This window comes from Apium graveolens, chromosome 11 (genome assembly GCF_009905375.1).
Source record: "Apium graveolens cultivar Ventura chromosome 11, ASM990537v1, whole genome shotgun sequence".
In the NCBI taxonomy this organism is placed as follows: Eukaryota; Viridiplantae; Streptophyta; class Magnoliopsida; order Apiales; family Apiaceae; genus Apium; species Apium graveolens.
The window spans coordinates 40,988,190-41,060,278 of NC_133657.1; the positions used below are offsets into that span (position 1 = coordinate 40,988,190).

A 72,089-nucleotide genomic window follows, 5' to 3' on the forward strand; every position below is an offset into this window, starting at 1 on the left:
ATCATTGTGATGATCATCTCCATTGCTATCTCTATTTGGAACAAACTCAGGTTCGTCTTCATCATCAGAAAGATCTTCCACACTTAAGTGATCATTACTATCTTCCTTCTGAATACTCGGGAGCTTGGTGTCATCAAAAGTTACATTAAGGCTTTCCACAACTTTGTTGTCATCAATCACAAACACCCTGTATACCTTAGACTCTAATGAATAGCCTAGGAAAATACCTTCTTCAGCTTTGGCATCAAATTTACCAAGATGCTCATCGTCCTTTAGCACATAACATTTTCCTCCAAACACATGAAAGTAACTCACAGATGGTTTCTTGTTGGCCATTAACTCATATGGTGTCTTTTCAAACATCTTGTTGATCAGGGTTCGATTCTTAGTATAACACGCAGTGCTAACAGCTTCAGCCCATAAATACGTAGGAAGATTGGCTTCATTCAGCATTGTCCTTGCAGCCTCAACCAACGTACGATTCTTTCTTTCTACCACTCCATTCTGTTGAGGAGTCCTTGGTGCTGAATACTGTCTTGAGATGCCTTTCTCCACACAGAAATCATTCAACTTTGCATTTCTGAATTCTGTGCCATTATCTGATCTTATGCATCTTACAGGCACGCCAGCTTCTAACTCAATCTTGTTGATGTGATCAATGATCATTTCAGCTGCTTCATCCTTTGAATGTAAGAATAACACCCACGTGTATCTGGAATAGTCATCAACAATCACTAAGCAATATTTCTTTCTCGACATAGACATTACATTGACTGGTCCGAACAAATCCATATACAGAAGTTGTAAGGGCTCAACAATGTCAGAAACTGTCTTCTTCTTATGTGATGCTCTCTTTGACTTTCCCTTCTCACATGCTTCACAAAGTCCTTCAGGACAAAATTCCATCTCGGGCAGACCTCTCACCAATTCCCTCCTAACCAAAGAATTCATGGTCTTGAAGTTTAAGTGGGGGAGCTTCTTATGCCATAACTAACTGTCATCTGGAGAAGCTTTACTATAGAAGCACATAACTTGACCATCTCTAGCAGAATTCCAGTCAGCTACAAATAAATCACCCTTTCTCACTCCATTGAGAGTAAGCTTTTCACTCTTCTGATTAGAGATCAAACACCTCTCCTTCTTGAACAAAACTTCACAGCCTTTATCACAAAATTGGCTTATACTGAGGAGATTATGCATCAGACCTTCAACCAGAAAAATATCTTCAATGATGACATTTCCAATTTCCAAACAGCCATATCCCGTTGTATAACCTTTGTTGTCATCTCCAAAGGTAACTTTCGGGCCAGCTTTCTCAACCACCTTTGATAGCGGGCTCTACCTCCAGTCATATGCCTCGAACATCCACTGTCCAAAATCCAAATGACCTTCTTCTGCTTATTGCCCTGAAAATAAAGGAGATTAAGCTTTCTTTGGTACCCAAACTAAGTTGGGTCCAGGGGACTTAGAAGCATTTGAATATTTCACATTCCGCTTCACAGAATTGACAGGCTTAGTATGTTGTGCATTGTCTTTGACTGTCCCTTTGTCACTTACAGAAGCACTAGCAGACTTGCTTCTGGGCTTGGTGATAGGTGCCTCTTTCCTAACCTTAGGAGGGCTGACAGTCTTAGACCTACCAGTGTGTGTGTGTACATGCTTATCATGATTATGCGATGAATTGTGCGAATGTGTGGAATCAAGATAAGTGTTCATGAAATTAACAACACATGGCATGCAAACAAAATTATTGCACTTAGGAGATTTAGGCATGCTAGACATTTTATGCATATTAACACTCTTAACATTATCTACCTTAGCCTTCCTATAAGCATGAGTAAGCTGACCAGCAGATCCACAATTGTTGCATAACTTTCTAGGGCCATTGCCTCCTATCCTGCCATTTCTATTCCTACTTCTTTTAGTTTTGGAACTAAAACCTAGTCCAGCCTTAGATGTTTCACTATCTGAGTCAGCTGACTTACTAGGTTCATTTGCCTTTTTATCTTTTAATTCATTTAGGTCCTCAACATGCAACTCATGTTCAATGAATAGTCTATCCTCATCAAAGGGATCAGAAGATGCTTTCTTGTACAAAGGTTCCTTAGCATTTTTCAAAACGTGTGGTGTATCAGGTGGATTATTTACTTTTTCAACTTTTTCATTTTCCACCACACGTTTCTTATTTGACTTTCTAAGCTCATCATAATCTAGCCCAATTCCAAGTTTACCACTTACAACTTGGCTAGATATGAGTTCCTTCGCAAGATTAGCAGAATTGGCATACGCTTGTAACTTAGCTTCTATTTCCTTTATCTTCTCATCTCTCTGAGCAATGGTCTCAACATGATTATTAGCCTTAAGTTCTAGATAGTGATGTTTTTGCCTAATGTCTTCAACATTAACTTTCTCAAGAACTAACTTATCAAGTTCTTCCTGTAGTTTCTTTACCTTTTCTTTCAAGTCACCTACAGTACCATTTGCATTTTTCAAGGAGACTATACAGTGATAATAGCTCAGATTTATGGAATTATATCTATCAATGCATGCTTTCTCAGTGCATTCAACTTTTATACTATCAAATGAAGATGTAGCAGGTATAGTGATAGACTTTCTAAAAGCAAGGCAGTATTCATTCTCACATAGATTTTTAGTATGAAATGGAGGTGAGTATGAGCAAAGGATTACCTGTCTTGAAGAGTGTGGAGTGTCAGCCATGAGTGCCAGATATTCAAACTGCTCTTCCTCATCATCAGTATCATCCCAGCTTCTACCCTCAGCTATGTAAGACTTCACTAGATACTTCTTCGAACCTTCAGAATCTTTCCTTTGATAAGACTTTCCTTTGTCTCTTGCATGTTGACTCCTTCTATATTCAATGGCAAAGTGTCCCATTTCTCCACAGTTGAAACACTTGACATTATTTCTATCCACCATCCCTGTCTTGTAGCCTGAGTCTGAATATAATGGAGATTTCTGACCCCTGTTGCTGCTACCAGATCCCCTGAAGGCTTGTTTCCTCCTAAATCTCAGGTTTCCAAACATAGCTGCCATGTTGGCCATGGTGGGATCCTTCATATCTTGCAACTCTTCCATTATATAATAATACCTTGGGTCTCCAGAGAGATTTCCATCATCAACTACAGCATCACAAAGCACTTGATCATTTGTCTTTGGCTTTTCAGCAGTTATGTCCAAGTCCTTGTGTTTACTAGCTACAAGAGCAGTTGTCTTCAGTAACTCAACATTCTTCACGTCCACTACACCACTTCCATATATAATCTTTTTCTGTTCCAATTCCATTTCATGAGTCTTTATCTTCCCATATAACTTGTCCAGAGACATAGTCTTGAAGTCCAAGCGCTCACGAACTGAATCTCCTTTACTTATGAGATGTGTGGGCAATGTCAACATAAACTTCCTATTTATCTCTTTCTGTTCATATCTCTTCCCATAGATGCTCAGTTCATTTATCAACTTGTTCAATCTTTCAAAGACTGAAGTTATGTTTTTGCCTGGGAGAGATTTGAATGCCTCGTACTGGGTAGTCAGAATATCAAGTCTATTTTCTATGACGTCTTCCGTTCCTTCCATTAACAACTCTATGGTTTGCCACATATGCTTAGCATTTTCACACAAAATAATTTGATGGCTCATGTCATCATCCATGGATTCCACCAACAAGTGCTGCACCTTGGCATCCAGACTATCCAATTCAATATCCTTTTCAGTGTAGTCATCTGGATTCTTAGGAATTCTCTTCTCATCATCATTTGGATCTTCTATCTCAAATATAAATGGTCCTTTCTCGATGACCTTAATGTATCTGTGATCTGCAGCTCTGAGATAAAGAAGCATCCTCTTGTTCCATAGATTATAGTTTTCCTTATCGAATTTCGGAACCTTAAGACCGTCAATCTTTTGAGAACTCATTTTTACAGATCTGTAAAATTTTCGCAATACGATGTCTCAAACTGCAACTATCCAATCAGTCACACAACACAACCAATCAACAGAAACCCAATCTACACAACCAGAAGCTATCCCAGTCTCCGTTCAACCAAAATCCAACACAAAACTTTCTAACCTAAAGGATCTGATCCGTATATCGATCAACAAGCTCTGATACCAATTGTTAGGTCTGGTAGGTTAATACAGAGGGGGGTGAATGTATTATCGTTCGTTTTTATCAACTAATTACAGCGGATACGAGATAATAAAAACTAAAACGAAAAAAACAAAAGCTTCGGGGGTAAATCTTATGATATTAAGATAAACCTCGAATGGGTGCTTACAACTTTGATAAACAAATCAAAGCAACAAAAGTAATTCACATTACAAATGATATAATATCGAATGTGTGAAAAGCTATCACTTTAATAAGCAAGTTTTCCTATTACAATCAGCTATCAAATCCTAGGAATAACGCTTATGAGTATGACTGATGTAAGTCTTTACTTCTATAAAAATTTCAGCAGAGTTTCTCCTTGTAATTGATGATATTCAAGTGAATCTCCAAAAATGCAAGTGAAAGCTCTATTGTTTCTGATGATAGTTAGTTCTGAAACGTCCTATCAGATCTGATTGATATAGGGGTAGGTAGATGGAGAGACGTGGCAAGCTGTGAGCTAAGTATTTAATCAATCAGGGTGCAGTAGTCGATTTCTAGGCCATGAAATCGACTAGTAGGCCTCCAATTTTGACTAGTAGCTTGCTAGGATTTGTAGAATTTGATTTGTAACTTCTAGTAGTCGATTTATATTATTTCTTTGCCTTAGAAACTTTTCCATCCTTAGACAAATCTTCCTCCTTGTTATGCACTTCCATTTGGTTGACTTGCAACTCATGGAAGTTGACCTGCAATCACTTTGAACTTGAACTTGAACTCTTTTACTTCTATAAACATGATTTCTACAAAACCTTAGCTATACCACTTCATGTCTTCCAGTCTTCTGAGCTTCGTCTTCAATCTTCGAATAGTTTTCTTGAATACGAATCTCACTTGACATTCTTTCGAATGATAGTACTTAGTTTCCCTTCGCGGATCACTGACGCCTAGTGTAATGGTCTGGTTCACAGACGACTAGTTCCGCTCTCAGGCCTTCGTACTATAGACTATACAATTCACTGTTAAGTCTTCTACCATATCAAATCAGCTTCACTGAAACCCTTATGACCTTCACACCAATCCAGATTGCTATTTCGAATATCTTCAACCTTATTCCTTCGATGAATGAACATATTAAACTTCCTTCGAACTTCTGTTGACGACTTCTTCACTTTAGCTTTCCAGATCATTGTGTATATGTCAAGTCTTCTATCTTCGTACTGGTTTCAATGGATATAGGATTATTTGCAAGTCCTGTCTATGTTGAGTTATCATCCTCTGCATTGTTGTCATAGATGAATCTATCTTTAATCTTCAACTCCTTCTATATCCAACAATGCATGATGTTTGAATTATATCATTTTATAATTGTAACAGATACTGATTAGATGTTTTGATTAATATTGCCTTTTTTGATTTCGTTGTTTATAAATCATGAATTGTTTGTGTTAGTATTTTAAGGAAAGAATTTCGAAAATGGTTTATTAATATCAATTTTTTTGGAGTTATCGTGTAATGGAGTTATTGATGGTATGGTGACAGTATGGTTCTATGTGATAGTTTTCTTTGCTTTTATTATTGTTTATATTATTGACATTATGTCTCTACTAAATATATTTTTTTTCTTTATTTTTTAATCAAATCGATTCATGTTTTTTGAATAACTACAATTAAGGCTTGAGTCGTGTTTTATTTATTACTTAATGATAATTTGTGCTATCTCCTTAATTTAATGTAGCTGTTATTAGTGAACGTTTCATATTTTTAAATTATTCCTTTTAATTTTGATAACTGATGTGTTTATGTGTTTTTAATGTGTTATTAATTGGGTTTAAAAAATTTTCTATAATTATTTTTTAATTGATAAAGTTTTCTTGGCTAGTATTTTTTAGGAAAGTTTTATGTCAAATGGTTTTTAGCTTTTAAAGGATTGTAGTTATTATCTATTTAATGCTCTTATTAAATGATTTTGTTATATTTGTTACCTTTTTTGAATGAATCTTTAATTTTTATTAACATCTTTTAATTCTATCGGTTTTTGACTTGAATGGAACTAATTTTTCAGTAATAGTTTGTAATGATACCTTTTTAAGAAATATTTTTCAAATTGTGTCTTTATTATGCGGGCCATTTAATTTTAAAGTAAATGGATTTAAAACTCAATTTATAAAATGGTGTGTCATATGAGATGACTTATTTGTGGCAATACGGGAGTGCCATATATGATGGCTTTTGACCATTTATTGGTTTTAAGAGTCTTTAATGACTTATTGTGTCCTTTTATGGGAAGTTTGTGTCTAACCAAATATATCGTTTGGTTAGATCTTATTTCATTTTAATGTCGTTTTATATGTACATTTGTTTTTATGTTTTAACTTTTAATATATTTTTCTTTTTTTATTTGTTTTTATTTTCAGGATAATTGAAAGAGGTTCTACTTTGTTTCTTTTTACAGACTTTATAGCACAATCTAACGGCGGACCTTGAAGCACAAAACGATTTGGTTTCAAATTGATGATACAAGAGATTCTTACTATTATCGGAAGACACTAGTTATTATGAGTTTTGTATAAAATTGAGGGCACTCTTTTTCCTCCCTGAGTTTTTTCCCATAGGGTTTTACTCTTGCGAGGTTTTAACGAGGCCCTTTTTGTGGGTTATCTATTTCATACATTAAAATTTTATTGTCTAAACTTTCAGAGGCAACTTGCGTGCCTTTCGATTAGATAATAAATTTTATGATTGGAAGATATACTCTTTTGTATTCCGAGATTTTATCAATGAATTATTTCATTCTTGACAAAAAAGTTAAAAAAAAATATCCTTCTGTTCCCCACGGGGACCATACCGGCTGGTGTTTGGACTGCAGGTCCAAATACATTTCTCTTGCACAAGGATTGCAATTCTTCCTGGATTGTAATTTTCCATTTTGGCCAATCATCTCTTTGTCGACATTCTTTCACATTTTATGGTTCTGGATCGGAGTTCATAATAATATCACATGCCAAGGAAAAAGCATATACATCATCAATTTCAATACTCTCACGATCCAATAATTTTCCGTTATGTACATAACTCAATGAGATCTCATAACTTTCAGGTACCTTTGCTTTTACGAAAGCATGTGCCACTTCAGGGGCAATATCCTCTTCTAGAGGCAATACCACTTCTTGTGATTTTGTCACTGCCGCTTCAGGGGTTTTAACCTCTTCAGGAGGGGACACCACTTCTAGGGTGTTGTCTAGAACATTTTCCACTTCAGAGGCATGTACAATCATTTTCCGTTTTTGTGGTACAACATCTTTTGCACAGTGTCTATCGCGCTTCTGGCGTGCTTTTCAATCACTAGTCAATTCTTCGAAAACTGATTTATGGATAGTTATTTCAACCCTTGTTGGGGCATTAATGACAGGTATATGTGATTTAACAATATATCTAGAATCACTAAAATCATCTGGCATTTGATTAGCAATATTTGCATATGAATAATTTTTTGAACTTCAGATTCGCATTGATTAGTTCGCGGATCTAAAACATTTAACCTTTATGTATTCCATGTCAGGTCAGGGTTTATCTTATGCAATAATTTATCTCCCCCTAATCTCGGAAATATTGACTCATCAAAATGACAATCAGCATAGCGAGCAGTAAAAACATCCCCAGTTAGCGGTTCAAGATATCTTATAATCGATGGTAAATCAAAACCGACATATATACTGTTGAGTGATATTTATGACACTTTATTATGATCTAATAAGCTTTGAATTGGTGTATTTATACTCAAGTTATGTGTTTTAATGTGTTTTCTAGTGTTTTTGCATTTCAGACACTATTCAGGTAATCAGGTGAATTAGCATTATTTTGGTGCTAATTTGGTGTCCAGGTGGTGTTGGAATAAAAGCTCATGGAAAGCCGGCTCGAAGCAGCAAGTGTTGAGAAGAAATCTGAGTTTTTCCCAGAAGGACAGCGTGCCCGCGCCGGGGTTCTAGAAATGCAGCGCACCCGCGCTGTGATAGCGCGCGCCTGCGCCGAGGCCGAATTTCCGAATCCTGTTTCTATTACAATTCTAAAAGGGAAAGCTTCCAGATTGTTGAGGGTTGCTATATATATTCATATTAGGTCATTTTTAATAATAAGAAGTCAGAGACGGACCAGAGCGTAAGGAGAAGACAGCAAGAGACCTTTGGCACAATTCAACAAAGGCGAAGACGATCTAGTTTATTTTTGTGAATCTTTATTTTGAGTTGTAATTTGGATGCTTGTTTCTTGTTTTGCTGAACCTATACTCTTGTTTGTACTTGGTTTTATTTATTCGTATAAAGACTATATTTGTTATATCATGTTTTCATCGGAACCCACGTTGATGATGAGTCCAATTATGGGCTAATCGTTATCTTGGGGTTCTAGCGGATTTATTTATGGATTTCTTTAGTTAAATTGTTTGATGCCTTAGTATGTGGTGATTGTATGATATCCTAGTATTGGTTGTGCGTATTCGTCTTATGAGCGTGGCGAACTTATAAGATAGCATGTTAATTCTTAATGAAGCAAAAGTGAATTTAAGGATTTAGAACTTGCCATGCTAGCATAGGTTCATGTCATTGTTATGCATGATTCGTAGGTAATTTTAACCATCTTACTTGCCCTATGTAATCAAGATAGATAACTTGTGCTTAAACCGTTATGTTGTCAAATTCTATAGACATATAGGGTCTCAATATAATTGGTACATATTCAGCTTCTATCTCTTTTGTGGATGTATGGTAGAATGGTACTCGTGCAACGAAAGTTGGCGTTTATCAGTTTCGTGTAATCTGATTAGTGTCATCACCATTGCATGCTAAGGTTTAGAATAATAAGGCTATTCAATGAAGTATTTAATGAAGTTAGAATCCCATGTTTGTCATATATATCAATTCAGTCAATCTTATTCTCGTATTTATAATTGTTAGCATAATTCTTAGTTATAATCAATCTCAATTTGTTATCGTCTTAGCATTGGATAATAACCATACATTGTTGCTTAGGTGCATAAATTAGATAGTTAACCAATACAGTCTATGTGGGAACGAACTAGAAAATATTCTATACTACTTGCGAACTCGTATACTTACGTGTATTATTAGCGCGTATTTAGCGACTAACAAGTTTTTGGCGCCACTGCCGGGGACTGCAGTGTTAATTTATAGTTTATGTGCTTTCCATCAGTGGTCGTTAAAGTTTATTGACTCGGATATTGTTACTTATTTGTTTCCTTGTCTTATTTCAGGAACTCTAGCGAGCGTGTATGCATACGCGTTCGCGTACTCGTAAGAGAGATCTGGATAAAGCCGAGGAAGAACTTGTGGTAGTTTGTAGAGAAGTTTTTGAGGAAGAAAAGAATGTCGAAGAAGAAGAGAAAGTTGAAGAACCATCATTAGTTGAGATTGGTGATCAACCAGAAAATCCGAAGGCTTTGATGGACTATTCTTAGCCTAAGATTGATGACATTCAGTCAAGCATCATCAGACCAACCATCAGGGCTAACACGTTTGAGATCAAGTCAAGCACAATTCAGATGATACATAACTCAGTTCAGTTTGGGGGTAATCCTACTGAAGACCCAAACATGCACATCAGGGATTTCATCGAGATCTATGACACTTTCAAGTTCAACGATGCATCTGAAGATGCCATTAAGCAGCGATTATTCCCATTCTCTTTGAGGGACAAAGCGAAGTGTTGGTTACATTCTCTACCATCAGGGACTATCACCACTTGGGAGGATCTTGCGTAAAAGTTTCTCACTAAATTCTTCCCTATGGAAAAGACTGCTGCAATCAGGAATGCTCTTACTCAGTTTGCTCAGCAAACTGGAGAATCTCTGTGTGAGGCTTGGGATCGATATAAGGAGATGCTAAGGAAATGCCCACACCACGGCATGCTTGATTGGATGATCATAAACTGCTTCTACAATGGATTGGGTGCTACTTCTAGACCCATGCTTGATGCAACATCAAGAGAAGCCTTGTGGGCTAAAATCTACGATGAAGCTTATGAACTCATTGAACTGATGGCTGCTAATGAATACCAGAATCTTTCCCAGAGACTTACTCAAGGAAAGGTAGCAAGAATTCTGGAGTTGGATGCAGCAACTGCTATCGCTGCCCAACTTAAGGCTTTGACGATAAAGGTGGACACTTTGGCTAATTATGGAGTTAATCAAATCACTAGTGTTTATGAGCTATGTGTTGGTGCCCATGAGATGATCAATGTGCAATTTCTAATGAATCATCTCAATATATGAGCAACTTCCAGCGATCGCAGCAACCTGTGACTGTCACCTATCATCCCAACAACCGCAATTATCCTAATTTCAGTTGGAGCAACGCTCAGAATGCGATTCAACAGCCCTATCAACAGTATTCAGCTAAGCAGTACAACCCCCCTGGTTTTCAGCAACCACGGTATGTACCAAGACAACAACTTCAGCTGCAATCAGCTAATGAAAAATCCGAATTAGAGGAGTTGAAGCTTATCTGCAAGAGTCAAGTTGTTTCTATCAAGACCTTGGAAAATCAAATTGGTCAAATTGCCAATGCCTTGCTAAATCATCAACCTGATATATTGCCTAGTGACACTGAAGTGCCAGGAAAGAAGGAAGCTAAGGAGCAGGTAAAGGCAAACACTTTGAGGTCTGGGAAGGTTGTGAATCCCGAACAAACTCAAGAGTTGGCTGAAGAAGCTGAAGATGAGAAAGAAGTAGAGCAGCAGGATAAAGAAGTGGAACCAAGAAACACTACTATTGAGCATACTCCGCCTGAGGGTAATACAGGGGAGAAGCAGATCTATCCTCCACCGCCTTTTCCCAAGCGGCTGCAGAAGAAAAAGCTGGAAAAGCAATTTGAGAAGTTTTTGGAGGTGTTCAAGAAACTTCATATCAACATACCTTTCGCTGAGGCTCTCGAGCAGATGCCTAGTTATGCAAAGTTTATGAAAGGTATTCTATCTCGGAAGGTGAAGCTAGATGATTTAGAGACTGTCACTCTCACGGAGGAATGCAGTGTTGTGCTGTAACAAAAGTTGCCTTTGAAGCTGAAAGACCCAGGAAGTTTCACTATTCCGTGTACAATTGGAAAAGTGTCTTTTGACATATGCTTATGTGACTTGGGAGCTAGCATCAATATGATGCCTTTGTCAATCTTCAAAAAGTTGGATTTACCTGATCCAAAGCCTACATACATAACTTTGCAGTTGGCCGATCGTTTTATTAAATACCCGCGAGGTATTGTGGAGGATGTCTTGGTCAAGGTGGATAAACTCTTCTTCCCTGTTGATTTCGTCATTCTTGATTTCGAGGAGGATAAGAATATTCCCATAATCTTGGGGAGACCTTTCTTGGCGACTGGCCGAACCTTGATTGATGTGCAGAATGGTGAGCTCATCATGCGAGTTCTGGATCCAGATGTGACTTTCAATGTGTTCAATATAATGAAATTTCCTACTGCTAACGAGGAGTGCTTCAATATGGAGTTGGTCGATTTGGTGGTCACATCGGAACTTGATCAATTGCTAAGGTCTGATGCCTTAGAAAAAGCCTTGTTAGGGAATTCAGATACTGAAGACGATGACGGTGAAGAACAATTGTAATATTTGAATGCTTCTCCCTGAAAGAGGAAGATTGATATGCTTTTTGAATCTCTGGGAATGGAGGAATTGGATAAAGCTCCTAAACTCCTCAAGTCATCTATTGAGGAAGATCCCACTCTTGAGCTTAAGCCTTTACCTGAGCATTTGAGGTATGCGTTTTTAGGTGATGCATCTACTCTGCCTGTTATTATTGCATCTAACCTTTCAGGTAGTGAGGAGGACAAGCTTTTGCAGATTTTGAGAGATTTCAAATCGTCAATTGGATGGACTATAACAGATATCAAGGGGATCAACCCTTCTTACTATATGCATAAAATTCTGCTAGAGGAAGGTAGCAAGCCCACAGTTGAGCAGCAAAGAAGACTTAATCCTATCATGAAGAAGGTAGTGAAAAAGGAAATTCTTAAGTGGCTAGATGCAGGGATCATTTACCCTATTTCCGACAGTTCATGGGTAAGCCCAATTCAATGCGTGCCAAAGAAATGTGGAATTATTGTGGTAGCAAATGAGAAGAATGAGCTTATTCCTACACAGACAGTCACAGGGTGGAGGGTCTGTATGGACTATCGGAAGATGAACAAAGCCACTAGGAAGGACCATTTTCCATTGCCTTTCATTGATCAGATGCTCGACAGGTTGGCTGTACATGAGTACTATTGTCTTCTGGATGGTTTTTCGGGTTACAATCAGATTTATATCACTCCAGAAGATCAGGAGAAAACTACATTCACTTGTCCATTTGGTACTTTCGCCTTCAAACGAGTTTCTTTTGGTCTGTGTGGTGCACCAGCCACATTTCAGAGATGTATGATGGCCATCTTTTCTGACATGATTGGCCAGAATGTGGAGGTGTTCATGAATGACTTCTCAGTCTTTGGCGATTCTTTTGATGAATGCTTGCAGAATCTGGGACACGTTCCCAAGAGGTGTGTTGAGACCAATCTGGTTCTCAATTGGGATAAATGTCATTTTATGGTGCGTCAAGGCATTATTCTCGGGAACAAGGTTTCTAATAAGGGTCTAGAGGTGGACAAGGCCAAGGTGGGGGTCATTGAGAATCTTCCTCCACCTATTTCTGTCAAGGGGATTCGCAGTTTTCTTGGTCATGCGGGTCTCTACAGGCATTTCATCAAGGTCTTCTCGAAAATTTCAAAGTCTTTGTGCAATATGTTAGAGAAAAATGTCCCTTTGAAATTCGATGATGAGTGTCTTGCAGCTTTTGAGACATTGAAGAAAAGTTTAATCACGGCACCGGTCATAACTGCACCTAATTGGAATGAGCCTTTTGAGATGATGTGTGATGCAAGTGACTATGAAGTTGGAGTAGTTCTTGGTCAGAGAAAGAACGATATATTTCATGTAGTCTACTATGCTAGTAGGACTCTAAATGGTGCTTAACTGAATTACACTACTACGGAGAAAGAACTTTTGGCTATCGTCTACGGTTTTGAGAAATTCCGATCTTATCTACTTGGGACTAAGGTGACAGTTTTCACTGATCACGCCGCCATTCGATATCTCGTCTTAAAGAAGGACTCGAAGCCTAGATTGATTCGATGGGTTCTTTTGCTTCAAGAATTTGAACTAGAGATCAAGGACAGAAGAGGAACTGAAAATCAAGTTGTTGATCATCTCTCGCATTTAGAGAATCCTAATGCCACTTCATTGGATAAGACATTGATAAATGAGCCTTTTCCCGATGAGTAGTTGTTTAGAGTGTAAGAAGAAGAACCGTGGTTTGCAGACATTGTGAACTATCTTGTGAGTAATATCATGCCTCCCGACTTATCTTATGCTCAAAGGAAGAAGTTTCTTCATGAGGTGAAGTGCTACATGTGGGATGAGCCGTTTCTTTTTTGCCAAGGAGCTGACCAAATCATCAGGAGATGTATTACTTACAGCGAAACGGGGGGGATCTTGCGAGATTGCCACTCAACGAGTTATAGAGGACATTATGATGGAGAAAAGAGAGTAGCTCATGTTCTTCAAGCAGGTTTCTTTTGGACAATATTGTTTAAAGATGCTCATCAGTTCATTTTGAAATGTGATTGATGTCAACGAGTGGGTTATATGTCTAAAAAGGATGAGATGCCTCTTAATGTGCTTCTCGAGGTTGAGGTCTTCGATGTTTGAGGAATTGACTTCATGGGGCTATTTGTCTCGTCTTATAACAATCAGTATATCTTGTTGGCAGTTGATTATGTGTCGAAATGGGTTGAAGTTAAGACGTTTCCAACAAACGATGCGAGAGTGGTGCTTAATTTTCTTCACAAGCAAATATTCACAAGGTTTGGAACTCCAAGAGTCATAATCAGTGATGAGGGGTCGCATTTTTGTAATCGCAAGTTCACTGCTATGGTGAAATGGTATAATATGAATCATCGCATTGCTACTGCTTATCATTCTCAGACAAATGGTCAAGCTGAGGTATCTAACAGGGAGATCAAGCGAATTTTGGAGAAAGTGGTCTCTCCATCAAGGAAGGATTGGTCTTTAAAGCTTGATGAAGTTGTTTGGACGTATAGAACAGCATATAAGACTCCATTCGGAATGTCGTCATTTCAGTTAGTATATGGTAAGGGGTGTCATTTGCTTGTGGAGCTCGAGCATAAAGCATCTTAGGCTTTGAAGAAATTGAATCTGGACTTGGATGCAGCTAGAAAGAAGAGAATGCTTCAGTTGAATGAACTTGATGAGTTTCGACTTCAAGCTTATGAAAATAACAAGATGTATAAAGAGAAAGTCAAGAGGTGGCACGATCGGGGTCTAGTGTTCAAGAAATTTGTGCCAGGGCAACAAGTTCTTTTATTCAATTCTCGTCTCCATCTTTTTCCTGGAAAGTCGAAGTCAAGATGGTCAGGGCCCTTCATAATCAAAACTGTGTTTCCACATGGAGCGGTGGAAATTTTTGAAAATGATCTCGGCCAAGCATTCAAGGTAAATGGTCAACGGTTGAAGCATTATTATGGTGACATGGCAACTCGCGAGGTGGTTAGTGTCATTTTATTGTCCATTTGATCTCAAGATTCTACGTCGAGCTAACGACGTAAAAGAAGCGCTTCTTGGAAGGTAACCCAAGTTTATTGTAAATTAGTAAGTAGAGGAAGCAAGAAGAAAAGAGAAAATCATAAAAAAATAAAAAAATTGGAAAAATACAGGTCTGACTATAGAAGCCTGGCGCGCCCGCGCTGTCCCAGCACGCGGCTGCGCCACTTTCACAGAAACACCGCGTGCCCGCGTTGTTACAGCGAGCGGCTGCGCCGGTTTGGCAGAAGTAACGCGCACCCGCGCCATTCCAGCGTGCGCCCGCACCGTGTCCCGACCCTGGAAAGAAAGAAAAGGCAGTTTAAGGGGGAGAACGGGAATTTTGTCCCAAAACAATTCCAAACCAATTTTTACTCCCCCACATCCCATAATTCCCTCTCCTAATCAATTCCATTACTTCCATGATCCCCACAAGTAATTCTCACTTCTATTCCTTATAGAATTCACACCTCTCCACCTATAAATACATACACTTACACATAACTTCTCCACCACATCATAACTTCTCAAACACAAATTCTCTCCAAACACTTAAGCTCTTATTCTTTCTAATCAATTTCCATGGTACCCAAGAGATAAAGAACTCAAGTCGATAGCAGCGCCACCGATTCTTCAACTTCGTGTGGTGTGAGGCCCAGGTTTTCTACTCCCGAGGCTGAGGAGGAGTACACGAGGCTTCTCGCAAATCTTATTCCTAAGGAGAGAGGGTTCCTTCCATCTGGGACTGATGGTAACCTTTTGGAGATGATCTTGGAGATGGGATGGGTTCCTTTTTGCGAGGCACCAGTTGTTGTGCCTATGAGTGTGGTTCGCGAGTTCTATGCGAACACCAAGGCCGGGAAGAATGGTTTCACTATGGTGCGAGGGCGGACGGTAGAGTATAGTGCAGAGTCCATCATGACCGTGATTGAACATCCCGCGAGGAAGGTGGGGCAAGATACCTGGAATGATAAGACTCTAGAGGACTTTGATCTAGATCTTATTCTTGCTACTCTGTGTCGGCCCGACATACATTGGAAGATCAAGAGGGGCACATCCACCGAGTATTCTACGTTTCCGGCGTCCGGCATGAACAGGTTTGCCCGTGCATGGAACGCTTTTATATGTGCTAATATCATGCCATCTTGGTATGTGCATGAGGTTACTGTGGAGCGTGCACGTCTGTTATGGGGCATTCTGCAGGGTGATTATGTAGATTTGGGGATGGTGATATACCAGAGGATTCTGAAGTTTTTGAGGGGGAGCACTACGGGGTTTATTCTGTATGTGTCAGTGCTGATAAAACTGTGTGTGGTAGTTGGTGTGCATTGGCCCGCACATGAGCAGTTGCAGATTCCGAGTGCTCCGATCGATAGCACTACTTTAGCTACGATGCAGGAATGGGATGGAGGCAAGCCCGATCTGAAGGGGCTTGGTTATTCTTTTGACCACCTACCTAGTGGGAGGCCAGCTGCTGGTCAGGCGAGCAGGACTGCATGAAGATCTCAGTTAGGAGATGAAGGAGGGCCATCACAGCAGGAGGAGGAGGCAGAAGGAGCCGACATGGGTGCTGGTTTAAGTACGATGCAGTATAGGCGTCTTGCGAGGAGGATGGATGCGATGCACGCAATCCATAGTCGTTTTGTACAGGATCTCACCCAGGCACTTGGGACTGGATTTAGAGCCACCGGAGTTGACATTCAGTGGCCAAAATTTGGTGAGAGCTCTGTGTATCCGCCTCCTGATACACCTGACACTCCACCCCTTGAGGGTGATGATTCTGATTCAGAGTAGTTATGCCTGATTCCTTACTATTACCTTCACCGAGGACAGTGAATATTTTAAGTTTGGGGGTAGTAGTTGAAGAAATAGTTTGTATGAGTCTCATATAGTTTGCATGTTCATGATAGTTTAGTTCATATAGTTGCATATTTTTCCATGTAGTTTTTTTTGTAGTTTTTATGATATTTTGTTCATGTAGTTTCATGCATTTGCATTAAAACATGATCCCTTAGATAATTTTTCTGATTGACCTGCGATATTGATGCTAGTGTAGTGATCTCGTATTTAGTGATGTTGAGACTTATTGAATTGATTTGCATGCTAGAGACACTTGTATTTCACTAAGTCTTATAGGTTGCTAGAGTGGTAGATCATGATCATGGTTTATTTGATTTGGCGAGGTTTAATCGCTTGTTTATATTTAGAATTTAGGGTATTATCTTAATAATAAAAGACATGGATATTTAAAAATTGGAGAATTTGGATTTCATTGCTAGTTGTGTGGCTAGGTGTCAAATGGCTAGTAGCCGGCTCATATTTTTATGAGTAGTCTAGGGTTGAATGAGATGGAGCGAAACGCACTCATTCAGAAATTGAAAAAAGAAAGAAGAGAAAAAAAGAAAAAAAAAGAAGTGTTATGTATAATTGATCACGAGTGGGCTCTTTAGTACTCGAGTTATTAGGTTCTTAAGGGACTTTGTGCCTAGTGACCTAAGGCTTTTATGGTCTGGGATCCGCTAACCTAACGCTCGCTACATGGGTACTATTGTATAAGTCTTTTATGGACCTCACTCAGTGCACGATCAAATAAGCATATTTGTGTTGTTCTATAGTGAATAAAAGCATGAATCCATATAAGCTCCAATATAAGAATTGAAGTGTTATAAGTTATTTTGAGTCTAGTTTCTTATTTTATTTTTAACCTTGCGATTGCCTTGATGAGTAGTGAGTCATGATTATTGATCTAGTTGCGATATTGTATCTGCAAGCTTCTTCACACACACATGTCTCTAGTTTGTAAGTTGATTTGTATGATTTGATTGATCTTCATGTGAATAATTGCATTTGTTGATATGTTGCTTGTTGGTTGAGTTATTCTATCGGGGATCGTTGCATTCATATAGTTGCATTCATGCATTTTTGTTTCTTGTTCTTTGAGTCTGTTTATGCTTGAGGACAAGCATTGATTCAAGTTTGGGGGTATGTTGAGTGGCATTTATGACACTTTATTATGCTCTAATAAGCTTTGAATTGGTGTATTTGTACTCAAGTTGTTATGTGTTTTAAGGTATTTTCTAGTGTTTTTGCATTTCAGGCACTATTCAGATAATCAGGTGAATTAGCATTATTTTGGTGCTAATTTGGTGTCCAGGTGGTGTTGGAATAAAAGCTCGTGGAAAGCCGGCTCGAAGCACCAAGTGTTGAGAAGAAATCTGAGTTTTTCTCAGAGGGACGGCGCACCCGTGCTGTGATAGCGCGCGGCCGCGCCGGGGTTCCAGAAATGCAGCGCGCCCGCGCTGTGATAGCGCGCAGCCGCGCCGAGGCCAAATTTCAGAATCCGGTTTCTATTACAATTCTAAAAGGGAAAGCTTCCAGATTGTTGAGGGCTGCTATATATATTCATATTAGGTCATTTTTAGTAATAAAAAGTCATAGACGGACCAGAGCGCAAGGAAAAGACGGCAAGAGACCTTTGGCACAATTCAACAAAGGCGAAGACGATCTAGTTTATTCTTGTGAATCTTTATTTTGAGTTGTAATTTGGATACTTGTTTCTTGTTTTGCTGAACCTAGACTCTTGTTTGTACTTGGTTTTATTTATTCATATAAAGACTACGTTTGTTATATCATATTTCATCGGAACCCACGTTGATAATGAGTCCAATTATGGATTAATCATTATCGTGGGGTTCTAGCGGATTTATTTATGGATTTCTTTAGTTAAATTGTTTGATGCCTTAATATGTGGTGATTGTATGATATCCTAATATTGGTTATGCGTATTCGTCTTATGAGCGTCGCGAACTTGTAAGATAGCATGTTAATTTAAAAATGAAGCGGAAGTGAATTTAAGGATTTAGAACTTGCCATGCTAGCATAGGTTTATGTCATTGTTATGCATGATTCGTAGGTAATTTTAACCATCTTGCTTTCCCTATGTAATCAAGATAGATAACTTATGCTTAAACCATTATGTTGTCAAATTCTATAGACATATAAGGTCTCAATATAATTGGTGCCTATTCAGCTTCTATCTCTTTTGTGGATGTCTGGTAGAATGGTACTCGTGCAACGAAAGTTGGCGTTTATCAGTTTCTTGTTATCTGATTAGTGTCATCACCATTGCATGTTAAGGTTAAGAATAATAAGGCTATTGAATGAAGTATTTAATGAAGTTAGAATCCCTTGTTTGTCATATATATCAATTCAGTCAATCTTATTCTCGTATTTATAATTGTTAGCATAATTCTTAGTTATAATTAATCTCAATTTGTTATCGTCTTAGCATTGGATAATAACCATACATTGTTGCTTAGGTGCATAAATTAGAAAGTTAACCAATACAGTCTCTGTGGGAATGAACTAGAAAAGATTCTATACTACTTGCGAACTCGTATACTTGCATGTATTATTAACGCGTGTTTAGCGACTAACATATACCCATCCTCCTTTGCGGTCCCATCTTTGACCTTTGAGGTGGGGCAATGGGAACATATACGGCACAACCAAAAATCCTAAAATGAGAGACATCAGGAATTTGACCTTGTGCTAGTTGATGGGGAGATTGTTTATGATAGGAGGATGGCCTAATCCTTATTAGTTTCACATCATGTAATATAGCATGACCCCCAACAGATGTAGGTAAGTTAGCTCTAAGAAGTAAGGGACGAGTGATAAGTTAAAGTCTTTTAATCAAAGATTCTGCCAAACCATTTTGGGTATGTACGTACGCTACTGGATATTCGACTGAGATTCCTACTGTCATACAATAATCATTGAAAGTTGAGGATGTAAATTCAGTAGAATTATCTAAACGAATTGATTTAATAGAATGGTCAGGGAATTGGGCTCGTAACTTTATTATTTGGACAAGCAGTTTGGCAAAGGCTAAATTTTGGGCAGAAAGTACACATACATGAGACCTTCTGGTTGATGCATCAATTAAAACCATGAAATATCTAAATGGGCCTGAAGATGGATGAATGGGACCACAAATGTCACCTTGAATATGTTCTAAGAACTTGGGGGATTCAATCTGAAGTTATACATGAGATGGTCGAACAATTAATTTTCCTAGAGAACAATTTGAACAAGGAAGTTCATCTTGTGGTATGATCATATGATGTCTAAGAGGATGTCCCGTAGAATTTCCTATAATACGATGCATCATAGAAACTCCTGGATGACCAAGTCTATCATGCCACAGAATAAGGGATTTTGGATCAACGATTTTGGGAATAGTGACATTGTAAGACTCAATGACCTTTATTTGTGTGGTATACAACCCATAAGAGAGTACTAATGGTAATTTTTCCAAGATTTTCTTATAGCCTGAGGTAGTTGAAGTGATTAAGAGATATTATTTTCCACCCTCACTAGTAGTTTCCACGTGAAAATCATTAAGACGAATATCCTTAAAATTTAAGAGGTTCCTAGTTGACTTGCTAAAGTATAGGGCATTTGGTATATGAACCTGTGTCTTAATCGGTAGAGAAAAATTAGCCTTTCCAAAACCTTCGATTAAATAAGACGTACTCGAAATTGTTCATACTTGTGAGTTAGTTTTAGTTAACTGAGAAAAATACTTCTGGTTATGTAAAATTGTGTGAGTAGTTGCGCAGTCAGCAATACATATGTCTCCCATATTTGTGTCGTGTACATATATATAAGTGAAAAACGACTTTATTAAGATAAACAAAGTACATAAAACTAGAACATAGAACAAGAACATAAAACAAGTACATGGAAGTAGATATCAAAACAAGTAGATGTAGCACATGACATAAAAGAAGTGCATATGAAAGCTAGTCATCTAGGCCATAGTAGATATTAACACCATTTTCTAGTTCATTTTTGGTCTTAATCATCGGTTCATCATTATAGCTAGCCAAGTTTGTTTCCATTCTTTGTCCATCATTTATATGGCTCCTAAAGTTTTACAAGATGTTTGGGTGTACGACAAGTACGAGTCCAATACCCATGAGCCCCACATCTAAAGCAGATATCTCTAGTATCCCCTTCTGGTAGTGCCTTCCTTTTATTTGGCATCTCATTCTGCCACTTCTGGTGGCCAGAGTTGTTGTTGTATCCATCATGCTGCCACTTGAGGTGACCATAGTTATACTGATTACGAAACCGATCACGGAAATTTCCGTGTCCACGATTCCGTCCATAATCTCGTCCTCCTTTATGCCCTTTCCCACATCCATTTTTCCGGAATGACGTGTTATGTACTTCAGGTAATTGGGCAGAGCCTGTGGGACGTATCTGATGATTTTTCAATAACAACTTGTTGTTCTTTTCAGCTACAAGAAGGAGAGATATCAGCTCACTATATTTTTGAAAGTTGCGTTCCTGATATTATTGCGCCATAATCATAGTGTTGGGGTGAAAGGTTGATAGCGTCTTTTCAATCATGTCAGCATCAGTAATATTCTCACCACACAAGGTCAGATTTGAGCTTATTTTGAATAAGGCAGAATTATACTTAGCAACAGATTTGAAATCTTGTAACCTTATGTTAAGCCAGTCATACCGGGCATGAGGTAGATGAACAAGTTTTTGGTGATCAAATCTATCTTTGAGATTATTTCAAAGGGTGGGTGGGTTTTTGACGGTTAAGTATTCAGATTTTAAATTTTCATGAATGTGATACCTAAGAAAAATGATAGCCTTGGCATTTTGTTCAATGCTAGGAGTTTTTCCCGTTTCTATGGTGTCTTTTAACCCGCTAGCACTAAGGTGTAATTCAACATCGACTACCCAAGATAGATAATTATCCTCAAATACATCCAAGGTAAGAAACTCTAATTTTGCAAGATTCTCCATTCTGAATAGATTTTAAACAAGATATAATATGTCACATAATATTTAAACAAGTAAGTTGAAATAATAACTTTATACAAAAGTTACGACGATATAGCCGATCACAAAACTTTTAATTATTATTTAACGACAACGCCATCTTTATAGTAGTATTACTTGAAGGCAGAGCCATCTTTATAGTTTTCAATTAGTAACATAAATAAATATTTAACAATAATTAGAATAAAATGAGTAAAAGAAATCGTACATCTTTTATGAAATAGTTTTAATTGATAGAGACTCGTGAGTCAGAATAAGTCGTACCTCTTTCGAGAATCAAGCTTCAGTTGGCAGAGACTCGTGTTGATAACGTGTTATAAATAAACTATAAACTATAGAATAATAAATGGAGAAGGAAAGAGAGAGATCTCAAAAGTATTATTACTTTTTCTGTAAATGTTCAAGTACAAATGACTAGACAAAACTTCTATTTATAGTAGAGTTTTATCAACTATACTAAGAAAACTTAAAAGGTAAGTTTTCTTAGTCACGTTAACAAAATCTTGATTTTCGTGACAAGCTTCCAATATTTAATTAAGTCTTTTTTGATAAGTATCGCGAGTTTTTCTTAATAAGTATTTCGAGTGTTCCTTAGTAAGATCGCGAGTCTTTCTTAGTAAGATTTGACAATCATTATTATAACAGTTTTCACAATTGTTACATATTTTTCATGACATGGCATAGTTATATTGAATATAATTTTTGTCTTCACATTTAAATGTATGATCAATTGATGATCAATTGATGTGGATGCTCTTCTAAGTCTTCCATTTTTAAGTGGAACTTTGATTTGCTATATTATGAATCTGAGTACTTCTTCTCCTTGAACAAATTTTATCATTTATTTCTGAAGTTTATAGATTTTATTTTTAATCTTTTCAACTTGTTGAGATACTTCATCTAAGCTTGATTCGATTATCTTAAAAGTTTCCAAGTATGCAACTCGAGCATCAATTTATGATGTTCAGCTCGCTAAGTTCTTTCTTATAATGACCTTGTTATTTTATTCTATTTGTAATATCTTAGTTTTGAGATTAGCTGCAATTTCATAATTAACATTAGATATTTTTTCAGTCAAAATTTCAGAAATGACCTTTTCATATTAACATTTTCCAACATTGAAAAATATACAACAACATCAATACATCAATATGGAACTAAGTGAAAAAAGTAAGGCAAAAACTCCCATGTATCACTCTTGGCACAAGTAGCACTACTCCTAACTCCGGTTGGCGCAAGTAATCAATTTTTTCAAGGCAAGTGGCTTATTTGTAACACCTTAGGCTCAAGTAACTCACTCTAGTGACGTTGGAGGCGCAAATGATATTGGTTTGTTATGAAATTAAGCATGGAAACCTCCATAGACGCAAGTAAAGGTTTATTTGCATACATGACAACTTGTGCAACTTGTGCAAGGTGTAATTGGTTTTACTTGGCTAATATTGAGTCATGTAATTATTTCACACTCTCCAAGTTACGAGCTTATATAATCAAATATATGCAGATTGGATATGTATCTATCCAATATTGAAAAGTACGAAACTCTTACAAAATATTCTGAGCACACAAAAAGTTTGATTTGACAAGTAGAGGTCATGTTCAATTGTTTATTTACCATTAAAGACTTACACATCTAGATACACTCATCATTTATAATTAATTTTTTTGATTGTATTGTTAATCATTTAATAAAAGATATAAGTTTTTAGAGTTATAGATAAAAACCATTATTTTGATAACTTATAATTGTAATGACTCTATTTTTTTGTAACTTTGAATAATTATTCAAAGGTATAAACAACCCTTTGCGGTTTAATATTTTAATATAAAAATTATTTCATGAAATCTCATGTGTTTGTTCATTTCGTTTTAAAATTTCAATTTCGGTGCATTAATAGTTTTAAAATGAAGAACATATATTCACCGTTATATATATCTTTTGAACCTAACATGTATTGTCACTATTTTAAAAATACATGCTCTATCCAATTAACCCTTTAAAAATATTTGAACGATTCGAGTTCTAAAATTCGATTAATCTTTATAAAATTTTAAAAAAATAAATTTTGTACACTAAAAATTTAGTAAATATTGTTGAAATATTAATATATATACTGATTATTCCTGAAATTGGTATCCAAACTAATATAGTTAATTAATTTGACTTTTCATTATAATTATACTCCCTAATTTTAAAAATAAGCTGAAGCATTATTTTACCATCAAAACATTTAATTTCTTACCATTTAAAATCTCAGGAGCAATGCTCAGATTTTTTGTTTCCGGTTTTAGCGACGGATTAGTATTGGGATTTTTTTCTTTTAAAAAAAACTAGTTGGTAAGCCGTGCTTGGCACGGGTCCGAAATTAAAAATAATAGTATCACATTATTATTTACATAAAAATGAAACTCATAATCAGTGTAAAATACAGATCTAAATATAATATAGAAAATGCTGTTAAAATATGTAGTTAAAAAATCGAAGTTAAGTGTAACTCTAAAATTTCAGCCGCATAGTTGTAGTTGTGACTTGTGCATGCACTAATTATTTACTTATATAAATTTGAGATGTTAACTTACTAATACAACTTATATCACGTAAAACCAAAATTTGGTAATTTGGTATTTTGATACTTTTAACACCAAATTATACATGGTTTCGCTTATTAATAAAATCGATAAAATTAATTTAAAAATTAAAAGTAAATAGATGTTATTAAACTAAATTTAATATTACTTAATATAATCTAAATACAACCCATAAATTTGTTATTGTTAAAATATATTTTTTAATTTGAAGTAAATAAACGTTGTGATGGACAATAACAAATACAATCGTTAAAATAATAATTTTCAGTTTAAAAGTTAATTAATGTTACTAAAGTCATTTGCTATTACTTAATTATTTTCAAAATAATACTACAAAAAATAAAGTTTTTAGAGAATATAAGTCAATTCTGGTTAATTGTTTATTTTGTAGTTAGTAGTTTTTCAAAATAAAAGTAAATATATGTTATTTTACTTAATTTAACGTAACTTAATAAATTTTTAATATGATTTATAAATAAATAAAATTTACAGATAATATAAGTCAATTCGTGTTAGTAATTTACTTAGTCTAGTTGTAGTTTTTCTGAAATTAAAAAATAAATATAAGTTATTTTACTTAATTTAACGTAACTTAATAAATTTTTAATATAATTTACAAATTGTTTAAAAAATATTTTTATTTTATAATTAAATAGCCGATTGGATGAACACTAACTAAAAATAAAATAAAATTTAAAAATAATAGAAGTCGATTTGCGTTAAAAACAAAGTTGATTGAAAATAGAATGTGTTCTAAAAATCGGTCTAGGCGCCGCCTAGGCGCTAGGCGGTTGTAAAACGCCCCGACTCGGACCTAGGCGGTGATTTAGACGTTTTTTTTCAAAAAATTGGGTCAAAATTAGTATTAGGCGGGCTAGGCGGTCAAAAATCGGTCTTAGGCGGTCTAGGCGGAAAATAATTAAAAAAATATTTTTTTACGTTTTTATAATTTTAAATAATTAATTTCATAATTTTACACTATCATATCAATTTATAATATAAAGTATTGGTAAGAAATAACAAGTAATCTAATATATTTATTTTCTCACTTAAAATATAAAAATAACATATTATAATTAATTTAAAAGTGTGAATTAAAATATAGTTAATATTGTAAACTCAATAATTAGTACATAACGCATGTCAAATGTGTAAATATTATTTAATACCATTCTAATTTCTTTTTTCATACAAATATTTGACATGTTGATCATTATATAATTATAAAAATTAAAAATAATATTTATATTCTTCCGATTAGTCGGTCCGATTAATCTCCGACTTGCCGATTAATCTCTCGAAGATATACTCACCGTCCTGGAACGCCTAGCAATTTCTGGAACACTATTTAAATCAGGTAATTTGGTACTTTTGTATTTTGATACTTTTAGTACTAAATTATATATACTTTCGCTTATTATTAATAAATTGGATAGATAGATAGATAGATTACTATCACCGAATACCTCGGCCAAACAGGCCAAAGCCCAGTTAAGAAGAAAGGCTAAAACGTGCAACTGTGGGCCGAAATGTAGGGTTTTAAACAACCACAGTTGGTATATAAATACACAGTAAACTGAAATCTAGGGTTTTTGAAGAGGGGAGTATTAAGAAAGAAAGGAGGCATTTTATCCCCAGCTCAGCCGTGTCTCATCGAAAATGGTGAAGTTTCTGAAGCCAAACAAGGCCGTAATCGTCCTCAACGGACGATTCGCGGGGCGGAAAGCCGTGATAATCCGTGCCTTCGACGAAGGCACTCGTGACCGGCCTTACGGGCACTGCCTCGTCGCCGGAATCTCAAAGTACCCGAAGAAGGTTATCCGAAAGGACTCTGCTAAAAAGACGGCCAAAAAGTCGCGTGTGAAAGCTTTCATCAAGACTGTCAATTACAACCACATAATGCCCACTCGCTACACTCTTGATGTTGATTTGAAAGATGTTGTTACGCCTGATTGTTTGCACTCACGTGATAAGAAGGTTACTGCTGCTAAAGAGGCTAAGGCCAGGCTCGAGGAGCGCTTTAAGACCGGAAAGAATCGCTGGTTTTTCACCAAGCTTAGGTTCTGAGTTTCGAGGTTTCCTTTTTTTTTAAAAAAAAATTTAATTGGAATGAAATGTTGTTTTCGACCGCTTTCTCCAGGATTTTCAGTTAGTATTTGCGTATTTTGTCGGATTCTAAGTATGTTATACATTTTTAATGGTTTATGATATTGTCTTTGGATTATTTGTGATTTGTTTTTCGTAGTGGTTGTAAATTGTTATGTTCAGTGATAGAAATGTTTGCTCGTATTTGCTGATGCTGGTTTTTGTTATTTTGCAAAGAGGTTAGGTATTGTTCTTCCAAGTAGAATGTGTTAGTTATCTTATCCGATGAATGATTAGTATTTATAATGCCATAAATGCTTTGTTATTGCCCTGTTTGTAAGTAACATCTACATCATGTTGTTTGCGCAAGTTTTTAGCAAGTCATTGTCCTTTTTTTAATAATTCGATATGTTGTCTGTGTTTGCTGTTATTTAATCCAAGGTGATACACACTTGATTTCATATTGTACCTTTTGGATCACTGCTACTTTTATTAGTTGATCTGCTGTTCTAGAAGAATCAAGTATCGTGCTCTAAGATTTTTCCTTCTACCTGGTTCAGATTTTGTCCTGATTTAGTTGCTGAAGAAGCTGTCTTGAGTTAGTGTAGATAGACAGCTGAAATGAATCTGTTTAGAGTCTGACCCTGTTTTTTCATGATATTTTCTGCAAATACCTATATCACCTACATACAATTATTTAATTTGATGAGGTAGTTCCTTAGTATGTTGTGTGTTTTTGCCACTTACCTGAGTGCATCTCAAACTTAAGTACCTAATCATTCCCATGGGCCATGAGTAGATTCGAGTACTTCAAATTTTTTGTATCACGGTCATGGAAGTGGGGATCGTTATTTTTTATTTTCAATGTGGATTTAAACTCTATTTGGTTGGGATGAGTTCTGTAAAGACTTTTTTTATTATAATTTTTGAGTTTAATTTCCGCAAATAGGGATATGAGTTCTGCTATTATTTTCAGTCATTTGCCTTGCTCCCTACTGTTTCATAATTATGGTTTTACTCTCTGATTACTAGACATTGTTTCCCTACAGAGTTTTATGCGGTCAGTTATTAGATCCTCTTGGGGTAGTAGGCTAGTAACTTAATAGCAAATTGTTTTGCCTTTAAATTGTTTGACGATTGTTTTACTTGTTATCCTGCCTCAAATAGAATCACCCAAGATTTGTTAATATTATACTATTATTAATGACAATTTGTCATCTATCCCTACTTGGAGTTATGAAAAGCTGAATATACCTTTTGAGATGCCTAAATGTGGAAAATGATCTCCAACTATTATATGGTTCTTCTAGTTGGTTTGCTTTCTGTAGCTTATATATGGTCCGGGGATTTGAGAAACTGTATACATGATACCTTTGCATTATTATATAGATACATTTATCTATCTTGAGGAGGTAATTTCTCAATAAAATGTAGTGTAATTTTGTCAATTGATAGCTTTGTACTTTCTAGAGTCCCATAAAGTAAAAATTTATCAATGCTCATGAGTTAATTCAAGTAACTTTTTATTCACTTAGCCATGCAATGGTGTAAACTCACCAGGATCTCAATTCCAGAACCCAGACTAAACTGTACTTGCTGCTACTTTGTACGATTTAGTAGTAAATGTGTGATTTATAAGTTTATAACTAAGCTAATAGTGGAGGCTTAAGCATCACAATGAGAACAGAGTAACTAGCAACTACTCAGTTGCAATAACTACAATTAGCCAAAAGAGCCCATTTTAATTTGAACTGTAAGGCCAATGTTAAAATTCTTAGCAGAATTGTGTCTTATCTGGGTGCCAAAATTCTTAGAATATTTAGTCATCGCCTTTGGATTCTAACTCCTGAAGAAATGATATACATAATGGGTTTGAATGGTATTTTATTTAGGAAGTATTTTTTAATGAAAATATGTTTGTAGCAGAGTAGATATGCAGTATAAATATGATTACGAGTCATAGGAGCTGAAAAACGAATCCGGTCTGCCAAGATGCTTAAAACACACATAAGAAACCTAATTTTCAACTCAAATGATACAGCAATGGGCTGAGGCTTCCTTAGTGCCATTCATATCAGCTGGGTTATGTAGTGATGCAGACCAGGGTAGAGATATTGATTATGCTAACCAAAAATAATATACAACCAAAATGTTCCGATCTTCTTTGCATAATATACAAACAGGGAAGTGAAAATGAATGTGATAGACAAGAAATTTATTCAACCAAAATTGACATCTGATTCCAAATTTCACCCCTTAATTTGTGTATTTGCGGTTACAGTAGGAGATTGAGCAGAAGTTGCCTCTCTATCTTTTTCTTGTGTCGTTATATTTTACTGTTACTCCATCCTTTAATTCATTTACAATGGTTCCAACGTTTTGCAAACAAGATTTACCGAGGAGCGATTTAGGTCAAGTGAATTTCTGCTGGTGTGAAGGTATCTGTACACATTCTTTAAATTAAGGCATGTAAAGACCAGGGAGCGATGATTTTTTTGGAAATGTACGTTATGGTGGTCATGTTAACAATCCATATATATAGTTGCAGAACTTGTTCATATAACATATCTTTGATTATTCGAAATTCATCCACCACTGGAAACCTTATTATAGTTGATCCTCGTACACAGATAATGTTTGGCTAATCTTATTTTTGAGAGATAAGACGTACTCTTTTTCTGGAGACGGTGACTCTAAACCTCGGCAACAACGCAGGAGATTAAAATGAAAACATTACCTCCTCTTTTGATCTGGCCTCAGCTATTGCTAACTTTTTTAGAACTTCTTTAGTGTATGTTTTGTAACACGTTTCTCAGTCATCTCATTGTATTTCAATTTTCAAAGTAGAATCACTTGACTTTTTTCTCTTTTATGTAGTGATTGAGCACTTTGGAATTTTGATCTCCACGAGAACAAGAGCATCAACTCCCGCGTCACCCTTTTATATGTTCCATTATGGAGATTCGTGTCGTCCCACTAGTAATATCTGTAATGTGCAGCACTTGATCTTGATGAGAACAAGAGCATCAACTCCCGTATCACTTTTTTATGTTTCATTATGAAGGTTCATATCGTCATATTAGTAATATCTGTACTGTAAGCTTAATTTGTTGGGGTATTTATGTAATACCTTGAAATTTGATCTCCATGATAACAAGAGCATCAACTCCCTGCCTTACTCTTTTATGTGCTATCTAAAGGTTTGTATCGTCCTATTAGTAATATCTTGCCCGGTCAATGTAGTCTAAACTTTAAAATCAAGTAATAGTATTTGGATTAGCAATTATGTAATGTATAATGAGAACCAAATTTTCTCACTTGAATTTCCATTTTGTTATCATTCCCTGTACACTCCATTTCCATCCCTGATTCTCGTACCCATGATGTATCCACACACCACAGACCTCCTTCAGCGGAGGGGGCGCTGGGGGAGCGCGTGGTGAGCCACTGCACAGGCCCCCAAAAATACAAAAATTGAAGACTTTATATATATGTGTGCGTGAAATTACAATAAAGGCTAGATGGACTTGCTTATATGGCAAGCAAAAAGTGGGTTTTTGGATTAAGTAGATGTTATATGTGTTGTATATAACTTTGTTTAAAATTATTTGAGAAGAACTTTTCTTAATTTTTGCGAAGAGCCTCTCTTTTTTACTGTCAAAATATATTTTTTGTTTATGTTATCAGAGAAAATTGATTGTAACACCCCAGAGTAATCGTGCTTGAATAACTGAATTACCCTTCGTTTTCAGATAATTATGTGGCTGCTGTAGCTGCTGAACAGAGGTTCAACTAGTTGAATAAAGCTGGTGATATAGATAGAAAGTGCATCCTAAAGACACATTAAATATCACATTAATTGTATTTGGGCTTCTTGTCTAAGCCCAGTACAGACCAGGCTAGTCTAAACTCGTAGCAGACTCAAGACAACCCAAGTAGTCAAGGCTCACTAACAGAGGTCGTCAAGGTCCATGAACATGAGTTGTTCATGGGTTAGGCCCGATACGACTAAAAGAGCAGAGGCATGTGTCCAAAATGAACACACACTCTTACAAGGAAGGATATGGAATTCCTTACAAAAGTCATCATTACCATCTAAGTTGGAGACTTGGCCACCAAGTCTCCCAACACAAGTCTAATCCTAGACTCATCTCTATATAAATGGCTCTATCCCTCAACCTAGAACTATGTTTTTGGCTTGATTCTCAACAATAAAGAGATACATAGGCATCTTGCGAGGACAGATAATCCCAAACGTGAGAGCAGCCATTAAAGCTTGAAACTCATAAATCCTAGCATTAATTATTAACGCACCATAGTTTTTATTCCATAATATTTGGCGCCGTCTGTGGGAAGACTACAATAACCATGGTACTCACACGGAGCAGAAACAGTAGCGGAACAAATAATCATGTCTCATCGCGAACAATCGCATAAGTGGTAGAGATACCACCGCACTCAACCTATGCCTCCACCCAAGGGGGAACCCCGATAGGGGCATCTAAGGCCCAACCTCAAGGGAAGAATCCCCCAATTCAACGTCTGTGGCTCCACAAGGGACGAATCCCCAATTTCATTAGTTATATGCAACAGTGAACCCCCAACCCGTTGGGTATGAGTACTCAACGATCATGACCCCTAACCCCCCTTACGGGATGCCTCTGTTGGATATATTTGAGATGTCATGTCTAATATGTTTCATGTTTAGTTTTCAGATCTTAACTAACAGGAATTATCAGTTTTTACTGGAATCAGGACTTACCGGAAGTCAGGATTTAAGGATATCAGGACTTAGATTATCAGAAGATAATATCAGAAGATGGATATCAGAACTTAAGTACTGGAGGACTAACAGTTAAGGAAGGAAGCTGATTTACAGGAAAGAAGATCGAGACAAATACAAGAAGAAGATATGCATGGAAAGAGTTAGAGGACTAGAAGAATTATATAAGATATCTGATTGATATATTTTAGGAGACATAATTATATTCCATATCAATTAGAAGTTATCTTGTAACTGTGTGTCTATATAAACACAGACATAGGTTTACTCTATAAGAGTTACGATCATCGAGAAGATCATACAATTGTAACCTAGCAGCTCTCATGATATTTGTTCATCACTGAGAGAGAACAGTTCCATTGTAACAGAGTTTATTATATTGAAAACATCTGTTTTCTATTACTTGTGCTTTAAATCGATTTGATTGTATTCTACACTGTATTCAACCCCCTTCTACAGTGTTGTGTGAACTAACAAGTGGTATCAGAGCCTATCTGTTAACACACATACAGAAAAGATCCAAAATAATCATGTCTGAAGAATCAGAAAATCCAACCAAGCCCACCAAAACTAAAGAAACTCCAAAGACTCAAACCACAGTCGATATAAGACTATCAGGGTTCCCATGCTGAGACCTTCTGAGTATCCCATATGGAAAGTGAAGATGGATATATTTCTAGAAGCTAAATATCCAGAATACCTTGACAGAATTTATGAAGGACCGTATAAGCCAACCAAGCTCCCTATTGTAGTTGCAGATCAGCCAGCAAAGACCATACCAAAGGAGAAAAGTGAATACACAGCTGAAGATATCTCATCTATTGCCAAGGATGCAAAGGTAAGGCATTTGCTGCATAGTGCCATTGATAATGTAATGTCAAATGAGGTAATTCAATGCAAGACTGCAAAAGAGATATGTGATGCTTTGGAGACAAGGTTTCAGGGAACTGATGCAATCAAGAACAACAGGAGGACTATACTCACTCAAGAGTATGAGCACTTTGAATCAAAAAGTGATGAGTCATTAACTGACTTATATGACAGATTTGTCAAACTCTTGAATGATCTGTCACTGGTGGACAAGGAATATGACATTGAAGATTCAAATCTAAAATTCCTTTTAGCTCTTCCTGAAAGTTGGGATTTGAAAGCTACTATTATAAGAGACAACTATACTCTTGATGAAACTACTCTTGATAAAATTTATGGAATGCTCAAGATTTATGAACTTGAGATGAATCAAAGAAGCAAGAGACATGGGAGAAAGTCAAGGACAGTTGCTCTTAATGCTGAGGAGGAATCCCTCAAAGTGGTTGTCTCAAAGAAAGGAAAAAGAAAGGCTCTCATCATAAAGTCTGATTCAGAATCATCAAGTTCTGATGATGATGATTCAGAAACTGAAAGTCTACCTGAAGTAGATGTTGATGAAGAGATGATGAAGTTGTGTGCTCTTATGGTGAAGGGTATCACAAAGATAGCCTACAGGAAATTCAGAAGGGAAAAGAAGTTTTCCTGGAAAGGTAGAAGTTCTGATAAGAAGGGTTCAGAAAATCTGAAGGCAAAGGAGGAAAGTCTGGCAGAGAGATTACTCAAATGTCAAATGCTACAACTGTGGTAAGAAATGCCACATATCTCCTGACTACAAGAAAGGAAAGAGTGACAAATGCAAAGCTCTTGTCACAAAGAAGAAAAGCTGGACATATACTTCAGATTCTGAAGATGAGGAGAACTATGCCTTGATGGCAAATGCTGATAGCAGTTATGTTGCTGCTGAGTTAAAGGTACCTCAAACAACTTATGCCTTTCATACTGATGATATTACTGAGTTGAGATTATATCTTAAAACCATATTTATTAGCTATAGAGATCAAACTTTAACATGTGAAAGATTAACTTCTGAAAATCTTACTTTTAAAAAGAGGAATGATTATTTAGAAAAAGAGTTAGTTATGTTCCATCAAACTCAGAAGGATAGAGATTATGCTTTCTATGTTAGAGGTGAAGTGCTAAAAATGAATAAATCTCTAAAAACTGAGTTAGAAAAGGAGAGAGAGATTATCAGGACTTGGACTAACTCTGACAGAACAACTCAGTTGATACTAAGTAGTGGGAACTGGAAAGAGGGCTTAGGTTATGGAGATGAGAAAAATGAAAAAGGAACTAAACAAGTTAAGCCAATTATTGTTAAACAGACTACTAAGCCAAAGGTAAATCCTGTTAAATTTGTAGCTAAAACTGTAAAGTCTGATTCTGAAAAGATGAAAGATATTGAGACAGAAGTGATAGCAGAGTCAACTTCTGACAAATTAGAACAGGATAAACCAACTTAAGTTAACATAGGCTTAATGACAAAGAAGCAGCTTAAACATAAGCTGAAAGAGATTACCAGTGTAAACAAGGTAAAGGTAGCTAGGAAAAATAGGAATGGAAAGGAAGGTGTGAATAAAAGCAACAATTATATGCCTATTCCTAATGCTCCTAGAAAGAAATGCTATAACTGTGGAAACTCTAACCATCTGACTTTTTTTTGTAGGAAGAGTAAGAATATAAACTCCTTACCTTCTAAGTCGGGAGTTAAGGGTCAGTCTGTTAGGTTTAAGCCACAAAATCTTGTTTTCATTATGGTAGTATATGGCATTCCATTTATACTTGTAAGGAATATCATAGTTTGTACTATGATTATTATCAGATAAAACCTTCTTTGAAGAAAGTTGCTTTAATTCCTTCTAGTGTAAAGTATGATGCAAAGTCTGATACTGTTAATACTGATAAGAAAAATGTTAGCATAAACTCTGATGTTAAATCCGCTGCAAATGTTAACAAACTTAAAAAGGCCAAAGGATCCAAGCAAGTCTGGGTCCTTAAAACTAACCATTAGTGGTCTTTGTGATTGCAGGGCAACAGGAAGAACATCCTAGTTCTCGACAGTGGATGTTCAGGACATATGACTGGAAATAAAGCCCTGCTATCAGATTTTATGGAGAAAGATGGCCCAGAAGCTTCTTATGGAGATGGAAACATTGGAAAAACTCTGGGATATGGCAAGATCAATCTTGAGAATGTCATCATTAAAATAGTAGCTCTTGTCTCAGGACTTAAACACAATCTGTTGAGTATAAGTCAAATCTGTGACAGAGGTTATCATGTGAATTTCTTTGAATAACACTGTAAAGCTATAAGTAATTCAAAAGGCAAAGTGGTTCTGAAAGGATACAGGCATGGTAACATTTATGAAGCCAGACTTTCAACAAGTACTGATGGTTCTGCAATCTGTCTGTTGAGTAGAGCATCAATTGAAGAAAGCTGGAATTGGCACAAGAAACTCTCTCATTTAAATTTCAACAATATAAATGAGCTTGTAAAGAAAGATCTTGTGAGAGGACTGCCAAAAATAGTATTTACTCCTGATGGCCTTTGTGATTCATGTCAGAAGGCAAAACAAAGAAAATCTTCTTTCAAGAGCAAAATCGAGTCATCAATTCTTGAGCCTTATCACCCACTGCATGTTGATCTATTTGGTCCAGTAAATGTCATGTCTATTGCAAAGAAGAAAAATGCTATGGTTATAGTGGATGAATACACAAGATACACTTGGGTGTATTTCTTGCATAAGAAGACTGAAACATCATCTACTCTAACTGATCATGCCAAACAACTGGATAAATTGATCAAAGATTCTGTTAAAATAATAAGGAGTGATAATGGCATTGAGTTCAAGAATTCAATCATGGAAGAGTTCTGCAAAGATCATGGAATCAAACAGGAATTTTCTGCACCTAGAACTTCACAGCAAAATGGAGTTGTAGAAAGAAAGAACATGACTCTCACTGAAACTGCATGAACAATGCTTGATGAAGCAAAGCTACCAACCTATTTTTGGGCTGAAGCTGTGCAGACTGCTTGTTTTACATAAAATGCTACACTTATAAACAAGCATGGAAAAACACCATATGAGATGGTGAAGAAAAAGAAGCCAAATCTGAAATACTTTCATGTATTTGGTTGCAAGTGTTTTGTTCTTAAGACTCATCCTGAACAACTGTCAAAATTTGATCTAAAAGCTGATGAAGGAATTTTTATTGGATATCCACTTTCCACAAAAGCCTTCAGAGTCTACAATTTAAGAACAAGAGTTGTCATGGAATCTATCAATGTCTCTTTTGATGATAAGAATATTACTGGACTTGAAGATTTCGATGATCATGATCAGCTGAGATTTGAGAATGAAGATTTAAATTCTTATTCTGGAAATTTTGATGACTTAAATCCTGATCCTGTAAGTTATGATGTCATTGAAACTGTGGTAACAACTCCAAAGGAAAATGCACCTGTCCAGGGGGAGCAAGCTGAAGAACCTACCACATCTCAAGACTCTCAAGAAGCATCAGAACCTGTCACTGGCTCTTCAAGTTCTGATTCATCTAGTTCTGATGAGCCAAATTTTGATAATTCTGGAAGCTCTTATTCTTCATCTCCTGAAAAATCAAATTCAAATTCTGAAGTCTCAGAGAGCATAACTACAGGGGGAGCATCAGAAAATGCTGATGGAGACAACATGAATCATGGGGGAGGATCCAGTTCTAGAGATCAACTTCCATCTGCAAGGAAGTGGACTAAAGCACATACACCTGATTTAATCATTGGGAATCCTGAAGCAGGTGTTAGAACTAGAGCTGCAACTTCAAATGAATGTCTCTAAATGAATTTAAAAGAAATTAAGTCTGGACCCTAGTGCCAAGACCAAAGAACAGATCATTTGTTGGTACAAAATGGGTGTTCAGAAACAAAACTGACAGTGATGGCATAATTACAAGGAATAAAGCAAGACTGGTTGCTAAAGGCTACTCTCAATAAGAGGGTATTGATTATGATGAAACATTTGCACCAGTTGCTAGGTTAGAGGCCATAAGGATCTTTTTGGCTTATGCTGCTCATAAGAAGTTTAAAGTCTTTCAAATGGATGTGAAAAATGCTTTTCTCAATGGAGAATTGGAAGAAGAGGTATATGTTGAACAACCTCCAGGCTTTGTAGATCCTAAATTTCCCAATCATGTCTACAGGCTTGACAAATCACTTTATGGCCTTTAGCAAGCTCCAAGAGCATGGTATGAGACTTTAGCTCAATTTCTTCTGGAAAGTGGATTTCACAGAGGCACAATTGACAAGACTCTATTCTACCTCAACCATGGAAAGGACTTACTTTTGGTACAGATATATGTTGATGATATCATATTTGGTTCTACTAATTCCAAACTGTGTGAGAAGTTTGCAAAGCTAATGTAGTCAAGATATCAAATGAGTATGATGGGAGAACTCAGCTATTTTCTGGGCCTTCAAGTCAAGCAAACTAAAGAAGGCACTTTTATCTATCAATCCAAGTATACCAGAAATTTACTGAAGAAATTTGGAATGCAAGATTGTTCAACTGCATCCACTCCCACGGCCACTGCAACCAAGTTCGATAAGGATACTGGTAAATCTGTAGATATTATTAACTACAGAGGTATGATTGGCTCCTTACTCTATCTAATTGTAAGTAGACCTGATATCATGTATGCTACCTGTCTTTGTGCAAGATTTCAGGCTGATCCAAGAGAACCTCACTTATTAGCTGTGAAAAGAATTTTCAAGTACCTTAAGGGTACAACTGATCTAGGATTGTGGTATCCTAGGGAATCAGATTTTAAGCTAATTGGTTACTCAGATGCAGATTTTGCAGGATGCAAAATAGACAGGAAAAGCACTAGTGGAAGCTGCCAATTTCTTGGAGGCAGATTGGTTTCTTGGTTTAGAAAGAAACAAAAGTCAATTTCCACATCAACTGCAGAAGCAGAATATATTGCCGCGGGAAGCTGTTGTGCACAGATTCTTTGGATGAAGAATCAGTTACTGGATTATGGGTTAGAATTTTCTAAAATCCCTATTTACTGTGATAATCAAAGTGCTATTGCTATGACAAGTAATCCAGTTCAACACTCAATGACAAAGCACATCAGCATTAGGTACCATTTCATAAGGGAACATGTGGATGAAGGTACAGTGGAATTGCATTTTGTTCCAACAGATCAACAGCTAGCAGATTTCTTCACAAAACCACTATGTGCAGCTACTTTTATAAGATTGGTAAATGAACTTGGAATGGTTTCAGGTTCTTTCTCTAAATCTGCTTAGTTTTTGTTCTCATGCATCAGACTTTATGATCAGTGTTTACAGATTGTATTATCTATATGTAATATGTGCTTAATTTGAAAATTTGTTAAATGCTGTTTGTTATCTGATGTGGATTTATATACTCTGATAAGTGTTTTGAATGTTCTATGACAATTCAATCCAATGAGGATAACTGTGCTAGATGCTGACCTAGTAGTCTTTAACATACTAGAAATTCCATGTTTGAATTAGTTGTTTATGTGGAAACTCATTAATACAAGCAGATTCTGATATTAAGCTTAGTCAAGTTTACTCTGTGTATCGTATTACTAAGTCACAAACTAGATTCTTGTTTCTTATCTGTCAAATTCCGATGTCAATAAATCTTAAGAATGAACTAAGTGCTTATAAGCCTCACTTATCAAAAGAAAAGAAAAGAATAAAAGTCAGGTACTCCTTTGAGATCTAGAGTAAAAATGTGGAAGGAAAGACCCAAGTGCATTGTTGGTATTAAGTAATATGCATTAGAAAAGCAAAAAATTTTCTTGATGACTTTTCACACTCTATGATTACTGGAGAAATACTCTGATAACAGCATAAATTCTGATAAGCAGTCGTGACTCACTTACACTGAGAAGCCACTGTAAAAAGGAATTTCAAAAGATGCATAAAATGAGCACAAACAGTTGAGGTGGACTCTTGCATAAATTTGTTCTATAGTAGACATCATGAATGATGACATATTTTAAGCATTTTTATGAGTTATGCCTTATTTCTAAGATGTACTGAAGTTGATCAGACTTTAATCTTTATCTGATATTTTGCTGAATGCACACACTTTCACTCCATATGAATGATGAAAATTACTGTGGTGATTAAGTTGTTTTTGACAAGCAGTTAAGTGTCATTTGCATACATTCTGAGGACAAGTTCTGATGGACGTTCTGATGATTAAACTCTAAAGAAAACAAGTCAGTATTTGTATGAAGAATCACAAAAAAAGATATTCACTTTTTGAGTACAGAAGCCATGTTATGATGACTGTTAAAATCTAATATAAGCTAAGTTCTGATATTAAATCCTGATGGAATCCTTTATGCGTACGTGGCATTTTTATTTACTTGACTTATTTGTGGTAAAATCTGAAACAGTCATATTTAAATCAGAATAAATTTGGGTGAGATAAAAATAGTCATAATCATTATGGGTTAGTGGTTAACGTGTATGTCTTGAAAAACTGCATGTGCACAGTAATTGTTAATTATTTCCCGTGCCCATTAACTCTTGCTTTAGATCTTTTACTGACTGTTATTATTACACATCAATCTAGGGAGTCGAGGGATCATTATTTTTACTTGTAATTGTTAAACAGTCCTCGCGTCCCTTGGTATTCTATTGGCTATTTAAACCTGTAGGATTTTATCTATCACGGAAGCATGGTAAAACAATTTTACATATATAAAATCCATATAATATGCATACAGATCGTAAATAAAATCGAGGGATCGATTTCTAACCTTTAAAAGCGATCCAAGAACAACGAGCAGAGATCCTTAGCAGTTGCTCCTCAAGTGTGAAGCACTCCACCGGTATCCACCAAGAAAATGATGTAATGAAGGAGGAGGAGGTGGAGAGAATTAGGGTTTTGTAAATCCTTTGGTTGAGGCAAAAATAGGGTTTATAATAGTATATTTATAGGCAAAATTTTCAGTTGAAATTTTTCCCATAAAATATTATTATTATTAACCCTTTATTATTCTCACTAATAATTAAAACACCTTTTAATTATTAATCATTTTTCTAAACACTTTAGAAATAATTCTCTCACTTGATTTAATTTCCAAAAATTATATTCTTAATTAATAATATTAAGAACTTTTTCTTAATTAATTTATAATCAATTAAATCTCATTTAATCAATTATTAAATTTGCCAATTAATTATTTATTTCATAAATAAATAATTATCAGCCATTATTAATTAATTTCTCCACCATTAAATCATTCTCTTTTATGGTGTGACCCTGTAGGTTCAATATTAAGCCGGTAGTAGAAATAAATAATAATAAAACTATTTTATCATTATTTATATAAATTCTCTAATTCATTAAATATGATTAATTAATTAATCATATTTATTCTACATCGTGAGGGATACTTCTCAGCATATCGCGACTATCCGGACAATACGAATTCACTGCTTAGAATACCAAGAACCTATTCAGTGAGTAGTTACCGTACAATCAATTCCTTCTACCCTGCAATGTCACGATTAAATACAAGGCATGGAACTTGTGTCAAGCCTATCTTATTTAATCACTTGCTTTCCCATTTACTATGCTTAGTTCTATTTATTGTAAATTAGAAACTCCTTTCTAATTTCATTCACTCTGGTCAGAGATTCCTGAACTAGCATAAGTGGATCAACATTGAACATTCTCTTCCTTCACTGGAAGGGGTAGATCCTCTTTTGATCATACACTATCTTCGTGTACAAATTCCTATACCCAGTAGAGCCCTTATAATTGTCCCTGGAGACTAAGAACTAAACCAAAGCATAGTTCAGTGTACACAAGATGACTATGATGACCTCAAGTCTAAGGATACTTGTACAACTATCACTATGTGAACAACTGATGACACGTGAGTGAACTCCATCAGTTGTTCAACTGTGTGAGTCATGTTCAGTGAACTTATTCTATAATAAGCACCTACATACTAGCTATAGTGTCACCACACAAATGTCTATGAGAACAGACATCCTTCATAATGAAGCAAGCATAGTATGTACCGATCTTTGCGGATTATTAATTACCAGTTAGTAATCCTACGACCAGGAACTATTTAAGTTTAGAGTTATCATCTTTTAGGTCTCATTATTATGGTCTCATCACAATCCATAAAAAGCTTTACTCTAAACTGTGGTATATCTTATTTAAACACTTAAAATAGATAGAGCCCGCAATAAAAAACAAAACAAGTCTTTTATTAATATCAATGAAATCAAAATATATTACATAAAAGTTATTCCTAAATCCTCACACATGATTGGACTTAGGACATATCTCTTTCAAAAATGACTATTCATCCCAGCCAAAACATCTTTTATTTTTGTTAGGGCGAAAAACACGCGCTAATAATACACGCAAGTATACACGTTCGCAAGTAATATAGAATACTTTCTAGTTCGTTCCCATAGAGACTCAGACTAATTATGTTCAATTACACTTACTCACCAATGTATAATTACTTCTCAATGTCAAGACAATTACACTTAGATTTGATTAACTAATTATTTACTTGAATTAACTACGAGAATTAAGAACTTAATTGACACTTGAATTAACAATATTAAATATACATGAGATCACAACTTCATTACTACTTCCTTCAATAGTTATTGTTATTACCCTTAGCATGTAACGGTGATGATATTAATCGAACAACACGAAACTGATAAAAGCCAACTTTCATTGTACTAATACCATTCTACCAAGCATCCACAATTAAGACATAAGTTGAATAGGCATCAATTATGTTGAGACCCTATATGTTTACAGAATTTGACAACATAACGTTTTAAGCACAAGTTATTCCTTTTGATTACACAGAGCAAGTAAAACGGTTAGAGTTACCCACTAGTCATGCATACACATACATGAACCTATGCTAGCATGGCAAGTTCTAAACCTCAAGATCCACTGTCGCTTCACAAAAGATTAACACCCTATCTTGTATGTTCGCGACCCACATAAGACGAATAAGCACAACCAATACTAGATATCATACAATCATCACACACTAACATTCCCCAAACATCAAAGACCTCGACTTCAAACATCACATTTAACGGCATCTCTTCCTTCCTCGTAAGATTCCCCACTCTTTGGCAACAATCACACCTTAAAATGAACTGATGAACATCCTTAAACAACTTAGGCCAGAAAAAACCTGCTTGCAGAATACGAGCTGCCGTCTTCTCACCACCATAATGTCCACCATAAACTGTGGAGTGGCAGTCTCATAATATCCCCTCCGTCTCACAGAGTGGGATACATTTCCTGATGATCTGGTCAGCTCCTTGTCTAAACAAATACGGTTCATCCCATATATACCACTTCACCTTATGCAGAAACTTCTTCTTTTGAGCTGCATTCATATTAGGAGGCATTATATTGCTGACAAGATAGTTCACAATATCTGCGAATCATGGCTCTTCCTCCTGAACTGCGAACAACTGCTCATCCGGAAAAGATTCGTTGATCAATGTCTTATCATCTGAAGTAGAATCGGGATTCTCCAATCTAGAGAGATGGTCAACTACTTGATTCTCAGTACCTTTTCGATCCTTGATCTCTAACTCAAATTCCTGTAGCAAGAGCACCCAACGAATAAGTCTATGCTTCGAATCCTTCTTGGAAACCAAATAGCGAATGGCCGCATGATCAGTGAACACTATCACCTTTGTCCCAAGCAAATAAGATCAAAATTTTTCGAAACCAAAGACTATAGCCAAGAGCTCCTTCTCAGTAATGGTGTAGTTCATTTGAGCTCCATTTAAAGTCTTACTAGCATAGTAGACCACATGAAAGAGATTATTCTTGCGTTGCCCAAGAACTGCGCCCACCGCATAATCACTCGCATCACACATCATCTCAAAAGGCTTTGTCCAATCAGGTGCCGTAATAACTGGTGCAGTTATCAAACTCTTCTTGAGAGTATCGAATACCGTCAAGCATTCATCATCGAATTTGAAAGGCACATCCTTCTCGAGCAAGTTGCACAACGACTTTGATATATTCGAGAAGTCCTTGATGAAACGCCGATAAAAACCCGCATGACCAAGAAAACTACAGATTCCTTTCACAGAAATATGTGGTGGAAGATTTTCAATGACTCCCACCTTGGCTTTGTCTACCTCGAGACCCTTTCTAGATACCTTATGCCCAAGAATAATGCCTTCACACACATAAAGTGACATTTTTCCCAATTTAGCACCAAATTAGTTTCCACACACCTTTTGAGCACCGCATGAAGATTGTTCAAACATTCATCATACGAATGTCCAAAGACGGAGAAGTCGTCCATGAACACCTCGATATTATTTCCAATCATATCAGAGAATATAGCCATCATACATCTCTGAAAAGTGGCAGGTGCGCCACATAAGCCAAACGAAACTCTACGAAAAGCAAACGTGCCAAATGGACAAGTGAATGTAGTCTTTTCTTGATCCTCTAGTGCAATATATATCTAATTATACCCCGAATAGCCATCCAGAAGAAAATAATACTCATGACCGGCCAACCTGTCAAGCATCTGATCAATAAATGGAAGAGGGAAGTGATCCTTCCTCGTGGCCTTGTTCAACTTTCTGTAATCCATGCATACCCTCCATCCCGTGACTGTTCGAGTGGGAATGATCTCGTTCTTCTCATTTGCTACTACAGTAATACCTCCTTTCTTAGGTACACATTGCACGGGGCTCACCCAAGAACTGTCAGAAATAGGATATATGATTCCTGCGTCCAACCACTTCAGAATTTCTTTCTTCACCACTTCTTTCATGATAGGATTAAGTCTTCGCTGTTGCTCAACCGTTGGATTATTACCTTCCTCTAGGAGAATTTTATGCATGCAGTACGAGGGGCTGATCCCCTTTATATCTGCTATAGTCCATCCAATAGCCGATTTGAATTCTCGCAAGATCCTGAAGAGCATGTCCTCCTCACTACCTGAAAGGTCAGATGCAATAATAACAGGTAAAGTAGATGCATCACTTAAAAAAACATACCTCAAGTGTTCAGGCAATGGTTTAAGCTCCAAGGTAGGTGTTTCCTCAATAGATGGTTTGAGCTTTCTTTCAGCATTTTTGAGGTCAGAAGTACTAAGAGATTCAAATGGCATGTCTAGCTTTCGCCTCCAAGGAGAAGCATTTAGATATTGTAGTTGCTCATTGCCATCCTCATCATCACTGTCAAAGTCCCCCACTAAGGCTTTCTCTAATACATCAGACATTAGCATGTGATCAAGTTCTGAAGTAACCGAAGAATCAATCAAATCCACCTTTAAGCATTCCTCGTCTTCTATAGGGAATTTCATCACTTTGAACATGTTGAATATCACATCCTGATCCTGCACCCTCATAGTAAGTTCTCCTTTCTGTACATCTATCAAGGTACGGCCTGTAGCTAAGAAAGGTCTCCCCAAGATTATGGGAATCTTCTTATCTTCCTCGAAATCCAGAATAACAAAGTCTGCAGAAAAGAAGAGCTTATCCACCTTTACAAGCACATCCTCCACTATGCCTCGTGGGTATGTAATAGAACGATCAACCAATTGTAGAGACATGTAGGTGGGCTTTGGATCAGGCAAATTTAATTTTTTGAAGATAGACAACGGCATCAGATTGATGCTTGCTCCCAAATCACACAGGCACTTATCAAAAGACAACTTGCCAATGGTGCAAGGAATCGTGAAGCTACCTGGATCTTTAAGCTTTAGAGGTAATTTTTGTTGCAGCACAGCACTGCACTCTTCCGTTAGAGCAACGGTCTCAAGGTCATCCAGTTTTACCTTCCTTAAAAGAATACTCTTCATAAATTTTGCATAACTAGGCATTTGCTCCAGAGCCTCAGCGAAAGGTATGTTGATGTGAAGTTTCTTGAACACCTCCAAAAACTTACCGAACTGCTTATCCAGCTTTTGTTATTGTAATCTCTTAGGGAAAGGTGGTGGCGGATAGAGCTATTTCTCCCGTGTATTACCCTCAGGCAGAGTGTGTTCAACAGTAGTCTTTGTAATGCTCTCCAAACATGGGGTATAAGTCTGGGGTTTACGAGCTAATCACCAAACCTGTACAAGTTTATTAATAAATAATAAAAAAATGAAACTAAACCCCTTTAACACTAACCAGGACCTTTTTAGGTTAAAGTATGAAAACAAGAACCACTAACTACTTTTATTACAAACCAACATTCAAAATCTCACAAACTCTCCTTGTTATAAACCATTGTCTAATTCATTTTAAATTAAGTTCAGCTTTTATTCAAACACACACACTATCTATCAACACTCCACCTGCTCGGGCAACTCAAAGCTTTCTTCCTGGATTGAGATCAACACCTTGGGTATGAGAGGATCCCGAGGCTTGACCCGCTTCTTTACCACTCGTGTCCTGATGGGTTTCATATTCCTTCTTAACTGAAAACAATAAGGTGAATAACAACAAAAGGGGTGAGCCAGAAATTTGCTCAACAAGTCTACAAAATATAAATAGTGTTAAAGCAATATAAATGAATCCGTAACCCAGGTATATCTGCAAAGATATAACCTCATGAGAATAGAAATAAGGCCATTACTGGCGAGTATAAACGAACTAAACTGGACTCAAGTTCGCAGCAATACCCTGCTGATCAGCCAGGATATAATGCAGATCTATATCTCACTATATAGATCTCGTCGGGCACCCAGGCACTACGGCCCATCTCAAGGATCCGGTTATGTCCCGGTCCTTAGGATTAAGTAAACTTAATCCCAAAAGTAATAATATCCAGTCCCTGGAGTAGCAACCGGAACAATCGGTATGCTTTGATATATTCTAATCACCAGAATATATCAATAATGGTGAGTAACAATTGGAATACGAATAATGAATTCAAATGAGAAGAATAAATCAAGAAGTGAAATGAAATATGAACAAGAGAATTAAAAGAGTGCAATTGTAATAAGAATCTGAAGAGAATATCACTATTCTGGAAAATAGAATAGAGGAGAAACTTGCCTTCTACGCGACTTACTGCAATTAACTCACTTTCGTCTATCACCTACTCGGCTTGCCTTGCTGGCTTAGCTTTTGTTAGCAAAATAGACTGGTTAAGTCATTTTGTACTTCAGTTGCATCTTAAATTGACTTCATTTCGTTCCTATTATCTACCCATACGCTTATGACCGACTCGTATATTACACATAAGCAAGTAAGACTCGATTAACCACATAATACACATAAGCACATAATCATTTTTATAGTTAAAATAATTTTTAGAATCAAAATCGACTCGCTGATTGCTCCGTTGATCACCTTCTGCTTCATTTTCCATTTTTTCGGAATTTTTCGGACTCGCCTCGGCACGCATTTCGACTGATAATCAAGCAATTAATAAATTCAACTAGTTTCTAGAATAAATTAGGTCTTTATATTATTTTTAATGAAAAGAATTCATTTTTCTGAGTAAAATGGCTTTCGTTTCGCTTAAATCAGACTAACGGTTGAATTATTATTAATTAAACACTGATAATTCAATTTTTATTCGATATAATTAATTATTACAAATTTTTAAATCCTAAAATAATTATTTAAGAAAATTAAAGTCAAAAATAATTTTTTTATAATTTTTGGAGTTAAAATGAATAAGTTATGATTTATTGAAAGTTATTTGATTAATTATCGGAATAATTAATCACTTTTAATGATTTAATAAATAAATAACTAATAAATAATTAATAAATAAATTATTTAATAAGTTAAAATAATTAATCCTTAATTATTAGGATTAATCACAATTTATTTCAAATATTTACAACTTATCGTTATTTATTCGTTTAGATCGATTATTTATAAATAAATAATCGATATCATTAACTGATACAATAACTGTCGAATAAATAGACTATTATTCTAACCAGAATGCAATTCAACGATCCACTACTTGTATTTCTACGAGTTATTCACATTTCTCGCATAATTATCGAAACATTACGGTTATTATTATAGTTTATGCGACTTAAATTCACTATCTGTATTTAATTATTCGCTACGAGTAATTATTACGATATTTTACGAACAATTAACTATCGTTTGAATAATAATAATATTAATAATCGAACTTATCGTTCAATTACTCGTATAATTACGAGTTATTTGTTTTATTCTCCCTAATTATCGAATCTTTAATCATAGTATTCGATTAATTTTAATACTTAATTATTAAATAATTACTTAATTACTAAATAATAAATAAATAAATAAGACATTAAATACTTAATTGAATCACTAAATTCGAATTTATAAATTAAGAAAATAATTTAGGAATTATTAATAATATTTTTCAGAATTTAAAACTGATTTTTAATTGATTTTCAGAATTAATAAAACTCATTTTATTTTATAAAAATATAATTAAGTAACTAAAAATCCAGAAACATTTGTCAGAAACCAACCATCTGACAAAACAGATCAAAACCAGATCAACCACACGGGTCAACCGGGTCACCATCCGGGTCATGAAGAACATGACCGGATTTTTCGGAATCCGGTGAAGTCCGGATTCCGGTGAATCAATTACAGCCCCAAATCAACACCGTTTGATACGGTTCTTGGGTGCTTTTCATTGCAAATCAACAGAACAATCTAATCATAAGCAAAACATCCCGGAATCATCCCAGTAACAACTTCTCCGGCCAAAATCGATCAAACACCAACTTTAACTCCGGCCAAAAACCCATCTTTTGATTCTGTAAACGAAACTTAACGTTCTATAGTGCAAATTAAAGCTAAGAACATATACAATCAAAGCCCTAACCTTTCAAGAACTAAAGATTCCCAGAAATCATCGAGTTATAATTTGAAAATTTGGTATAAACCCTAATAATCGAACTTTGCTATTTAGGTATCGTTTCATCAATTAAACACCATGAATCAACTGTAAATCACATAACCAAGCTATATCAATCATCAAAACATCAAAATAACCCTGAAATCAAAAAACCCTAATTCGAACATAAACCCTAAAAATCAAAAATAAAAAACTACGAATTAAAACTTGAAATTGATGCTAGAAATGGAAAGAACAGATCGAAACCTTCGATTTGGGTACTTGAATCGCTTGTTTTGGTGCTGTAATCTGCTCAAAATCACGGCTTGAATTCTCGACCCGACCCTGTTCTTCCCGACCCGAATTACAGAGAATTTTTTTATTTTTCTGAATTTAACTGATTTATTAATTATAATTAATTAATAATTAGGCCATTTATAGTAGTAAAAATAATACTCCTAATTAAAATTAAGGCCCTAATTCTACATTTTTTTAAAATTAATAGGCCCCTAATTTTATAATATTTGAGTATTAAAATTTAATTTATAAATATTTTATATATATAATATATATGCCAAAATTTCCCAAAAATTGTGAATAATGTAAAAATACAAATAAATGGTATAAATAAATGTCCTATAATTTTATAAAAATAAAAATGTGATTTTTGTGGAGTTTTTAACACCCAATGGGGCCCGGAAAAGTCATTTTTCGTAAAACGAGAAAATTTACAAAATATCTAGATGTTCAGAATAATGCGATTTTAAAAGCCGTTTGATGAAAAATAAGGTCCATTATTTTATTTGAAATACTGGCTTTAAAATCGTGGTTTGGGTCATAAAACGTTTGAAATGAAAGCAATGAATGCAAAATAAAACATCTGAAAAATACCTTAAAAATACAGAAATGACACGGAATGCACGTAACACGTAACAGTTAAGGTTTAACAGATAATCACACGTAATTGACATATTAATATACATAATTTTATTATAAACATGATATAATACAACATAAATTTCCCAGTCATTACATCCTTCCCCCCTTAATAAGGTTCTGTCCTCAGAATCTTCTATGAAAACAAATGAGGGTATTTTTCTAACATCTCACTTTCAAGTTCCCAGGTTGATTCTTCAACCATAGGATTTCTCCACAAAACTCGCACTAAATATACAGACTTATTTCTCAATATTTTCTCTCGCCGATCTAAAATCCTTACCGACTGTTCTACAAAAGACAAATCAGGTTAGATATCTATCGGTTCATACTCTATTACATGCCTGGAATCAGGATTATATCGCTTAAGCATCGACACGTGGAACACATTGTGAATATGTTGCATATGAGGCAGTAAAGCTAATTCGTACCCAACTTTTCCTACTTTCTTCAAAATTTTAAACGGTCCGACATATTGTGGTTTCAATTTACCCTTATTGCCAAATCTGGTCAATCCTTTCCATGGCGATATTTTAAGTAATACGTTTTCTCCTTCCTGATAGTCCATATTCTTCCTTGCTTGGTCTGCATATTTGCGTTGCCTGTTTTGTGCTGCATCGAGTCGATTCCGAATAAGTTCAATCTTTTCTTTTGTCTGTTGAATTAATTCTGGACCCAAAATCTTGCGTTCTCCAACTTCATCCCAATGTACTGGTGATCTGCATTTTCTCCCGTATAGTGCTTCATACGGTGGCATTCCAATGCTGGCGTGATAGCTGTTATTATAAGAAAATTCCACCAAAGGTAGATGCTCATCCCAACTGCCTTCGAAATCGATTGCACAAACTCGTAGCATGTCTTCAATCGTTTAGATAGTTCTTTCACTTTGCCCTTCGGTTTGAGGATGATAAGCGGTACTCATGTTTAATTTTGTTCCAAGACATTCTTGAAATTGTCTCCAAAATCTTGAGTTGAAGCGAGGATCTCGATCAGACACGATATATATTGGAACTCCATGTCGCATCACAATTTCCTTGAGATACAAATGCACTAGCTTGTCAAGCGAAAATCTTTCGTTAATTGGTAGAAAATGTGCCGACTTCATGAGTCTGTCAATGATTACCCATATCGCATCATGATTTTCCCTAGTCCTCGGTAGTCCTACTACAAAATCCATCGCTAGATGTTCCCATTTCCATTCTGGAATGTCTAACGGTTGTAATAATCCGCTCGGACGTTGATGTTCCGCTTTAACTCGCTGGCATGTGTAGCATTTACTCACCCATTCTGCTATTTCCTTCTTCATATTCGGCCACCAAAAGTTTTCCTTCAGATCACGATACATCTTTGTACTTTCTGGATGAATATAATACTTCGAACTGTGCGCATCTCGCATCATTTCTTCTTTTAGTTCCGCCATATTAGGAATCCAAATTCTCGATGCAAAACGTAAAATTCCTTCATTATCTTTTTGAGTTGTGATCTCCTCTCCTATTAGGTCATCATCTTGACTTATCACTTCTTCTTGACAACGGCGAATCTTCTCAAGCAACTCCGGTTGGAAAGTCATAGCGTAGATAGCTTCTACAGATTCATTGGGAATACGAATCTCGATTTCCAATTTGTCAAATTCCTTGGCTAATTCTTCGCATGAAGTTAACCGATTCAATTTTCTTTCCTGCTCAGCGCATCTGCTACAACATTTGCTTTCCCTGGATGATAACTAATCGTGACATCATAATCTTTTATCAATTCCAGCCATCGACGTTGTCGCATATTCAATTCTTTTTGCGTAAAGATATACTTCAGACTTTTATAATCCGTATAGATTTCACATTTTTCACCGTAGAGATAATGTCTTCAAAGCTTCAATGCAAATACGATCGCTGCCAATTCTAGATCATGCATAGGATATTTCTGTTCATGGGGTTTAAGTTGTCTCGAAGCATAGGCGATGACGTTACCATGCTGCATCAATACACATCCTAGCCCACGATACGAAGCGTCGCTGAAAATAATGAAATTCCCTTGCTCATCTGGCAATACAAGTACCGGTGCGGTTACTAACCGATTCTTCAAATCTTGGAAACTTTCTTCACATTTATCATTCCATACAAACTTTTCACTTTTTCGAGTTAACCTCGTCAACGGCGTTGTTATTTTCGCAAAATCTTTGACAAATCTTCGATAATACCCTGCCAATTCCAAGAAACTTTGAACTTTTGTCGGTGTCTTTGGTCGTTCCCAATTCAACACAGCTTCAATCTTTGCTGGATCGACTTGGATGCCTTCTCTACTGATGATATGCCCTAGAATATGTACTTCCCTTAACCAGAATTCACATTTTGAGAATTTTGCGTATAGTTGCTCTTTCCTCAAAATTTCCAAAGCTATCCTCAAGTGTTCTGCATGCTCTTCTTCCGTCTTGGAGTAAATCAAGATGTCATCAATGAATACAACCACGAATTTGTCCAAATATTTCTTGAATACTCTGTTCATCAGATCCATGAATGCAGCTGGCGCGTTTGTCAAACCGAATGCCATTACAAGAAACTCGTAATGTCCATATCTCGTACGAAACGCATTCTTGGGAATATCTTCATCTTTAATCTTCAATTGATGATAACCTGATCGCAAATCTATCTTCGAAAACCATGCAGCTCCTTTTAGCTGGTCGAACAAATCGTCAATTCTCGGTAAAGGATACTTGTTCTTAATAGTGAGTTTATTCAACTCCCGATAGTCGATGCATAATCACATGCTGCCATCCTTCTTCTTTACAAATAACACTGGTGCACCCCATGGGGATACACTAGGTCGTATGATGCCTCGGTCTAGAAGATCTTGCAGTTGCATTGACAATTCCTTCATCTCGACTGGAGCCATTCGACACAGAGCTTTCGAAACTGGTTCTGTACCTGGTGTTAGATCAATCGTGAACTCGATTTCTCGATCTAGCGGTAACCCTGGAAGCTCGTCTGGAAAGACGTCCGGAAACTCACATACAACTGGAATGTCTTCTATTTTAGGACTTTCTTTTTCAGTATCTAACACGTAAGCTATACACACTTTACAACCTTGTCGAAGCAATCGTTTAGTCTGCATCATGGTGAGAAATTTATTCCGCTGTTTTTCGCCCTTGAATATTACCGTTGCATTTTCCGCAGTTCGCAATTTGACTTTTTATTCGCGCAGTCTATCTGAGCATTATGACATGCTAACCAATCCATTCCCAAAATAATATCGAATTCTCCTAGCTTAAAAGGAATTAAGTCTACCGAAAAATGATGTCCAGCTATTTCTATATCATACGCAGGACATACTCGATCTACTGGAACTTGGTCATCATTCGCTAATTTTATAATTAACGTCTCGCCCAACCATTCGATTTCGTAATGTAACTTATCAATAAATTCTTCAAAAATAAATGAACGAGTAGCTCCAGAATCAATTAATACTTTTGAATCTACGGAATTCACCAAAAGCGTACCTGCGATCACACTTGGACTCTGCACTGCTTCTGTCATTGTCATGTTAAAAGTCCTTGCTTTGGGTTGATTCGGCGGCGGTGGCGGAGGTAATGCCAATACTTTCGGAATACTGGCTGCCATTGTTGGTCCTTTACAATTCCTAGTGATATGCCCTTTCTTTCCACATTGGTAGCAAGTGATTTCTGTTATTTTTCCTGTTGGACATTCATTAGAATAGTGCCCTTTCTGCTTGCATTTGAAACATGTCACATCTGCTTTAATACATACGCCGGTATGCTTGCGTCCACAAGATTTGCAATATGGTACTGAAACCATAACAATTCCCTGCTGTTTGGAGGCTTGGAAATGATTACCTGCTTTTTGTGTACCTTGTCCTATCCTTTTGAAATTTAAATTTGCCCGGGTTTGAAATCCCGGCTTCCTGTTGGAACGGTCTTGGAAACTTCCCTGTCCTCTATCTCGTTGAGATCTTTCACTTTCTCCTTCGATGATCAAGGCTTTTTGGACTACAGCAGTATATGTTGTTAATTCAAAAACTGCAACCTGTCCACGTATCCATGGTTGTAATCCCTCTTGAAACCTCTGCACTCGTTTCTCTTCAGTGTCCACCTGTTCCAGAACAAACCTAGCCAATTCATTAAATTTGGCTTCATATTCTGTTATAGACATACTCCCCTGCTTTAACTCTAAAAACTTTATCTGCATCTTATTCTTTACGTAGCGAGGAAAATGCTTTTCTAAAAATAACTCTTTAAACCTATCCCAAGTAATAACATCTTCACCCCCTAAAGCCTTTTTAGATTCCCACCAATAATTTGCCTCTCCCTTCAACAAGTAACTAGCAAAATCAGTCTTCTGGTCCTCACCTATCTTCACTAGTGCAAACGCTTTCTCTATTTCTTTTAACCAGGTGGTAGCTTTAATAGGATCAGTAGACCCATCAAATTCTGGAGGTTTAACTGACTGAAACTGCTTAAAAGTAACAACAGGTAATGCTGGTGGTAATTGAGGCTCAGGATGAGGTGGCTGTTGTAACATTTGTTGTTGGATTTACTGTTGTTGATGCTGCATCTGCTGCTGCATCATTACCATCTGTTGTTGCATCAGATGGAACATTTGGTTCATGGTCTCATTAGTCTGACCTTCAGAATTACTATTAGAAGTCTCAGCCCTAGTCTTTCTTTTTGGTGCCATCTTCTTCTGATAATAAACATGTGATATTTATTTAACAGTTTAATAAACAATTGCCAGTGGGTACGAAAACAATTTATCCGGTATTAATAAGATGATTTATATAAAGAATACAGTTGCTGAATGTAAAAACTGGAAATATAAACAGTTAAATAAAATAGTTGTTCTTTTCTTCTTTTCTTCTCTCTTTTCTCTTTCTCCTTTTTTTTTCAACAGGAATTATAATATAAAAGAAAATGGTAAAATAATGAAGTGAAAGTAAATGCTGTAAAACTGTAAAGACTGAAATTTAAATAAAAGAAATTTGAAAAGTTCAGTTTATATATATGACACCAGCCTCAGGTGTAAATGCTTGATACAAAAAGTCTCGCTCTGCTGGTAATCACCGGGGCTACAAGTCATACTACCACTACAGGTCAAAATCCTACTACAGGTTAAACTACTAGTACACACGTACACACTACTCACTAGGTTATACTATGCTGCCTCTATATACATCTGTATCCTGAAGTCACTGTCTCAACCGTCCCTGTCTCAGAACCCAGGCGGAATACGCCTAAGCTCTTCTCTAAGTGCCTGGACCAAAGTCTGTGCCAAGCGAAATATCCGATAGAACTCTGCAAAAGAAGGAGGTCCATCATGTGTCAAATCATCAAGCTCCCAAGTAGCGCTCATCAACACCGACTGCAATCGCTGTCTCATATAGTAATCTGGCTGTAGGGCCGCTAACGGTCCTCTGTCCCTCTGATCAAACAGATGCATAATCTCTCGACACTGTGCCCGCCAATACTCCACATCATCCCTCATAACTCTATACTCATGGTATGGTACCATGTACGGCTGAGCAACCTGACCTACTGACTCCTGTGAAGGAACCTTCGGAATACCTGCACCCTACTGTGGTAAACCTAACTGTAGATCCATATTATGCTCTCCCATCCCCTCGACTGGAATCATCTAAACTATGTCCGGCTCTGGGGCATGCACTGGTATAGGAGGTAACAATGGCGGTGGTGGTAACTCCTACTCAATACCCGGTAAAAACTGATGCTCAACTGGTAAAGGAACCATCGGCTCGAAGAACTCAAAAGGATCAAACATCTCTATGGGGCCATGAACTATCCCCTGAACTGGTGGTACCGGCTCCTGTGGCAATGGTGGTGGAGGTGGTAGAGGAGGAAACATATACTCATATACTGGAGGTATAACTGGTGCTGCTGGCCCGGTGACTGTCCTCTCGGAAGACGCAGAATAACCAGAAGATGCCATCTGATAATATACCAATGAAAAGAAAAGTCACTAAACAATCCTAAGATTTATACTTCCTAATCTAATCTGACCTAAATCCTAACACTGATTTCCCTATTTACTATTCCTATCCTATGTGATCTCCCTATCTTATCTTAATCCTAATGTTCTTATTTTCAGGGACCAAACCTACAGCTCTGATGCCAAACTGTAACGCCCTCCAAACCCGGGGTATAAGTCTGGGGGTTACGAGCTAATCACCAAACCTGTACAAGTTTATTAATAAATAATAAAGAAATGAAACTAAACCCCTTTAACACTAACCAGGACCTTTTTAGGTTAAAGTATGAAAACAAGAACCACTAACTACTTTTATTATAAACCAACATTCAAAATCTCACAAACTCTCCTTGTTACAAACCATTATCTAATTCATTTTAAACTAAGTTCAGCTTTTATTCAAACACACACACTATCTATCAACACTCCACCTGCTCGGGAAACTCAAAGCTTTCTTCCTGGATTGTGATCAACACCTTGGGTATGAGAGGATCCCGAGGCTTGACCCGCTTCTTTACCACTCGTGTCCTGATGGGTTTCATATTTCTTCTTAACTGAAAATAGTAAGGTGAATAACAACAAAAGGGGTGAGCCAGAAATTTGCTCAATAAGTCTACAAAATATAAACAGTGTTAAAGAAATATAAATGAATCCGTAACCCGGGTATATCTGTAAAGATATAACCTCACGAGAATAGAAACAAGGCCATTACTGGCGAGTACAAACGAACTAAACTGGACTCAAGTTCGCAGCTATACCCTGATGATCAGCCAGGATACAGTGCAGATCAATATCTCACTATATAGATCTCATCGGGCACCCAGGTACTACGGCCCATCTCAAGGATCCGGTTATGTCCCGGTCCTTAGGATTAAGTAAACTTAATCCCAAAAGTAATATTATCCAGTCCCTGGAATAGCAACCAGAACAATCGGTATGCTTTGATATATTCTAATCACCAGAATATATCAATAATGGTGAGTAACAATTGGAATACGAATAATGAATTCAAATGAGAAGAATAAATCAAGAAGTGAAATAAAATATGAACAAGAGAATTAAAAGAGTGCAATTGTAATAAGAATCTGAAGAGAATATCATTATTCTGGAAAATAGAATAGAGGAGAAACTTGCCTTCTGCGCGACTTACTGCAATTAACTCACTTTCGTCTATCACCTACTCGATCTGCTTTGCTGACTTAGCTTCTGTTAGCAAAATAGACTGGTTAAGTCATTTTGTACTTCAGTTGCATCTTAAATTGACTTCATTTCGTTCCTATTATCTACCCATACGCTTATGACCGACTCATATATTACATATAAGCAAGTAAGACTCGATTAATCACATAATACATATAAGCACATAAGCATATAATCATTTTTATAGTTAAAATAATTTTTAGAATCAAAATCGACTCGCTGATTGCTCTGTTGATCACCTTCTACTTCATTTCCCATTTTTCCGGAATTTTTCGGACTCGTCTCGGCACACATTTCGACTGATAATCAAGCAATTAATAAATTCAACTAGTTTCTAGAATAAATTAGGTCTTTATATTATTTTTAATGAAAATAATTCATTTTTTCTATGTAAAATGGCTTTCGTTTCGCTTAAATCGGACTAACGGTTGAATTATTATCAATTAAACACTGATAATTCAATTTATTATTCGATATAATTAATTATTACAAATTTTTAAATCCTAAAATTATTATTTAAGAAAATCAAAGTCAAAATAATTTTTTTATAATTTTTGGAGTTAAAATGAATAAGTTATGATTTATTGAAAGTTATTTGATTCATTATCGGAATAATTAATCACTTTTAATGATTTAATAAATAAATAACTAATAAATAATAAATAAATAAATTATTTAATAAGTTAAAATAATTAATCCTTATTTATTAGGATTAATCATAATTTATTACAAATATTTACAACTTATCGTTATTTATTCGATTAGATCGATTATTTATAAATAAATAATCAATATCATTAACTGAAACAATAACTGTCGAATAAATAGACTATTATTCGAACCAGAATTCAATTCAACGATCCACTACTCGTATTTATACGAGTTATTCACATTCCTCGCATAATTATCGAAACATTACGGTTATTATTACAGTTTATGCGACTTAAATTCACTATCTGTATTTAATTACTCGCTACGAGTAATTATTACGATATTTTACGAACAATTAACTATCGTCTGAATAATAATAATATTAATAATCGAACTTATCGTTCAATTACTCGTATAATTACGAGTTATTTATTTTATTCTCCCTAATAGTCGAATCTTTAATCATAGTATTCGATTAATTTTAATACTTAATTATTAAATAATTACTTAATTACTAAATAATAAATAAATAAATAAATAAGTCATTAAATACTTAATTGAATCACTAAATTCGAATTTATAAATTAAGAAAATAATTTATGAATTATTAATAATATTTTTCAGAATTTAAAACTGATTTTTAATTGATTTTCAGAATTAATAAACTCATTTTATTTTATAAAAATATAATTAATTAAAAATCCAGAAACATTTGTCAGAAACCAACCATCTGACAAAACAGATCAAAACCGGGTTAACCACACGGGTCAACCGGGTCACCATCCGGGTCATGAAGAACATGACCGGATTTTTCCAGAATCCGGCGACTTCACCGGATTCCGGTGAATCAATTACAGCCCCAAATCAACACCGTTTGATACGGTTCTTGGGTGCTTTTCATTGCAAATCAACAGAACAATCTAATCATAAGCAAAACATCCCGGAATCATCCCAGTAACAACTTCTCCGGCCAAAATCGATCAACCACCGACTTTAACTCCGGCCAAAAACCCATCTTTTGATTCTGTAAACGAAACTTAACGTTCTATAGTGCAAATTAAAGCTAAGAACATATACAATCAAAGCCCTAACCTTTCAAGAACCAAAGATTCCCAGAAATCATCGAGTTATAATTTGAAAATTCGGTATAAACCCTAATAATCGAACTTTGCTATTTAGGTATCGTTTCATCAATTAAACACCATGAATCAACTGTAAATCACATAACCAAGCTATATCAATCGTCAAAACATCAAAATAACCCTGAAATCAAAAAGCCCTAATTCGAACATAAACCCTAGAAATCAAAAATCAAAAACTACGAATTAAAACTTGAAATTGATGCTAGAAATGGAAAGAACATATCGAAACCTTCGATTTGGGTACTTGAATCGCTTGTTTTGGTGCTGTAATCTGCTCAAAATCACGGCTTGAATTCTCGACCCGACCCTGTTCTTCCCGACCCGAATTACAGAGAATTTTTGTATTTTTCTGAATTTAACTGATTTATTAATTATAATTAATTAATAATTAGGCTATTTATAGTAGTAAAAATAATACTCCTAATTAAAATTAAGGCCCTAATTCTACATTTTTTTAAAATTAATAGGCCCCTAATTTTATAATTTTTGAGTATTAAAATTTAATTTATAAATATTTTATATATACAATATATATGCCAAAATTTCCCAAAAATTGTGAATAATGTAAAAATATAAAGAAATGGTATAAATAAAAGTCCTATAATTTTATAAAAATAAAAATGTAATTTTTGTGGGGTTTTTAACACCCAATGGGGCCCAGAAAATCATTTTTCGTAAAACGAGAAAATTTACAAAATATCTAGATGTTCAGAATAATGCGATTGTAAAAGCCGTTTGATGAAAAATAAGGCCCATTATTTTATTTGAAATACTGGCTTTAAAATCGTGGTTTGGGTCATAAAATGTTTGAAATGAAAGCAATGAATGCAAAATAAAACATCTGAAAAATACCTTAAAAATACAGAAATGACACGGAATGCACGTAACACGTAACAGTTAAGGTTTAACAGATAATCACACATAATTGACATATTAATATACATAATTTTATTATAAACATGATATAATACAACGTAAATTTCCCAATCGTTATAGTCTTCCTTGATTCCGCCGCTGTCTCCTTTTGCTTAGCTTCTTCATCACCAACTTCAGCTTATCCGTCTTTTGCTTTTTCAGCATCAGCAACTTTTCCAGACCTTAAGGTAATAGCCTTGACTTGCTCTTTAGCTTCCTTTCTGCCTGGCACTTCAGTATCTCTGGGAAGTGTGCCGGGTTGACAATTGAGCACTGCATTGGCTATTTAACCGATTTGATTTTCCAAGGTCTTGATAGAAACAGCCTGACTTTTGCACAACAGCTTAAGTTCCTCAAAATCAGCACTAGAAGGTGGAGCAGCACCTCCTTGTTGAGGATATGATTGCCTTTGAGCATAATGCTGTGGTTGCTGGAATCCAGGTGGATTAAACTGTTTACTTACGCCTTGCTGATATGGTTGCTGAATAACATTCTGATTATTACTCCAGCTGAAATTTGGATGATTTCTGTTATTAGGATGATAAGTAGCTGGCACAGGCTGCTGCGGTCACTGATAATTGTTCACATACTGAACAGATTCATTAACAAGAGAACACTGATCCGTAGCATGAGAACCTGCACAAAGCTCACAGACCATAGCTATCTGATTGACTCCATAGGTGGCTAAAGAATCAACCTTCATTGACAGCGCTTGGAGTTGTGCTGCAATAGCTGTAGCTGCATCAACTTCCAGAATACTTGCTACCTTCCCATGCATCATCCTTTGAGTTGGGTTTTGATGCTCATTTGCAGCCATAGTTTCAATAAGATTATAAGCCTCAGTATAGCTTTTGGCCCACAAGGCGCCTCCAGCTGCTGCATCGAGTATGGGCCGAGATTGGGCCCCCAAACCATTATAGAAACCAATGATCACCATCCAATCAGGCATACCATGATGTGGACACTTTCTCAACATCTCCTTGTAGCGCTCCCAAGCTTCACACATGGATTCTATAGGTTGCTGCGCAAACTGAGTAAGAGCACTCCTCATAGCCGCAGTTTATTCCATTGGATAGAACTTTACCAGGAACTTTTGCGCAAGATCTTGCCAAGTAGTGATGGACCCAACTGGTTCAGAATGTAACCAGTCCTTAGCTTTATCCCCTCAGAGAGAATGGGAAAAGCCTCAGCTTGATAGCCTCATTAGTCACACCATTATATTTGAAAGTACTACAGATCTCGACAAAATTCCTGATGTGCATGTTGGGATCTTCAGTAGCAGCACCTCCGAAAGAAACAGAATTCTGCACCATCTGAATAGTGCCCGACTTGATTTCAAAAGTGTTAGCCTGAATAGCCGGGTGAAGGATGCTTGACTGAATGTCATAAATTTTAGGCCGATAAAAGTCCATAAGAGCTGGATCTGCCGGAACTATACGATCACCCATAATTACTGGTTCTTTCTGCTCACTTTCTGTATCCGAATCTTCAAAATCTATCTTCTCCGGAATATCAAGAACTTCGTCCGTCTCCTCAGCCGTATCTAAAGTCCTCTTGCGAGTACGAGAACGTGTTTGCATAAATGCTCGCTAAAGTACCTGAAACACAACCGGAAACAATAAGTAGCACGTTGTTAGATATATTTGATAATGTCATGGCTAATATGTTTTATGTTTAGATTTCAGATCTTATTTGAACAGAACAAATCAGTACTTAACTGATCAGTACTTATACTGGACGACAGAACTTAAGGGATATCAGTACTTATGTTATCAGGAGATAGATATCGGAACTTAAGTGCTGAAGGACGATCAGATAAGGACAGTAGCTGATTAAAGTTAAGAAGATCAAGATAAACATAAGAAGAGATATGCATGAAGAAGGAATTCCGTGAAGAATGGAATACTTGGAATAGAAGATATCTGATTGATATATATTAGGAAGCAGAATTGTATTCCATATCAATTAGCGATTATCTTGTAACTGTGTAGTATATAAACACAGACATAGGGTTTACACTATAAGTGTTATCATTATCGAGAATATTATTTACTGTAACCCTAGCAGCTCTCGTGATATTTTGTTCATCACTGAGAGATAACAGTTCCAGATTGTAACAGAGTTTATTGTTTCAATAAAGTTTGTTTTCTGTTACATAAGTTCTTGAAGTTTGATTTGATTGTAATAAACACTGTATTCACCCCCTCTACAGTGAAAGTGTGACCTAACAAGTGGTATCAGAGCCTTCTGTTAACACACATACAGTTAAAGATCCAAACACAATCATGTCTGACACAGAAACTCCAACTAAGCCTACCAAAACTGAGGAATCATCAAAGACATCAACTCAGAGTCGATATGAGACTATCAGAGTTCCCATATTGAGACCATCTGAATATCCCATATGGAAGGTAAGGATGACCATGTTTCTGGAAGCAACAGATCCAGAATACCTTGATAGAATCAAGGAAGGGCCTCACAAACCTACCAAGCTCGCTGTTGTAGTTGCAGGTGAAGCAGCAATGACCGTACCAAAGGAAAAGAGTGATTACACTGCTGAAGATATAGCATCTATTGCTAAGGATGCCAAGGTACGGCACTTATTGCATAGTGCCATTGATAATGTAATGTCAAACAGGGTAATCAACTGCAAGACTGCTAAGGAGATATGGGATGCACTGGAGACAAGGTGTCAAGGAACTGAAACAGTTAAGAAGAACAGGAAGACAATACTCACTCAAGAGTATGAACACTTTGACTCTAGGACTAATGAGTCATTGACTGATGTATATGATAGATTTGTCAAACTCTTGAATGACTTGTCATTAGTTAATAAGGAGTATGATCTTGAAGATACAAACCTTAAATTCCTGTTAGCTCTTCCTGAATGTTGGGATTTGAAGGCAACAACAATAAGAGACAACTACAATCTTGATGAAACAACTCTTGATGAAATCTATGGAATGCTCAAGACTCATGAACTTGAGATGGAACAAAGAAGCAAGAGGAAAGGAGGAAAGTCAAGGACAGTTGCTCTCAAGGCTGAAGAGGAATCCCCCAAACCACCTTCCTCAAAGAAAGACAAGGGTAAAGCTCTTATCATAAAGTCTGATACTGAGTCATCAAGTTCTGAGAGTGATGATGACTCAGATTCTGAAAGCTTGCCTGAAACTGATGCTGATGAGGAGATGATGAAGCTGTGTGCTCTTATGGTGAAAGGAATCACAAAGATTGCATACAGGAAGTTCAGGAAGGGAAAGAAGTTTTCCAGGAAAGGCATAAGTTCTGATAAGAAGAATTTCAGAAGATCTGAAGGAAGAGGAGGAAAGTCTGACAGAGGAGATTACGCTAATGTTAAATGTTATAATTGTGGTGAGAAAGGCCACATATCTCCTGATTGCAAGAAGACCAAGAGTGACAAAGGCAAAGCTCTTGTCACAAAGCAGAAAAGCTGGACAGACACCTCAGACTCTGAAAGTGAGGAGAACTATGCATTGATGGCAAATGCTGATAAATCAAGTTCTGAGAGCAGTTCTGAAGCTGCTGAAACAAAGGTACCTCAGACTACTTATGCTTTTCATACTGATGATATTAATGAGTTGAGAAGATATCTTAAAACCATGTTTGTTAGTTATAGAGATCAAACTTTAACATGTGAAAGATTAACTTCTGAAAATCTTGCTTTTAGGAAAAGAAATGATTTCTTAGAAAAAGAGTTAGTCATGTTCCATCAAACTCAGCAGGATAGAGATGATGCTTTTTATGTTAGAGATGAAGTGCTAAAAATGAATGAATCTCTAAAAACTGAGTTAGAAAAGGAGAGAGAGATTATCAGAACTTGGACTAACTCTGGCAAAACAACTCAAAATTTGCTAAGCAGTGGAAACTGGAAAGAGGGCTTAGGTTATGGAGAAAATAAAAATGAAAAAGGAACTGTAGAAATTAAGCCTGTTGATAAGCAAAAGCTGAAGTTAAAACCTGTTAAGTTTGTAACTGAAAAATCTGAAAATGAGAAATCAGAAGTTAAAAAGGAATTAGCTTCTGACAAACTAAAACAGGAAAAGACAGCTGAAGTTAACATAGGCTTAATGACAAAGAAGCAGCTTAAGCATAAGCTGAAAGATGTTAAGAATGCAAACAAGGTAAAATCACCTAGAAAAAACAGGAATGGAAAGGAAGGTGTGAATAAAAGCAATAACTATAAATCTGTTCCTGATGCTCCTAGGAAAGCATGTCATAACTGTGGAAGTTCTAACCATCTGGCTTCTTTTTGCAGGAAAAATAAGAATATTAACTCCTTATCTTCAAAATCAGGAGTTAAGAGTCAGTCTGTTAGATACAAACCACAAAATCCTTGTTTTCATTGTGGTAGTTTATGGCATTCCATTTATACTTGTAAGGAATATCATAGTTTGTACTATGATTATTATCAAATAAAACCTTCTTTAAAGAAAGTTTCTGTTGTTCCTTCTAGTGTAAGTTCTGATTCAAAGTCTGGTAGTATAAGTTCTGATAAGAAAACTGTTAACATAAAATCTGATGCTAAATCCGCTGCAAATGTTAACAAACCTAAAAAGGCCAAAGGATCCAAGCAAGTCTAGGTCCTTAAAACTAATAATTAGTGGTCTTTTTGATTGCAGGGCAACAGGAAAAATATTTTAGTTCTGGACAGTGGATGTTCAGGACATATGACTGGAAATAAAGCCCTGCTATCAGACTTTGTGGAGAAAGCTGGCCCAAGTGTTTCTTATGGAGATGGCAACATTGGAAAAACTTTGGGATATGGCAATATCAATCTTGGGAATGTCATCATTAAAGATGTAGCTCTGGTCTCAGGACTTAAACACAACTTACTGAGTATAAGTCAAATCTGTGACAGAGGTTATCATGTTGATTTCTTTGCAGAACATTGTGAAATAGTTAGTAAATCTAAAGAAAAAATTGTTCTGAAGGGATTCAGGCGTGGTAACATTTATGAAGCTAAGCTTTCAACAAGTTCTGATGGTTCTGCAATCTGTTTAGTGAGTAGAGCCTCAACTGAAGAAAGCTGGAATTGGCACAAGAAACTCTCTCATTTAAACTTCAACAAGATAAATGAACTGATCAAGAAAGATCTTGTGAGAGGACTGCCGAAATCAGTGTTTGTTCCTGATGGTCTTTGTGACTCATGTCAGAAGGCTAAACAAAGAAAATCTTCGTTCAAGAGCAAGACTGAATCATCAATTCTTGAGCCTTATTATCTGCTTCATGTTGATCTATTTGGTCCAGTGAATGTCATGTCTATTGCAAAGAAGAAATATGCGTTGGTCATAGTAGATGAGTTCACCAGATACACATGGGTGTATTTCTTGCACACAAAAAGTGAAACTGCATCTATCCTGATTGATCATGTCAAACATCTGGATAAATTGATCAAAGATTCTGTGAAAATTTTGAGGAGTGATAATGGCACTGAATTCAAGAATCTGATAATGGAAGAGTTCTGCAAAAATCATGGAATAAAGCAGGAATTTTCTGCTCCTGGAACTCCACAGCAAAATGGAGTTGTTGAAAGGAAGAATAGAACTCTCATTGAAGCTGCACGAACAATGCTTGAAGAAGCAAAGCTTCCAACCTATTTCTGGGCTGAAGCTGTGCAGACTGCTTGTTTTACTCAAAATGCAACACTCATTAACAAGCATGGAAAAACACCATATGAGATGGTGAAGAACAAGAAGCCAAATCTCAAATACTTTCATGTATTTGGATGTAAGTGTTTTGTTCTCAAGACTCATCCTGAACAGCTATCCAAGTTTGATTTAAAAGCTGATGAGGGAATCTTTGTTGGATATCCACTTTCTACAAAAGCCTTCAGAGTCTATAATTTGAGAACAAAAGTGGTCATGGAATCTATCAATGTCTCTTTTGATGACAAGAAGATCACTGGACTTGAAGATTGCTTTGATCATGATCAGCTGAGATTTGAAAATGAAGATTCATATTCTGATACCTCAAGTCCTGACAGTCTAAGTCCTGATACTGTAAATTCTGATGGATTAAACTCTGATGTTATTGAAACCGTGGTGACTACGTCAAAGGAAGATGCACCAATGCAGGGGGAGCATACTCAAGATATTATCACATCTCAAGAAGCATCAGAACATACATTTGGCTCTTCAAATTCTGATTCGTCAAGTTCTGATAAGCCAAGTACTGACAGTACTGAAAATCTAAATACTGAAGGATCCAACTCAGAGAGCATAGTTTCAGGGGGAGCATCAGAAAATGAAACCGAAGACAGCATGAATCATGGGGGAGCATCCAGTTCTAGAGAAAATCTTCCATCTGCAAGGAAGTGGACAAAATCACATACACCTGATTTGATAATTGGAAATCCTGAGGCAGGTGTCAGAACTAGAACAGGTACTTCGAATGAATGTCTTTACAATTCTTTTCTCTCTCAGTCTGAGCCAAAGAAAGTGGAAGAAGCTCTTCAAGATGCTGATTGGGTGCAAGCAATGCAGGAAGAGTTGAATGAATTTGAAAGAAACAAAGTCTGGACCTTAGTGCCAAGACCTAAGAATAGATCGGTTGTTGGTACAAAGTGGATATTCAGAAACAAAACTGACAGTGATGGCATAATTGTAAGGAACAAGGCAAGGCTGGTTGCAAAAGGATATTCTCAACAGGAGGGAATTGACTATGATGAAACATTTGCTCCAGTTGCTAGGTTAGAAGCCATAAGGATATTCATGGCTTATGCTGCTCACAAAAAGTTTACTGTCTTTCAAATGGATGTGAAAAGTGCTTTTCTCAATGGAGAATTGGAAGAGGAAGTATATGTTGAACAACCTCCAGGCTTTGTAGATTCCAAACATCCAGATTATGTTTACAGGCTTGATAAAGCACTTTATGGACTTAAGCAAGCTCCCAGAGCATGGTATGAGACTTTAGCTCAGTTTCTTCTGGAAAGTGGATTCAACAGAGGAACTATTGACAAAACACTGTTCTATCTCAACCATGGCAAGGACTTACTTTTGATCCAGATTTATGTTGATGATATTATTTTTGGGTCTCCAAATGACAAACTTTGCAAAAAGTTTGCCAAACTAATGCAGTCAAGATATCAAATGAGTGTGATGGGAGAACTTAGTTATTTTCTGGGCCTTCAAGTCAAGCAGAGTGAAGAAGGAACTTTTATTTGTCAATCTAAGTACACCAGAAACTTGCTGAAGAAATTTGGAATGCAAGACTGTTCAAGTGCATCCACTCCCATGGCCACTGCAACAAAACTGGATAAGGATACTGGTAATTCAGTAGATATTACTGATTACAGAGGTATGATTGGCTCACTTCTCTATCTAACTGCTAGTAGACCAGATATCATGTTTGCTACCTGTCTTTGTGCAAGATTTCAAGCAGATCCAAGAGAACCTCACTTAACAGCTGTAAAAAGAATCTTTAAGTATCTTAAAGGAACAGCTGATCTAGGATTATGGTATCCTAGAGAATCAGATTTTAAATTAATAGGTTACTCAGATGCAGATTTTGCAGGTTGCAAAATTGACAGGAAAAGCACAAGTGGAAGCTGCCAATTTCTTGGAGGCAGGTTGGTTTCTTGGTATAGCAAGAAACAAAAGTCAATTTCCACATCAACTGCAGAAGCAGAGTATATTGCTGCAGGAAGCTGCTGTGCACAGATTCTTTGGATGAAGAATCAGTTACTGGATTATGGGTTAACATATTTAAAAATCCCTATTTACTATGATAATCAAAGTGCTATTGCTATGACAGGTAATCCAGTTCAACACTCTATGACAAAGCACATCAGCATCAGGTACCATTTCATCAGGGAACATGTGGATGAAGGTACAGTGGAATTGCATTTTGTTCCCACAGATCAACAAGTAGCAGATATCTTCACAAAACCACTGTGTGAAGCTACCTTTACAAAATTTGTAAATGAACTTGGAATGATTTCAGGTTCTTTCTCTAAATCTGCTTAAACTTGTTCTATGTTATCAGACTTTATGATCAGTATTTATAGAATTAATCTCTTTGTATATTCTGTGCATTAATTGATAAATGTCTTTAAGTACTGACTGTTGTCTGATATATGTTTCTAAACTCTGATAAGTGATATGTCTGTTTCAGTAACTATTCAATCCTATGAGGATAATTGTGCTAGATACTGACCTACTAGTCTTCAATAAACAAATGATCCCATGAAAGAAGTAATTATTTCTGTGGAAATCTTATGACACAAGCAAATTCTGATACTTGAGCTTAGTTTAGTTTACTTTATTCATCTTACTACTAAGTCCCAAATTAGAATAATGCTACTCATCTGTTTAAGTTCTGATTCTAGTAAAACTGCTGAATGTACTAAGTGCTGATAAACCTCACTTATCAAAAGAAGAAGAACAAGAATCAAAGAATAATATCAGGTACTCCTTTGAGATCTAGAGTAAAAATGTGAATGGGACGACCCAAGTGCATTGCTGGTATTAAGTAAATATGCATTAGAAAAGCAAAATATTTTCTTGGTGACTTTTCACACTCTATGATTACTGGAGAAATACTCTGATAATAGCATAAATTCTGATAAACAGTCGTGACTCACTTACACTGAGAAGCCACTGTAAAATAGAATTTCAAAAGATGCATAAAATTAGCACAAAAACAGTTGAGGTGGACTCATGCATGAACTCATTTATCAGTAGGTTTCAGGATAATGACAGCTCTTTAGCAAAATTTTAATTATGACTTATTTCTAAGATGTACTGAAGTAGATCAGACTTTACTCTTTGTCTGTTATTTAGCTTAATGCACACACTAATCACTCCATCTGAATGATGAAAATTTCTGTGGTGGTCTATGTTATTTTAGATAAACAGTCATTGTGTCATTTTTGCACAAATTCTGAGGACAAGTTCTACTTACACGTTCTGATGATTAAGTTCTGACGTTCATAACTAAGAACTTGTATGAGTCTTTACTAAAATAGATATTCCTTGTTCGAGTTAAGACATTATGTTCTGATGACTGTTAAGTTCTGGTATAGGTCTAAGTTCTGATTTTTCAGTCTAACCCTTTACTTGACTTATCTGTGAGTAAAATTTGGTAACAGTCTCAGATTAATTTCGAAATGTTGAAGTGGAAGATTAATAGTCTATGGTTAAAACATAATGGCACTCGTCCTTGAACAGTTCACTCTTGTTACATGTGCACATTCCTTTTCCAATGACTGTTATTCTTTTTCAAAGTCTAGGGAGACGAGGTAGAATTAATTCTACCTGTCAGCATTAAATATCTTTGCGTCTCTTGGCATTCTCTTGCCTATATACACAGCCACTTCACATTAGTCTTCTCATCACACTTGTATCACAAATTCAGTCTTGTTTTTCATTTACTATCACAAATGGCTGAATTTGGCTGGTTCTACAATTACGGTGATGAGACTGTGCATGTCTTTTTGAATGGAATTCCAACTCCCTACCCTATCACCAACATCCCTCACAATCTCTGGATTCAATTTCCAGAGGTTATCAAACGTGATCTGGTGGCCGTTCGAAGAGACCTTCACCTTCGTCGTATCCGTCAGCAAGAGCGAATCATTCGACTCGCTATCTTGTTTGTCGAAGATAGGAAAAGGAAGATGACTTAATCTCGTCTTCTTCCTGTTCTTCTTCATCCTCAGCTTTGTCAGGCTTCTTAGCTAGGACTAAAGCTGTTGACGTTAGGATTAGAAGCTTAGGGAAAATCTTGTATTGATGTAATTTCTATTTCATATATGTATTGACTTGATATATTAATGAAAACTGTTTTTACTTCAAGATTTTGTCTCTGAGTTATTTTATCTTGTGTTGTTAAATCCTGCTTGATATTCTGATGACCATTTAAATTTTGTCTTTATTTAAGTTCTGATTCTTTGCCAGCACTTATTCATCGAAATTATCTCGGTCATTTTTAACATGATTCATTTTCAGAATATTACTGTTGCAGTGAAAAATAATTCAATCAGTGCTAACGGTTTAAATTTTGAATTAAAACTGTGTCTCTTGATAACTGAAATGGTTTTTCCTTGAAACAAGGCAACGGGGTAAGTAATCATTCCTGTTTTCTCGAGCCCAGTAACTATCCGTTATTACTGCATGTCTGACAGGTGTCCAACGGTAACATTTTTTTTCCAGAGTATAAGAACAACAGAGAGAATATTTCTTTAATCTTTTATTTTCTTTATACTTTATCTCTCTTCTTACTTTTACTCTCTTTCTCATTCTTTCTCATGTTGGTTTTTCATACAGACATTATCTCAAACACCTAACAGGCATACTTGAATTTCAATATTTTTTCACATGGCACCAAAGGATTTAATCATTGATGGAGCAAAGTTTGTTCCAAACAACTATGCTGCAATTCTTGATCATGCTGAAGCTCCATCTGAATTGCATTTTGTGCAAGATCTTCTTGCACATAGTGAGGTTGGGTACGCCTTAACTCAGCCTGAATTATTTTCAAGTCAACAAGTTCTGCGGTTCTGGAGGACTGGAGTTTTTGATGATGGTGGTAAACGAGGAACTCCCAGTATTATCTTCCAAGTGGGTGATTCATCCTATGTAGTCACTCCTGGTACAGTACGAAGAGCATTACATCTTCCAGAAGATTGTACCTTCTCTATACCAGAGGAATCAGAACTTTGGGGGTTAATGACTGATTTGGGATATGAAAAGAGTCTGACGAAACTTGGACAGTTGAAACGGGCCAATATCAGAAGAGAATGGAGTTTTTTCTTCGATTGCATCACCAAGGCTTTTGGCAACAAGTGTTCAAATTTTGATGCCATCCCAATTATGAGTCAGCACATCGGGTATGCTATTATCCATCAAACTCATTTTGATTTTGCAACTGGAATAATTGGTTTTATTGGGGATAGGATGACAGAGGATCGAGATGTTGTTTATTTTGCTAGATTCTGTCAACTTATTTATACGTATTGTACTGCTGAACCCCAGTTAGTCAGCACTCAAACCCCACCTTTTAAGGTTGCAAAAAGGTACTTTAACGACCTGATAAATGCTGACACAAAGAAATCAATGGTGAGACAATTACAGATTCCTCAGTATGTGAAACAGATTCTGATAAATGCTGATCCTGCTACTTACAAATCTGTTTACTCAAATGTTCAACCAACTCACCATAACCAAAATCCATCAACCTCAGTACCTACCTCTCATTCTACTCAACCTACCCTCAGAACTTATCTCAAATCCTATCTGTCCACTTCACAGACTGCTCAACCTTCTTCTTCAGCACCTACTGTGAAGCCTACATCCTCTAAACCAAAGAGAACAAAGACTGTTCCTCAAACATCTCAGAAGAGGAGGAGAATTACTTTGAGAGATGAATCAGATTCTGAGGATCAGATTCCCTCTTCGGAACCTGTGGTAAATGAAGCTGAGAAGGCAACTTCTCAGAAGGATTCTGTAATTGGGGGTTCTAGGCTTCTGAAGAGGCTTAGACGTATGACGGTTCCTGAAACTCCCAAGGAATCCAAATCAACAAGGAAGTACAAGAAACAGAGGGCACAAAGGCCAGTTTCAGATGATGAGGAGGAAGCAACTAAGGAAGGGGATCAGGAATCTCTGATCTCACAAGACAAGGAATTTGCTCCAGTCACTTCTTCTCCATCAACTCCATCTCAGGAACCTGTATCTGACAAGGCTAATTCACCTTCTATGTCTCTTGTTGATCCAGGCACAAGTGCTGAAATTGATATTCAGAACCTGGTTGTGCCTGAAATACTTTTCTTAGAAGCTCCAACAGCAAATAATCCTTCCACAACACCTGTTACTGATGCTATTCAACCTCCTGAGTTATCACTAACACCTTCTCTGCATCAAGATGCTGATGATCAGATTTTAGGTGAGCATCCGGATATGGCTGTTGATCAGAACTTAGTATCAGATCAGCAATTAGAGGATGTTGAAGTCTCCATTGCTACTCACACAGTTATCTTATCAGAAGATACTGATTCTCTAAGTTCTGATGCTGCAAATGTTGGAGATACTGGTGAGGCTGCTACAACTGTAGATGCTGATGAAGCAGGTCCTTCAGGACATACTCCTCCACTGACTCTTCCTAAGTCTGAACTGGTAAAGGAGTTTGTTATCAGGGATGCACCAGTACCTTGGAGTGAAACTCCTGCAGGTCAGGAGTGGACTAAGGAATGGAACTCAGTTTCATGTGTTCCAAATGCTTTACATCTTGCTGAGCACTTGACTAAAGCTGATGAAATGTTACATTCTGATGATTCTAAAACCCAGCTTAGAGTCACTGTATTGAGTACTAAACATCTACAAGGTCTTCATTCCAACACTCATGCAGAGCTACACAAGATTCAGGAGAACTTTATCAAACAGGAACAAGTTTGGAAAATTGATAAGAAAAAGTTCTTCCAACCTACCATTGACAGGGTTGCTTATATTGAGAAAACTCAAGAGAAGCAACAAGCTCAGATTGATCAAATTCTGACAAATCAAGCTTCTCAGCAATCGCAACTTACTGAAATCCAGACCTCAGTGGAACTACTTATCTCTCTTTTATTACCTGCTGATGCCAAAAAGGGGGAGAAGGTAATTAAGTCCAAATGCAACACCAACAAGTCACTGCAAGGAAAGGATGATGGAAAAGATGACCAAGGAAACTCTGGAATGGGTAGTGGTCATAGTCAAGGTAGAAGGTTTATATCAAGACAAGCTAGTCACAGAACAAGTTCTGATACTGGGAAAAGAATAAGTTCTGCTGCTGGTAAAAGGATAAGTTCTGATGAACTTCTAGATCTTGATGAGGAAATGTCAAGACAGTTATTTCTTCAAGAAAATCCAGGGATGGACTTGGAAAGTTTAAAGGAAGAAGAAGCCAGACTTAAATCAGAGAAAGTCACATCTAAATCTGAAGCTTCTGGTAAAAAGTTACTTCCAAAACCTAAAGGCATTGTGATCAAAGAAAGGATACATACTGAAGAAACTTTGGCTAGATCACAACCACAGATAGATCCAAGATCCAAGGGTAAAGAAAAGGTTGGTGAACCTATCAAGCCTTATGTACCTCCTGAGGAAGAAGAAATTACTGATGGAAAAGATGATCTTGTTCTGACTTCAAGAAAAGTTCTTAAAACAACCTCTGACATGGCTCAAGTTGTTCAGAGTCAAGAAATTGTAAGTTCTGATATTCAGAAGAAGCAAGTAACCTCTGACAGTGCTCAAGTTAACTTGATATCAGAAAATAAATCTAAAACACTCCTACCAGGATTCACTAAAGCAAAACAGACTCAATCTTTGAAGACTACTCCAAGTGGTTTTGAAGCAAGAGTAGTTACTGGAAAGGAAGCTAGAGATAAAACTGGATTGGGAAGTGCTGATGAAAGAAGAGTACACAACACTACCGATGATCCAACTTCCTTGAGTGAACCAGGTATTGGAGCAACTCCTGAGAGATTGAATCAACTAGAATCTGTACAGATGGTTTACCATACCTACTTGAAAGAATACATCATGTTGTATTTCATGACAGATGGTAGGGTTTATCATATAAGACAAAATGCCATTCCTTTGAAGTATTTTGAAGAATTGGAGCATGTACTTTTCTTACTTCAAGTGGATGACAGAATAACAGAGACTGCTGCAAACTACTTAAAGGAACAGATTCAGAGACAGAAAAGGCTTTATTCTGTTAAGTCTGACAGCAGATATGTTCCAAAGTACAGAGATCACAATGGGGATATTGTTGATATGAAGCCTAATACTGCACAGATCAGAACATATCTTGGTATTAAGGGGCTTGAATTCAATCTAGAGTCTAACAAAGCTTATGTCATAAGACTAGATCGGGAGTTGAGAAAAGCAAAGATTAATGATCTCAGAGCTGCAATATTTCAAACTGGTGAAGATACTGCAGAGCTTAAAGATGTCAAACGGAGAATGATTGATGAACTCAGATATGCTGAGAAATGTTTGCTGAAGAATTATCTCAGAACAACTCCTGACATCAGAGAGATCAGAAAATGATGAAGCCAAGTCAAAGATCTACAACTACTTAAATTCTGATGTGTATACAGACCAAAGTTGTTATCAGAAGTTGAATTGGTAAAAGCTTTAAGGACTGTAAGTTGTAGTTATCTTGTCTATTTCTCATGCATTTGTACTTAATGTTTTTGACATCATCAAATATCTGTTAAACTTGTATATTTTGCTAATTTACAAGTTGGGGGAGATTGTTAGATATATTTGATAATGTCATGGCTAATATGTTTTATGTTTAGATTTCAGATCTTATTTGAACAGAACAAATCAGTACTTAACTGATCAGTACTTATACTGGACGACAGAACTTAAGGGATATCAGTACTTATGTTATCAGGAGATAGATATCGGAACTTAAGTGCTGA

The 72,089-nt window shown here is 36.2% G+C and overlaps 2 protein-coding genes and 2 non-coding genes across 4 annotated transcripts; 2 read left to right on the forward strand and 2 right to left on the reverse strand.

Moving 5' to 3' along the window:
* Window positions 1–9,923: 9,923 nt before the first annotated feature.
* On the reverse strand, window positions 9,924–10,030 carry LOC141699246 (small nucleolar RNA R71). Its single transcript, XR_012565721.1, has one exon. It is a non-coding gene; the product is annotated as a small nucleolar RNA R71 (small nucleolar RNA).
* A 10,662-nt stretch (window positions 10,031–20,692) lies between these two features.
* Window positions 20,693–21,761, reverse strand: LOC141695468 (uncharacterized). Its single transcript, XM_074499711.1, has 2 exons — window positions 21,746–21,761; window positions 20,693–21,069 (listed from the first exon to the last, which is right to left on the reverse strand). Exons 1-2 carry the CDS (start codon window positions 21,759–21,761, stop codon window positions 20,693–20,695), a joined length of 393 nt encoding a protein of 130 aa, XP_074355812.1.
* A 4,032-nt stretch (window positions 21,762–25,793) lies between these two features.
* LOC141698386 (large ribosomal subunit protein eL27-like) lies at window positions 25,794–26,441 on the forward strand. The gene has a single exon (XM_074503071.1). It carries the CDS (start codon window positions 25,877–25,879, stop codon window positions 26,282–26,284), a length of 408 nt encoding a protein of 135 aa, XP_074359172.1. The 5' UTR covers window positions 25,794–25,876; the 3' UTR covers window positions 26,285–26,441.
* Window positions 26,442–58,608: 32,167 nt separating this feature from the next.
* LOC141698706 (small nucleolar RNA R71) lies at window positions 58,609–58,715 on the forward strand. Its single transcript, XR_012565211.1, has one exon. It is a non-coding gene; the product is annotated as a small nucleolar RNA R71 (small nucleolar RNA).
* The last annotated feature ends 13,374 nt before the right edge of the window (window positions 58,716–72,089 follow it).

Coding starts and splice junctions, on each gene's coding strand:
- LOC141698386 (XM_074503071.1), top strand. CDS start 25,877: ATGGTGAAGTTTCTGAAGCCAAACAAGGCCGTAATCGTCCTCAACGGA.